This window comes from Saccostrea cucullata, unplaced genomic scaffold, assembly GCF_032062105.1.
Source record: "Saccostrea cucullata isolate Sc308-1 unplaced genomic scaffold, CSIRO_AGI_Scuc_v1 ctg4638, whole genome shotgun sequence".
In the NCBI taxonomy this organism is placed as follows: Eukaryota; Metazoa; Mollusca; class Bivalvia; order Ostreida; family Ostreidae; genus Saccostrea; species Saccostrea cuccullata.
Window position 1 is genome coordinate 1 of NW_026934651.1, and position 59,494 is coordinate 59,494.

General features: G+C 33.4%; 4 protein-coding genes and 1 pseudogene across 4 annotated transcripts; 4 read left to right on the forward strand and 1 right to left on the reverse strand.

Moving 5' to 3' along the window:
* The first annotated feature begins 4,668 nt into the window (after positions 1-4,668).
* On the forward strand, positions 4,669-10,113 carry LOC134241132 (adiponectin-like; annotated as a pseudogene).
* Positions 10,114-15,069: 4,956 nt separating this feature from the next.
* LOC134241134 (complement C1q tumor necrosis factor-related protein 7-like) lies at positions 15,070-16,149 on the forward strand. Its single transcript, XM_062723215.1, has 3 exons — positions 15,070-15,319; positions 15,515-15,769; positions 15,962-16,149. The coding sequence occupies exons 1-3, from the start codon at positions 15,097-15,099 to the stop codon at positions 16,147-16,149; spliced, it is 666 nt and encodes a 221-aa protein (XP_062579199.1). The 5' UTR covers positions 15,070-15,096.
* A 14,093-nt stretch (positions 16,150-30,242) lies between these two features.
* Positions 30,243-32,174, reverse strand: LOC134241129 (uncharacterized). The gene has a single exon (XM_062723212.1). The coding sequence runs from the start codon at positions 32,172-32,174 to the stop codon at positions 30,243-30,245; it is 1,932 nt and encodes a 643-aa protein (XP_062579196.1).
* A 5,571-nt stretch (positions 32,175-37,745) lies between these two features.
* On the forward strand, positions 37,746-39,111 carry LOC134241133 (adiponectin-like). Its single transcript, XM_062723214.1, has 2 exons — positions 37,746-38,056; positions 38,335-39,111. Exons 1-2 carry the CDS (start codon positions 37,846-37,848, stop codon positions 38,763-38,765), a joined length of 642 nt encoding a protein of 213 aa, XP_062579198.1. The 5' UTR covers positions 37,746-37,845; the 3' UTR covers positions 38,766-39,111.
* A 7,361-nt stretch (positions 39,112-46,472) lies between these two features.
* Positions 46,473-54,901, forward strand: LOC134241131 (uncharacterized). The gene is made up of 13 exons (XM_062723213.1): positions 46,473-46,513; positions 47,011-47,100; positions 47,848-47,946; positions 48,181-48,279; positions 49,338-49,436; positions 49,699-49,818; positions 50,072-50,090; positions 50,535-50,795; positions 51,408-52,115; positions 52,230-52,336; positions 52,564-53,766; positions 53,923-53,995; positions 54,297-54,901. The coding sequence occupies exons 1-13, from the start codon at positions 46,499-46,501 to the stop codon at positions 54,881-54,883; spliced, it is 3,480 nt and encodes a 1,159-aa protein (XP_062579197.1). The 5' UTR covers positions 46,473-46,498; the 3' UTR covers positions 54,884-54,901.
* Positions 54,902-59,494: the final 4,593 nt, after the last annotated feature.

The following is a 59,494-nucleotide window of genomic DNA, read 5'->3' on the forward strand; positions in this document are numbered from 1 at the left end:
TAATTGAAGTTGTAGGTCATTATTTGATGTTTCGAGTCTTGTAATTTTTTCATAGAGAGGCTGGACGGCTTTTGCTACTTCTTTCCTGACTAGTTCAGCAATTTCATCCTGAATTGTTAACTTTACAGCGGTGGCTATGCGTGCAATGTCATCCTCACCAATTACTACTTGGTGTGTCATGGAAGGAATGGGTGGAAATTCCTTGGGATCCAGCTCTCTCAGAGGGGTGGAGGTGGTTATGTGAGATAGTTCAGACACAGACCCATCCCTCTGTTTTTTAGGTGACCTCATGATGTCTGAAAATGACTTAGACATATCACTTAAGTTCCTCTTGTTGTCCCCTTTCTCGGCCATTGGTTATACACAGACCAATACAAATATAGGGAATTGTGTATTGACAATATTATCAGTGTTACTGAAAAAAGTTTTATCTAGAGCTGTTCTGTACTGATGACCATTTGTTTACCGATAATTGACACAAATAAAGCACATATGAAATGAACTTATACGATGAAATTCGACAGGCGTTTGAAACGACGTTGCCAGGAGGTCGTGAGTAGTTATCAACAATATAAATAGTGTCAAAGTTATTTCGAGCTACTCACGTCTGTATAAGCTTTTTTTCCTAGCAAAACATAATCACTATTTGTTCAATACCCCTCCTGTAGTCTTCCAATATCTTTTTTTCACAATTCACCCACGACTTTTGGAAATTTTCTACATATTTACACCAGCAGATTTTGAGCCAACCGCCACTACCAAGGGGCGCAACTCTCCTCCTTTGATGTTTGAGTAGTTTTTACATAAAAGTACAGAACTAAAATTTAAACTAAGCTTTAGTTTTACTTTAATAAAACTGCAACAAATATGAAATATGTAGGGCTCTTCGCTCTCTCTTAGAGGGATATTAACATCCCCCAACTCCCTCTAGATCCACCACTACATTTCTTCTCTTTCAGTGTTGAGATGTGGCGGGAAAACGCATGGCACATTGTAAAACGCGCTTTATCCTAGTCTCTTGGACCAAAATGTTGTAAGATTCTGTGCTTTTAAGAAATAAATATTTCATCAAATTTTTGAAAATTTTCCATAGAAAATGTATAAATATACACGTCAATTCAAAATAAATACAACAAATCTCGTTTAGGCTGTTTAAAAAGAGAAAGTAAAACTGTTGATTTACAACGCTGCCTTTGTTTTAGACTATGCCTACTCATAACTTCGCCGCACTTCAATCATGTCGGAGTATGTCAATCAGGATTGGATGAAACACTTACCCCCATTATATATAAGATTTTAATTTAATGATTATTGTGCTTTTTGTTAAACATTTAAAAATATCTTTGTTTTATATTCTATAATATGAACGTTAAATATTTTTATTCAAATTGTTGTAACTCCGCAGAAACGCAGGTCGACTTCAAACTTTCATATCAAGTAACCGACCGCCTCCTGGCGGCCGGTAATAACACAATACAAAATAGAAGCAGAGCAAACACGGACCTCCAAAACATCGGAGGTGGGGTCATGTGCCATGGAGGAGTGAGCATCCCCTCCCGACCGGTCACAAGCGCCGTAGGCCCCTTTTCATGATTGGGAAATAACGGGAAAATCCCAGTTCAGTGTAAATAATTGATTAACAATAAGTATGAAAAACGTCTGTCAGCATTTGGCTCAATGATAAATTAGTTTTGCTGACAAGGTCATTGTATCGACCATAGAACTTACAAAATGATAACTTTAAACGAGACTGCTTCAATTTTTGTTTCACCAACTTGTTTGAAAATAATTTACCTCGTTTCTAGTGTCTCTTCGACACTGATTACTTTTAGAACTCTACATAACCACGTTTAAAGTAAATGACCATCTGCAAAAATAGAACATATATAATATACTGCGAATACATAGGGTTCTATCAAACAGATTTTATTATATCAAAAATTTTAATTCTAAAATATGAAGAGTCGTATTTTCCGAGCCTCTTTCTTTACTCTTCACTGAAATATTCGCAACTACAGGAGAACTGTCCAACAATATATTCGAGAAGTGGTGTAAATCAGATGTGGATACTTAAAACTTTTAAGGAACTTTAAGATAATTTGAAATCACAAAATTTAACAAAATAATTAACATAAAAAACGTACGACTTTTCAACACTTTTATAAATAGTCCTCACGATACATTTGACAACATTTATAGTTGCTTTTTCAATAAATATGGAGCTCATTAATATTCACACCTATTCATTCCCCATTTGTAAAATTATTTTCATAAAAGTATGTTTATGGTACACACAAGTACTCTGAAGATGCTTACGTTTGTAGGTTTTGGAAATCATGTTTCCAATAATCCAACAGACGTGTTTTGTATTCATGAAACTTCAAACTCAGATTAATCGATGACTTATTATCAATTAACAATAGTTATTTCCATTTATATGTCAACAAAATATATCCCAGTGAGCTTGAAATAAAAGCTACCAGAGGGTCTGAAACATTTGAATTGGTTCATATCTTAGATATTTTATTAGAAAAATATTTTAATGGTAACTTAAAAACAAATCTTTGATATACATGATGATTTCAAATGTTCGATAATCAACTTTCCTTACTTATGTAGCAAACCCTTATCACTTGTATTTGGGATGTATGTCTCTCAGTTGTTTCGATACACAACAGCATGCTCTACTTGAGATCAAATTCTAAAACGAGGCAAGCTTTTGATATACTAGTTGGTGAAACAAGAACATGAACAGTCTCGTTTGAAGTCATAATTTTTTGGTCGATACAGAGTCAAATGCTGACTGACGTTTTACATACTAATTGCTAGTCCATTATTTACACACTGAATTGATTGCTTTTTTCGTTTTCCAGGTAATGACAGGGAGCACACGGCGGGTGTGACCAGTCGGCAGGGGATGCTCACTCCTCAATAGCACCTTATCGTTAATTTAAGGTGCTCTGCTCCTGATTTGTATACAGTACATGTAGTTTGAATGAATTTTTAAACTTGATTACCGTTTATTTGATAAAATATACAAAAATCATGTACAAGTATATCAAGTACATTATACATAGAGAGAGAGAAGACACCGTGTATCTTTTTCTTTGTTACCAATACTTGGAAATTCAATTTTATGTCTCATATGAACATTTTATATTTACATTTAATAATATGTGAATACAACAAAAGATCTATGAGTATAAATTTGGACATCCACTCTAATTATAGTGCCTAAGACATTTGCTGCCGTTGTAAGTATTTACTTGATTTGGTTTGCTTTGATTTGAAATCAATCTAAATTTCTATAGATCAAATAGAGAAGAGGCCTAATTAAGGAACTCTTTATATATTTTTTAAAATCATTTTGAAAAAAAAATGGCCTTTACTCTTGAATTTGACCTACATTAGTGGAAACTTTAATCTCCCGATGAACCAGCATTCTACAGTTGGTTCTAAGGATTCACATCACATTTATTCCTAATGGCGAAATCCTAGTGGTACCAATTTTTTCTCTATGACCTTGACTTTGGAGCATGGACACCTACTACCTAACATTTATTTTAGCCATATATATTTACTGAATACTTGATTTTCGGGTTTTCATATTAGCAAACCAACATTGTTGAACTCATTTTCTTTAAACTTGGAGTTTGACATATGAAGAAGTTCAACGCTGGCCTTGTTCTGCCATACTGGGGCATCAGTGTTTTCGGAACACTTCTTGTTTTTCATGAATCCGACTTATTGAAAAACCCACAGAAATCGCTGTTTTATTTTGATATGAAAAAATAACACTCACATATTCCATGAGATCTAAAAGTAAATCGAAATTTTTTGAGAGACTACATAATGCAGAATAAGGCGTCTAGTAATCTCCAAGTATTCAATTTATTTCTATACATAAAATGGATTCCAGATTGCCACATAATCTGAAGCTGCCGAATTTCTGATAAAAGTGTTAAAACTATATTTATTCTAATTAATGAAGTGGAATGAACAGCAGGTATAAATGTTTTTGATCATTCTCTACATAAAACAATTCTGATAAAATCCCCAAAAATTCCACACTCAGGAGGAGTCCCATCAAAATTTGAGGTGAGCAATACATTTTTTATCAACTTTATAATTACTTATCACCTAAAACGCGTACGCTCCATGAAGTTAAGGAGATGACGAAATCTTGATACGTTGAACATCTATTTTATTTCGACTCATACATAAACCGTTTTAATTATTTGGGTGGACTGTTTCAGTAGCATACATAAAAATGCTGAAATTTGTCAACAGAAAAAAAATCATAGTTCATGTTTCAATTCTGACACTATGATGCAAAAAACCTTCGAAAAAAGAATGACATCTCGTTCGAACTATCTTTTTTTTTCTGAAAAATGGTTTCAAAAGCTGAGTGTGAATGTATGAACGCTACAATGAGTAGAAAAAGAGATAAACCAAAATATAACTTTGTATGCCTATTCCTTTAATCTGACTCCAAAATCAAAGTTGACAACAGTCAATGAATACAGAATAGTAAACCCAAAAATATTACTCAAACAGGCAAGCTAAAATGTGAATATTTATAAAAGCATTTTCACAACATGAACGTTTTATATAGCCTCCTCGAGCTACAGAGCAGAAACGAATTAACAGGGCAAAACTTAGAATAACATTTTAAGATGTTCCTTTATCATTTGCCGCTTCTCTGTGTATTTGTCTCAACGGCTGAATTGACCATCCTCCTGAAAGGCCGGAATTTGACCAGCGTTGAAGAGCGTTTATCTAGATTGGAACAGACCACAGATCGTCGGCTGAACGCCACAGAGCGAGTGTTAGGACAGCTACTGACAGGGAGAAGTGACGCCGATGTGTCCTCAATGGATGTCCTTGGTATCAGATCTAGTAAGAATTTTTTTTAAGAATGAATCTTGTTTTTTATAAACAAGGGAAATCATTTTCAATTCGATTTACCGTATAAGTAGAGTTTTTTTTAGCGAGGATTTAATTTTGGCATTATTAGCAAGGGGGCCAGGATCGCTAAAATTGAATATCGCTAAAAATTAATTGCGTATTATTTGTAAAAGCTTCTTTAGTTAGTATTATAAAATCGCTAAAATTGCTTCTCGCTAAAAATAAAATACCAGATTTTAGGTAGAAAATTTGCGTCTCGCTAAAATTTCCACTTATACGGTATTTAGGCACTGCAGTAATGTGCATTTCTTGCATTTAAAAAAAATGCTTCTGTAAAAAAAACTTAATATCTGATACCAGGGTAAATCATAAGATGTATTTCATTTTAAAACCCTAGACTACGGCAACCAACTTAACTTCAGAGAAAATTCTGCAAATTAGCAGCACCACATCGATAATTGAAGGCTTTAGACTTGGAAGTTGTAATTATGGTATCCGACCCATAAAAGGACATAATTTTCTAACCTTAAATATCCATCCTCTATTGAATACTCTGTATCTATTTTAAAGCAGATAAGAGTAGAAAAAGATTTACCAGGAGAAATCTTTAAAAATATATTACTCGAGCATTATTTATTCATTAATTAAGAAGGCATTGAGGTTTATGGGAACAAGCATTTTTTTTAAAATAAAAATTTAAATACTATGAATATCAAAAAATGCTATGGTGGAAAGATATATAAAATACTATGAATATCAAAAAATGCTATGGTGGAAAGATATATATAATTTTTAAAAATAGAAAAATAATTTTTCACCAGATAGATTAAAAAAGATAAATTCTATTGATTAAAAGCAAAGGCGGATAACTCTTCAAGGACGGGTCAAGGTAAAATATTAGAACAAGTTCTGTTCTTACATATTGAGATTAAATATGAAGATTATGTCAACATAATTATACCGAGTATTCAGCCAATATATACCTGTTATGCACTAAGATTCATTGAATCTGAGGCTATCGCGGATCGGATACCTTAAATGACTAAATCTTTTTAAATAGGTGTCCTGGCCAACCAATCAGATCCTGTCATTTTTTCTGCATACAAATCCTCAGGTATTGGAGGTAGTGAATTTTATACCCAGCTTATTGTAGGGGGTACATCTCGTGCTTCAAGTTATATCCCTTATCCATGAGGAGCAGACTCCAGTTCAGCGATGGTGATCATAAATGTGAACAAAGATGACCATGTCTGGATACAAATTTACGGTTCCAATGTATACGTCTATGGCGGGAGTACTGGCGAGGGAAACATTCAGTCGACCTTCACTGGAATTCTTCAAAGACACACATAATGTCGTGTAATCTTACTAAGGAAACGTTATCCTGCATTAGACGAAAGAAAATAAATATAAGAGTACCAGTATAATCAAGAAGCTCCTTCTAAAATAAATGAAGAATACATTTCTGAAATAACGGAATAATTGTCATGATTATATACATTATAATAAATTTGTATTAATGAGAAACTATTGATGATTTCATATACTTCTACCGATTTAAAATCTGAAACTAAAATTTGTTTTAAGAATATTTTCTGTTACAAAATCCATTTTTGCCCATGACACCAGGGGTAATTTTTAATCTTTCTGTCTTTTCTTACCATATCAATACATGTATATCATTTACATGCTATAGAGTCGCGGAGTACGTTGATTCTTACGTCGCGGGTTCGAATCCACTGCGGGAAGTGGGGAAAAGTCTTTCTGGTGAGACCGTATTTATAAGCCGGTGTCCTGTATCGCAGAAGGTGTTGGTCCAAAAAGATCCCTCACAGCTCAATGGCCACAAGTATAGTACTACCCTCCACCGGCACAGTATTTGCAGCCCTCCACCGGCAAGTAGTGACATCTCCATATGAGTGAAAAATTCTCGAGAGGGAGTTAAACAAACAAACAAAATTTACTGCTCATACGTATATTATCAAAATTTTTGTTGGATTGAAGAATATAGCTTGATTAGTTTCCTTAAATAGATTATGATGAACTCCTTGTAAATTGATTGCATAAGAACTGTTATAGGAATTGCACTTTCGTATTATAGGCAGGCCAGTTTGAAGAATGTTCATCAAGATTAGATGTGTGATTTGATGTGGATCCATTTGTCTTTCACTCAATTTTTAAGATTTGTGCTGAACTTAATTCTGTCATTTTCTTCTAGAATATTTTTAAACTGAGTTTTCAGAGTTGGAGAATTCAGGTATTTTATTGCTGTGGATATCGTAATTAATTAAAAATGACTTGTGATTTTGAAGAATCTCTTCCTTAGAAAAGGAACCACGAGTAGATGTTTTATCTCCACTCATAAATAGAACTAAATCAAAGTTCCTCTAAAATGCGATAGCAATATTGAACATTACGGAAAATTAAGACCATTGTCCTTTGGGACTAGTATCTAATTAATTCTTAATATGAAAGAAGATGTGCGAACAAGGCGTGCAGAATGTCTAGAGTGCGACAAAATTAAAAGTGAAAAATTAATTCATAAAATCTTACTTAAAACAAATTTTCATTAATGCTTCATCTAACATTAAAGTGTACTTTAAGTAAAATCTTCAGAACTTGAACAAACCTCACAATTAAAGATTGAAATTATTAGCCTTTGAAAAAGCATATATAGTTTCACACACTATTAAAAGAGGATAAAAAGGACCATTTTCTCATAGTAAAACATAATTTTTCAATATATGTGAGTCTTCGCTCCATTATTTTGGAAAGTTTATCTATAAAGTTTGTCGAAATTTGACTTTTATTTATTTATTTTTTAGATGGGAATAAAAAAAGACTTGAATGATGTTGACATTCTTTCATTCAATCAATATTAAGGCCGAGAAATGATACGAACCCCACACTAATACTACACTTAGGAAGTTTCCCTCCAGAATTTGAAGTGAGCAATATGATTACAAATAATTCCCAGGATTCGATGGAGCATGTTTAATTACATGGAGATGAAAAGCCCTCTTAAGCTAAAGAGAAAAGGAAAACTTGGTTATTTGAAATACTAGCGCTGTTTACGAAATAATGAATTACTAATCTAATATTTGGAAGTTATAATTTTGACATGTACTTACGTAAAATATCAATTAGTAAACGACACGTTGGCCTATTTTAGTAACCTGTATGAATGGAATCATTATACTTTTGATGTAAGAACAGAAAAAGTTAACACGCAACAAAATGGGGGGATGGCGCTTAGTTTAATGCTTTGATTCTCAGAAAATGGTTTATGATAGTTTCTATATTTATTGGGCAGTAGTCTAAATTAAAGGTGGACGGATGACTGGAAAAAATTATTTATATTTGCCCACATACAAGGAAAAATGTAGAATTATGCAATGATTTAAATTGACAGAAACGGTCAAAACAACCATTTTGAGACAAGTATACATAAATATGTAAATCAGCAGCAGGCACATGGTATCTGGGAGAGCTGCCTCCATAATTTCTGCAGACACAACCTGTTATAATTGTTTAAGAAAAGTCATTAAAAAGCTAGCTGGTTATCCCCTCCCCTCTTTGTTGGAGAAGAGTTAAATCAGAGTAATTTGGTTTTGAAAACAGTTGGACATTAGCTCCCCCCCCCCCCCCCCCCCCCCGGACAAACACGAAACTTCTGCAACCCCCTTTCGAAAATGATTAACTAATTGCTATAGCAGTCTGCGATACTGAGTGAAGAGGTGAGCTAAAATATAAATATCTATAAAAGAGCTCTCTGTTTAAAAAAATTAATATTTTAGCATGGAACTGCGTAGCACCACTATAACATTTTTACGTTAAAAATAGTTTCAGCAATTAATCCAGAGATGCTCATCTATCATTTGCCGCTTCTTTTTTGCCATAATCACGGAAGTGATGTCGATGTGTTATCATTGGATGTTCTATCCCTTAGACATGGTAAGATGAACTATAGAGGTCTATTTTTCCAAACAAAAAGAAAAACATACAGAAAACTTAATGTGCATGTATTTCCCTTAACATTATATAAATATTGCATGTAGTTGAGTGAAACATTGAAAATTTTCACCCCAAGAAAACCATTGTCAACCTCAGCTGCGCCTCGATTGACAATGGTTTTCTTGAGGTGAAAATTTTCAATGTTACACTCAACTACATGCAATATTTATTATATTATACTGAATGTTTTATACAAATACATATTACAGTGAACCGTGCGCATAAATTCTGCGCAGTCGCTTTTTTGGAATACCACCCGTCGTCAAGCAATGTTGACTGTTGTTACGCAGGAGGGCTTGGCTTCATTATTCAGCGGGTAGAAGTGTTTTTTATCAAATGTTTCTCGACGAATCAGATTCAAGTAATTTACATGAAAGTATAATATAATAAAATAGATTGCCAACAAAATTGGTTTGTTGTAGCCATTTTAAATCCACTGCAGTTTTAAAACATAATTTCTGTGAAATTTCATTTCATGTAAAGGTGTCCTGACCGATCAATCAGATCCTGTGCTTTTTTCTGCATATAAATCCTCATCAATTGGCGGTATCAGTACCCGGACAATCATAAGATTTGAACAGATGTACATCAACAAAGGAAACCATTAACATACAGAGGACGGGATCTTTATTGCTCCCCAGACAAGCATTTACATGTTCCACTGGACCATAGCTACAGGAGGCATGCAGCAGTGCTTTTTATGCCCAGCTGATTGTAGGAGGTACATCTCGCGCTTCTAGTTTTGTGCCTCGTCCAGGAGGACCAGACTCCAGTTCAGCGATGATGATTATTAACGAGAACAAAGAAGATCATGTCTGGATTCAGATTTATGGATCAAGTGAGCATGTCTATGGCGGGGGTCATGGCGAGGGAAACATTCAGTCGACCTTCACTGGAATTTTTCTAAGACACACATAATGTCGTGTAATCTTACTAAGGAAACGTTATCCTGCATTAGACGAAAGAAAATAGAAAATAAATATTAGTTTAATCACGAAGCTCCTTCCAAAATTAATGAAGAATACATTTCTGAAATAACGGAATAATTGTCATGATTATATACATTTATGATAAATTTTGTATAAATGAGAAACTATTGATGATTTCATATACTTCTACCGATTTAAAATCTGAAAGTAAAATTTGTTTTAAGAATATTTTATGTTATAAAATGCATTTTTGTCCATGACACCAGGAGTAATTTTTAATCTGTCTGTCTTTTCTTGCCATATCAATATAATTTACTCATGCGCTAAATGCGCTAGAGTCGCGGAATAAGTTGATTCTTACGTCGCGGGTTTGAATCCATTGCGGGGAGTGGGGAAAAGTCCTTCTGGTGAGACCGTATTTATATGTGTCGCAGAAGGTGTTGGTCCAGAAAGATCCCTCACAGCTCAAAGGCCACAAGATTACTAGTAGTACAATCCTCCACCGGCACAGTATTTGCAGCCCTTCACCGGCAAGTGGTGGCGTCTCCATATGAGTGAAAAAATCTCGAGAGGGAGTTAAACAAACAAAAAAAAAACAACAAAAAAAACAAATGCTCATGCGTATATTATCAAAATTTTTGTTGGTTTGAAGAATATAGCTTGATTAGTTTCCTTATATAAATTATGATGAACTCCTTGTAAATTGATGGCAAAGAACTGTTATAGGAATTGCACTTTCGTATTATAGACAGGCCAATTTGAAGAATGTTCGTCAAGATTCTAGGTGTGATTTGATGTGGATCTATTTGTCTTTCACTCAATTTTCAAGATTTGTGCTAAATTTAATTCTGTCATTTTCTTCTAAAATATTTTTATACTGAGTTTACTGAGTTAAACTTTGCTAGATCCCGCTGTGTACCTCCTAAAAGATTTTTTGAAGTTCAGGATTTAATTAAATTTAGGTATTTGATTACTGGGGATATAAGAATTATTTAAAACTGACTTGTGATTTTGAAGAATTTCTTCCTTAGGAAGGGAACCACGAGTAGGTTTTATCTCCACTCATAAATAGAACTAAATCAAATTAAGTTCCTCTACAATGCGATAGCAATATTGAACATTAAGAAACATTGAGACCATTGTCCTTAGGGACTAGTATCTAGCTAATTCTCTGCATGAGCGAAGATGTGCGACAAAGCGTGCAAAACGTAGTGCGACAAAATTAAAAGTGAATAATTAATTCATAAAATCTTACTTAAAACAAATTTTCTTTAATACTTCATTTAACATTAAAGTGTACTTTAAGTAAAGTCTTTAGAACTTGCAAAAATCTCAGATTGAAATTATTTGCCTTTGGAATAGCATAGTTACAACTACTGTTAAAAGAGGATAAAAAGACCATTTCAGGGTTCTCCACAAGGGTTTCTGCCATGGCGGCCCGCCATGGTTAAATTTACGTGCGCCATGGTTAAACCAACTGCGCCATGGTTAAAACGGCAGCCGACATGATGACATTTTATTGCATTTCAGTCCTGACACCTACTATTTTAATTAATTGAGTAGTTAATTGTGTTTATACAACGACTGCCATGCACCCCGCATGCCTCGAAGGAAAGCGGACTGTGTGAAACAAACACGTCGCTATTGACTCGTTAATCAGCGACTATCCTGTGAAGTGTGACAATCAATGGATAGTCAATCAGCTGATCAGATGATCAATGTATTGAGAGTTTATTATCCTGTACACGTGTAAATAATTTTGTGGAACTTCAACATGTTTACTACTTGATTAGATATATAACGGGTTTTAAAAAGATGACAATTACCAGCATGATAAACGTCATGCATGCAATTCAAGTTTCTGTACTCTGTAAAATTTTCATATTCCTCTGTACTTAATCGATTTCCCATGCTCTGTTTTTTAAGCTTTAACTTTATTACCTTTTTGATAAAATGTGCATAGGGCCTACGGCTTAATCATGTTAATCGCCGTCTTAGTTTTAATCGCCGTCTTAGTCTTAGTCTTAGTTTTAGAGTTACTTCCCGTTGTTATGAAACGTCGCGTGGCGCTATTTTTAGCACTGGGCACGCGGAGAAGTAAACAAAACTTGATGAAATATGCAATATCTAGAAAATAAAAACGTTTAGAAATAAAGGACACTGGTCCAAATGTCCTTTGTGTATTAACTTAAAAAATACAAACCATTCATCAGTTTTAGTCATACTGAAACAAAACATTTCATGCAACAGACTACAATTCTTAGAAATTCTTAATTTCTGAAAAAAATATTGCCATGGTTACTGACTTACTGTACCAACAATTCTTCTTTAAAATTCCTTCAGAAGGTTACTACAGTTTTGGGCAAATTTTGGTACATTTGTGAAGTAAGATACAGGATAATTATAAATCCTTTTCAATTAAATTATTTTTTTCTTAACTTTAAAAAGTGTAAGTTATTCCATTGTTTTGTGTTGCAGTAGGTAAGTTAAAAAATTGTAAAACCAATCATCGATTAATGAAGATTAGGAAGTCTAACACGCATTCGTGTTTTCGGCAACATTTCGCCTTCGCGCAGCTTCCTCTATGGTTAAATTTTCAAATGTGGAGAACCCTGCCATTTACGCATAGTATAACACATTTTTCAATATAAGTGAGTCTTCGCTCCATCATTTTGAAAAGTTTATTTTCAAAGTTTGTCGACATTTGTCTTTCATTTATTATGTTCCCCAAACGGAGTTTGGGAACATATTGTTTTTACTCTGTTTCTTATTATTATTATTTTTTTTCTTATTTGTTCTCCGGTACTTTTTTGTCCGCGAGTGTTCTCAGAAACTGTTCACCCAACTGAGCTAAAACCTTTTTAGGGTTAATAGGTGTGTAGTGTAGGTGTGCGGAACGAAGGTCATTTTGCGCACATGCGCCTGCACGTGCGTGCGCGTGAAATGAGTGAATTGACTGATATACTTAATATAGCTATAACTTTTACATTTTTTGATGAAATGCTTTGAAACTCATTACATAAGGATATATTAACAGTGTTAATAATATGACACTGTCAAATTAGCACGAACTCACGCGCATGCACGTGCGCTGCAATCTGATTGGCTGAAACAAAAATCTCAATATCTCTTTTGTTTTCCGACGAAATGCTTTGAAATTTTTAAAATTGCCATGAATTAGGATATCCTACAATATAATATGGAAAAATTTCATGAAATCACGCGTATGCACGTGCGCTGCAATCTGATTGGCTGAAACTTTAAATGGCTATATCTCCTTTGTTTTTTGACGAAATGCTTTGAAATTTAAAACATAGTCATGCATTAGGACATCCTGCAATTTGATATACAAAAAATTTCAAGAAATCACGCGCATGCACGTGTGCTGCAATCTGATTGGCTGAAACTTTAAATGGCTATATCTCCTTTGATTTTTGATGAAATGCTTTGAAATTTAAAACATAGTCATGCATTAGGATATTCTACAATATGATTTTGAAAAAATTCTTGAAATCACGTGGATGCACGTGTGCTGCAATCTGATTGGCTGAAACTTTAAATGGCTATATCTCCTTTGATTTTTGATGAAATGCTTTGAAATTTAAAACATAGTCATGCATTAGGATATTCTACAATATGATTTAGAAAAAAATTCTTGAAATCACGTGGATGCACGTGTGCTGCAATCTGATTGGCTGAAACTTGAAATGGCTATAATTCCTTTGCTTTTCAACCAAACAGGATGGGATTTAGAACATAGATAGATATAAGGGCCTCTAACAAGAAGGTATGGTCATCATGCACGTGCACGCACGTGCGTGCATTTGGAACGTGTGAAATTAAAAATACACTTGAATGAGTGATTTTTAATACTTTTCGACTAAATGCTTTAATAAAAAGTATATTTAAATATATAGAAAGTGTAGACAAGATTATATGATCATTATGCACGTGCATTCACATGGGCACGCGTGAAATGTTAAAATTTGAATATAATTGGTATCCTTTTGGGAAAACGTTGTTAAAGACAAAAATGTACAGATGCTGTCTTATTTAATAAGGCTTACAGGGAATATGGCACCAAAAGGGAGTTGGGGAGCGTTTGGGGAACATCTGTAACGGTTCCCGTTACAATTAGCACTAGTTTATTTTTATTTTAGATTTGAATTAAAAAAAAAGACTTGAATGATGTTGATATTCTTTCATTCAATCAATATTAAGGCCGAGAAATGAAACGAACCCCACACTAATACCACACTTAGGAAGTTTCCCTCCAGAATTTGAAGCGAGCAATATAATTATACAAATAATTCCCAGGATTTAATGGAGCATGTTTAATTACATGTAGATGGAAAGCCTTCTTAAGCTAAAGAGAAAAGAAAAACTTGATTAATTGAAATACTAGTGTTGTATATGACAGTTATAATTTTGACATGTACTTAGGTAAATTATCAATTCGTAAACGACATTTTTATAACACGTTGGCCTATTTTAGTAATCTGTATGAACGGAATCATTAATGTTAATGTAAGAACAGAAAATTTACAAGCAATAAAAAAGGGGAGGGGGCTTAGAGTTTAATGTTTTAATTCTCAGAAAGTGGTTTAAAATAGTTAATATATTTACTGGGGTAGTACCTTAAATTGAAAATGTCCCTTTTGTAGAATATTATTAAGATACGCGCTAAACTACAAATAAATAAGACGGTGGACTGAAAAAATATATTAAATTGGCCAAAATACAAGCATAAATGTAGAATTGTACAATGATTTAATTTGATCGAAATCAAATCAACCATTTTGAGACAAGTATACATAAGTATGTAAATCAGCAGCAGAGGCATGGTATCGGGGATAGGTGCCTCCATAATTTCTTCCAGACATAACCTTTTTTAATTGTTAAACATCATTAAAAAGCTGGCTATCCCTCCCCCTTTTTGTTGCATAGAAGTTAAATCAGAGTAATTTGGTAATGTGTATGAATGAAACTTGGTTTTGAAAATAGTTGGAAATTACCCCTTCCCCTCCCCCAACGACAAACACGAGATTTCTGCAACCCCCTTTCGGGAAAATGATGTACTACTTGACAGAGCAGTCAACGATGCTGAGTGAAGAGGTGAGCTAAAATGTAAATATCTATAAAAGTGCTCACTGTTTAAGAATTTAATATTCTAGCATAGAAGTGCGTAGCGACACTAAAGGAAAACGCCAAAAAAATATGTAGCTCCAGCAATAAACCCCCAAAGATGCTCCTCTATCGTTTGCCCCTCCTCTTTGCCATAGTCTCAACGGCTGAACTGACCACCCTCCTAAAAGGCCGGAATTTGACCAGTCCGGAGGAACGTCTATCAAGACTGGAGCAGACGACGGAACAACGACTGAACGCCACAGAGAGAGTACTGGGACAGCTACTGACAGGGAGAAGTGATGCCAATGTGTCATCACTGGATGTATTATACCTTAGATATGGTAAGATAAACTATATAGTGGTCTATTTTTCCAAACAAGAAAATATTTAGAAAACATAAATATATTTCCTTTATCATAATAAAATAAAATTAGTTCAATAACATAGACTGCCAACAAAATTGGTTTGTGTGTAGCAATAATAAATCCATTGCATTTTCAAAACATAAATTCTGTGAAATTTCATTTCTTTTGTAGGTGTCCTGGCCGATCAGTCAGATCCTGTCCTGTTTTCTGCATACAAATCCTCATCTGCAGGCGGTATCAGTACTCGGACAATCATAAGATTTGATCAGACGTACATCAACATAGGAAACCATTACCATACAGAAGACGGAATCTTCATTGCTCCTACGTCAGGCATCTACATGTTCCACTGGACCATAGCTACAGGAAGCAGTGCTTTTTATACCCAGTTGATTGTAGGAGGTACATCTCGTGCTTCAAATTACTGTAGATGTACTTTTTTCCACGGGTCATAACTCCGCGGAATCTCAATTTCTTTTAATCCGCGGGTAGAAAATTACGCGGATTTCCTAGACTGTCTCTAAATGCCTTACATTTATATTGAGTACGCTTGGACAAATTTCCGCGGAAAATTTGTGACCGCGTACACAGCGTAAATTAATACCACGCGGAAAAAAGTACTTCTACAGTATATCCCTTACCCAGGAGGAGAAGACTCTAGTTCAGCGATGGTGATCATAAACGTGAACAAAGATGACCACATTTGGATTCAGATTTATGGATCTAGTGAGCAGGTCCTTGGCGGGGGTCCTGGCGTGGGAAACATTCAGTCAACCTTCACCGGAATTCTTCTAAGACACACATAATGTCGTGCAATCTTCATGATCGTACTAAGGAAATACTAGTAAGTGTAAGAAGAACGTTAACATTTATAACAAGAACCCCCTTCCAAAATTGATTAAAATAACAAGTTCTAAAAAAGGAATTTTGTCATGATTATATAAATTTATATATAATAAAGGTTCTATAAATGAAATTTTTTTTATGATTAATATACGTCTATTGAGAAACCTGAAACTTAAAGTTTGTTAAAGATATTATGTTTAGAAAATGCACTGCGCATGACACCAGTAGTAATTTATAATCTTTCTGTCTTTTCTTGTCATGTATAATGCCATTTACTCATGCGTTCCACTCTCGAGTTGCGGAGTAAGGAGTTGATAAATTCGCAAGTTCGAATCCCACTGTTAGACGTGGAGACCGGTCCTACTGGTGATACTGTATAAACTGAAGTCATGTGTTGCAGTATATTTCATATTCATAATGAACTCCATGTTAACTTATGTCATAGGAAATGCACTTTCTTATTATCGGCAGCTAGCTAGGACAGTTTGCAGAATGTGCATCAATATTAGAGGTGTGAATAGATGTGCATCAGTTTGTTATTCAATTAATTTTTAATTTTTAATTTCTTTGCTGATTTAATTCTATCAATTTCCCTCTAAAATATATATTTTTTAAATACTAAGTTTATTTTGATCAAAAAAAAAAAAAAAAAAACGCTTTGAGGAAGTTCGGGAATCAATTAACTTTGATTGCTGGGGATTTCAGATTATTTAAAATTGACTTGTGATTTTGAAGAATCTCTTCCTTAGAATGGGGATCCATGAGCACCGGTAGGTTTTATCACTACTTATAAAATGGAACTAAATAAAATTATGTTCCTCTAATATGCAGTTGTAATATTGAACATTACCAAATACGAAGACTACATATATTGGTATTCATTTTTTTCAAACCTTCTTACAATTTGTTGGAATTCTTGGTTATATAAAATGATATATCTTGCTGTGGCATTACAGAGGAAAATTTTCTATGCACCCATCAAATAACCGGATAACATTTATAACTGTTTTAAATTTCAAAAACGTTTTGCAAATAAACTTATGTAAGTATACATAACTATATATGGAGTTTTATGAAGAGACTTACTTTTACAATCGACGGCTGACTTTTACAATTCACTGGGACCAACTCCAAACACTAAAGTTGAATTTCAACACACACTATAGCTACATACTTATGAAGTAAATCAGAAAAGAAAACAAAAGATGGATTATTACCCTCTGTCTTTAGGAACTATTTTTTGTTGCTTTATTTCAATGCTTAGTTCTTTAATTGCACGGGATAGCATTTATCCAAACAAGTGAAAAAAAGGCCATATTTGAAGTATGGTGTATATTTAGTGCAATAAATACTAACCATTTTAGGGTTATCGTTTTAAACATTGTATTATAAAAATCTTTAGATAACCCGTATTGCTCAATATCTTATCAAAAGAAAAAGTGTATTCCAACCGGTAGTTTTTATACAGCCTTTTGTACATTACGGCAATAATTAAAGAATAGTGTTAATTTTCTCTTCTTGTAGCCAACCCTGCAACAATAAATACAATTCGGCGAAGTTGTCTTCTTTTTTGCCTCCAAACACTACTCAATACTTTATAACTCTTTAATCGACAAATAGATCGTTCAACAATAGACCTATGTGTTAAATTGATTCGATTTACTTTCGACACCTTTTTCTTTCAAAAATGGTCCATCTTTTTATTTGTTGTTCCGTAAATGCGGTAACAGTGGGGTGACGGTTAGGATATATTTTATCCCCAAGTAAAATAAACTCATCTGGAAAAGGTAGTTCTGGTCAACCTATTTCAGGAAGACGGGAATACTGTTGAGCATCATTTAGATGACCCTTAAATCCACACTCAACAAAACAAATTGTTCCGTAATTGTCAACAATCACTTGGGTATGAATGGCATGGAAGTGACGGTGACCAGAAAAATAAAGTTGTTGGGGTTCTGCTCCGGGTTTGTTAATTTTTATTGATGTACCATCGATAGCACCTACAGCGAAAGGAATCTGTGGCCATATGTTTATTTTTGAGCGCCATTCTTGAACCGTTGGCCATTTAATAAAAGTTTTACATACGCAAAAAAACAATGGTATAAGTGAGTGAATTTCGTCTTTAACAATCCCCACAGTGATATCAAATAATGTTGATAGTACATGCTATGTCGGATAACATCTCAACCATATGAGAAATAAGAGAATCCTAATTTTTGGAGAAAGTCGATGGGAACTGTGCCTTGTATATGTTTCTTCCCAACTTATCATGACCAAGAGATCAATCAAAGTCTCGGGGGACTTCCCAGTGCATTCATGGAACCCAAACCTATTCCTTGAAAAAAGTCGAAATACATCCCTTCCTTTCCATACGTTTTCAGACTCCAAACCAAAACGGTGATGTATATTTAGTAAAGGGCCTGCTGGGGGTATGACTGCCATCATGATAGTGAGAATTATCTTACGCAAAAAAAATTATAGTTGTCTGGAGGGGGGTTCAACAATGCACGAAGAAAAGCCAGGGGAAATCTACTTTCGTCCATTAGTATTGTTCTACAAGTAACAATGATTAATAAAAAAAGTTATTATCAGAACAATGACTTCCCTTTAATAGAAAATATTTGTACTTCATTTCTCTTTTTTAAACGAACAATGCTTTGAAATCCCTATACAAGGTGCAACTTTAGAATACACATTAATGTATTTGAGATAAAGAATATTTTCTCATCTACACATTCATTTGATTTTGAATATGTTAAATCTGGTAATTGAATTGAAATTTGGCAGTAACATTGAACCATATCCATCATTCGATTCTATTTAAATCCTGCACGGGCTCGGGAAAGCCTTTTTATTCCTGAGTTGACACCGGTATTGTTAAAAGCGTGCTAGAAGATGAGTAGCAGTGAAGTGGATGAATTGCCTGAAGTATCTGAAGGTGATGTAAAATATTCATTGCTTTGAAAGTGCGAACTAATTTTACGATATAAATAAATGGCATGATTGATTTAAGCCAAGTACTTACCGAGCACTCCTTTTAGAAAACGATACACTTTCTTAACTTTGTCACGTGCTTACTTAAAACTATATTTAGAAATTGTTATATTTATTCCTTTTCAAAATAAAACAGCGCTCATATGGCAAAAGTAAAATCAAATTCATTTTTGTCTTAATTTATTATAGATGATAATGTGATTACCATTGTTCAGAGAAAGAAAAAACATATTAAGCTGTCAGATGATGAAGTACTGATGATGCTTCGCTCCTACCAAGTGCATCCATGCTCCTGGGCAAAGATAATTCATAGTATGAAGGAGAACAACCATCTGCTTCCAGCTGACGCAAGGAAGATGTATCTGAAGGGTGAACAAAGGCAGCTTAAAAATAGGCTTTCCAATAAATTTTCGAAATTGATGGCTGCACAAGAGAAAAATATCAAAAACACCCTGATAAGGTACGGTTTAAATTTTGACATAAAACAAAAAAGTATTGGCACTGTTTTATACTTCACATCCAACCCCTCCCCCCACCTTTGCTAACTATGTAACGAAATATTGCTTTCATAAAATTTTGAATATGGCACAGCATATGCAAATCATTTATTTAAGCTTAACAAGGAAAATAAACACCAAGACAAAAGAAATGAGATGGTACAGAGAGGAACATCTGAGAATCTCTACAAAGAGGGGAGGGGGGTAATTAAATATGTATTTATACAGTAATAAATATGAACTTAATGTATTACATTGTTTTTTTTTCAAATGTGTTAATTCGACAAAAATGATTTAAAAAAAAATTACATATTTAGGGAGGAAATCAGAAAAATTAAAAAAGGAAGATAGTCTAATGGCAGATCCTGGACCAACTAAAGGTACATGCAACAAAAGATATAAAAGGGAAGACATATTCAGAAATGTTTCTGACAATGGTGAGGACGAGAAACCAGTAGGACCATCAAGCTTTTGTTCATCAGCACAGAAAGACAAACCTTCGTCTTCAACCACAAATCCCTCTACATCCGAGGAATGTAGACCAGAGAGGAGAGGCAAAAAGAGACCAATTATGGAGCTAATCCTGTCAAACCAGGAGGCGTATAATCAGTTTATTACTAAAAAGGTCCCGAAACTCTTGAGAGCTCTCGGGGTCAGTGATTCAGAATAAAAAATATGCAATGTACCACTCGTTTTGATTTTTCATTCAAAATGAATTTTTTATGTAATTTTGTTAAATGAAGAGAACGAAAAGCTGAGAAATGCACGAATAACTTAGACCTGGAAAATTCTCGCATAAGCGCATTTCAGCAAGCTCGTCTTTAAAATCTACGATGTTAAGTTATCCTAATGTTTGTATGCATTTTACTGTAGTATTAACCTTACAACTTTACAGATCCCAGTGAAAACAACACAAATACTAATTAAATACATGTACAATGTATCTTTGGATGTGTTTTACAAAGAAATCTTCTGTTCTATATTTTTTGTGTTTGGAGTCGGTTTCTTTAAAATGTAAAAGTCAGCCGTCGATTGTAAAAGTAAGTCTCTTCATAAAACTCCATATATAGTAAGGCACTGACAGTGAATGACAGGTACAGTGTCACTCTAAAGTTTTTACATGTAGCAGTTTCGTTGTCATATAATATATATATAGTATGTCAGTGCATGGTTTTCTTAAGAGTTCTGGCACTGTCTTTGCCAATTATCTTTATGATAAGATTGAGAGAAAGATAGAATAGTACATTTATACACGAGTCCGTTTCTTAAAACAGATTAAAGAAATGTACTGAATAAGTAAATTAAAAAGAAGAAATGTTGCAACTCAACTTGATAATACGATATCTTTGAAAAATAAATGAAGTTTTTTTTATACTGACGGATTTTAAAAACACAACAAACATTTTTTCATTTTATTTATTTTTCAAAAAATATTGAAAACTTTTATTGCAATCTTCGTTCACCATACATAGCGTTGGTTTTTAAATTCCACTACCCGACTTACCTGTGCTAATTGTTTGCACGATGTGAGTAGTATTGCACGAGAAAATCGGGCCTTTTTAAAAACATATGGAAAAGTAAAAAGGGGGCTTTGTCGTTATCAATCAACGTTGTCGATGAAAGAATAGTCACCACTAACAGAAGAAATCGAAATAAAGACTATGCCGCGGTTAAATAATGTAATGCAAAATCGAGCACTCGGTCTGCTGCAAGCAGGAGTTAGTCAGCGGGGGGTAGCCAGGCGATTTAATGTTCATCCCTGTACAATTAGCCGGCTGCTGCATCGGTTTCATCAGACAAGATCAATAACTGATCGTCAAAGACCAGGCCGACCGTTTGTGACAACGCCACGTCAACAGGCGTACATACGCCAACGTCATTTGCGAGAACGTTTTACGGCAGCTGCAACCACTGCGAGGGAAATTATTGGACATCATGGGAGGCCTATACATCCTAGAACTGTTTCTAGAGTACTAAAATGCCATGGGATTCGCTGCAGAAGACCTTACAAAGGACCACAACTGAAGCAGCATCACCGACGTAACAGATTGCAATGTGCCAGACAAAATCTGAATCAACGCCGGTATTGGACACAGGTTGTATTTTCAGATGAGTCTAAGTTTAATGTTAGCAATGCAGACGGCAGATGTCGAGTGTACCGTCGTTTACATGAACGTTTTGTGGACAATTGTGTACTTGAACGCGACAGATTTGGAGGGGGTGGCGATAAACCACCATTTTCGTTCACAACTTGTAATTTTGAACGGAACTCTCACTGCCAGGAGGTACGTGGACGAAGTTCTTCAGCCTGTTTTAACACCATTACTGCAGCAACAGAGACAAACCAACAGGCTTATTTTTCAACAGGACAATGCGCGTGCACATACGGCAAGAATACCGCAAATTTTTTTGCAAACGAACGGCATCAACGTCCTTGATTGGCCCCTTTGTCTCCAGACTTAAATCCGATTGAGCATTTGTGGGACAAGCTAAGGAGACGTGTGCGCAGACGGAAGCCTCAGCCTCAGAACCCAAGGGAATTGAGTGAGCTTTGTTGGAGGAGTGGCAGATTATTCCTCAAAGGACTATTCGAAGTGTCTGCCAGTCAATGACACGTTGCCTTCGCGCCGTCATCCGTGCCAATGGAGGCCACATCCGGTATTTGTGACCAAAATCACATTTTTGACGCACCGCTCTTTGACATTGTTTTCAATTGTACCCCTTTTGTGAATAAAATGGTGCTAAATATTAAAGAACACTGAACAATAAACATGGTTGAATGTAGACAAGAAATAATTTGATTATAAGATCTATGTATCACGTGATCTATGTCACGCCTTAGAAAATGATATCAAATGAGAACAATTTTAGAAACATCAACAATAAAGAAAATATCCATATGTATTGTTAAATACATTGTATGCTCATTGAGTGTACATTAAACATTCTCACTAATTTAATCAACAACTTCCTTCCTGTAGTCGCATAAAATTTACTAATTAGTATGGCCTGCTTCTTTGGGTTTGATATCGATGACCCTTATAGCTTGTATAGTTCCTGCGTTGCTGGTTATACTTATAGTCCTGTTGGGGTTTTCCTTGGGTCTGGCGATGGGTCTCCTGTTCCCGAGGTCTGGTAGAGGGAATGTAGAATAACGAATTTAATTTGTCCCGGAATTCTTGCAGCTCCTTAGTGTGTTGAGTATTAATGTCCACAATTATTTGGTCGAACTTCTTCTCTTCCTGTGTTTTCCATATACGAAATCAATCAACCAGACTTGATAATGAGTTATTGGGACCCGACACTCTAAACCACATTGAATGAAATAGGATGATATTGTTATGATTAAAATGATAGTTATAATGGTAGTAGTTCTTTCTTTCTTTATTCTTTAAGCCAAAGGCTCATCAGATTTACATGTACAGCATATAAACATAATAAAGAGAACAGAATAAATATTATATATACAAAAATACACAAAGGATATAGATATCAATAGTAGTTACAAATTCGACTTTCGTAGAGCAGTAGCTTTATATAAAAATTTCCCCAAATTAGACAATTCTTTAACATTTTCGCTACTCATTAAACCTACAACTTTAAAAACACTTGGTTTGACATAATAATATTTCTAAATGTACATACTCCTCAAATTTTCATAAAATGGACATTTTAATATGAAATGAAATTCATCTTCAATATCATTACAGGCGCAAAGTGTGCAAATTCTTTGAGATCTAAGTGTATTATTATATCTACCAGTTTCATTTTTTAATTGGTGGTTTGATAATCTAATCTTGGTAAGCATTCTCCTATATCTATCATCAGTAGGTTTTGTTAAATATCTTTGTAATACAAAATCATTCATAACATATTGGTACAATTGTCCTTTTGAAGATGAAGTTACAAATGAAAAAATATTTTGTCTATAAATATCAGTCATCCTTTGTTCAATTATTTTATATGTACAATTATCAACAATGTTAGATTCCCATAAATAGCTCAAACCTAGTCTCTCCAACTCTTCCTTAATACACATAATCCACTTATCGTTACGTAAAACCATATCTTCATAACAGGCCCTAATTATACAATTATCAGTCCCTCTTAACTTGAGCCAATATTTAAAAATTTTTAATTTCATTTTTACTGCTAGTGGATATCTTCCTAATTCACAATATATGAAATTATTAACTGTTTTCTGACCCACTCCTAAGACTCTTTTACAAACGTTAAGGTGGATTTTTTCGATATCAGTAGCTTTATGCCATCCCTATACCTCTGATGCATATAAAAGTATACTACTTACGTAAGTATCAAAGACCGATAACTGCGTTTCAACATTAAATGCATGTGCTTTTAATGAATTAGATATAGCAAATGAAGCTTTTCTACCTTGCTCTGCGGCATGTTTTTGAGTTTTCAAAAATTTTCCATTGTAATTAAATAACATTCCAAGATAATTAAACTCGTTAACAATTTCAACTATATCGTTACCATAAATCCATTTCTCATTCTCTCTACAGTTACTGTACCCGCATCGTTATTCTTTACAAATCTATCGTGTCCTATCGTGCGTGTATCCTATCGTATCGTGCGTGTATCCTAACGTATCGTGTTTTCCGTTTATCGTGTTTTGCGTTTTCTATCGTGTTTTCCGTTTATCGTGTTTTGCGTTTATCGTGTAGATCGTTTATCAGGTTCTATCGTGTATCGTGTTTTGCGTTTATCGTGTATATTCGGAAACCCTCGCTTTTTATCTTTACAACAGGAAGACACTACCGAGGTATTCCGAGTTTCTTTTTCGTTTTGTTAACTAAAATAAGATTATTTTAACCGAGAAAGGGAAAAGAAAGTTTTATCCCTTAGTTTTTCATCATTAAAAGAAATATTAAAGCGAGGAAGAATAAGAATAAATATATAAATAACATAATTCATAAATTAAACAATTAATTATAAATTAAATTAAGAAAATAATCAAGGAAACAATATTAATATTTGAAAACAAAATAATCAATTCCCTGGGTTTTTTTTTAAATCATCGAATTGTATGATTTTTTTTTTTTTTGGTCAAAATTAAATATTATTCAAGTTTTCTTAAATTAGTTAGAGTCACTAGAGGATGATTTACGGTAAATCACGGTGTATACGTACCCCCCCCCTCCCCGAAAAATTATGAAAATAATTAGCAGAGGATTTATATGTATCTTTTTTAAATGCAATATTCATTTCCTTCCGATCAATCGTCTGGTACTATTAGGAATGTGTTTTCGTCTCTGATCTGCATGTATGCACGATTATTAAAAATCTTGATTACAAAAAAATAATAACGAAGCATTTTAGACATTGATCAAGATAACTTTAACACTGATTTTGTCCGTACAGGAACAATTTTTAAAATCTATTTTTATCACTATCTAATTAGTTAAATTCCTTAATATGTCTGAATGTAGAAAAGAATCATATCAAAATTATAGAATGTAATGCATGAACATGCTCCATCCGATTTATCACATCATGGCAGTTACTATAAAATAAAAGTTTTTCATTAATTTTATCTGGCTTTTGATAATCTAAAAATAATAAAAAGGAAAAAACATGATTGCTTTTGACAGCTTACCTTTTCGGCGTGAAAATAAATTGAAAATATATGCACCTGTGTGTCAAATCGAAGAGTTTTCCTTGCCATAAAATTGACATGTATGTGTACCTTTCTAATCAGCACACTGCCTTCCTGTGCGGCCAACACCCCTCCCCCTTCTCCCCTACCCCTATCCCCCAAAATGATAGTTCGGCTCGTGTGTGTTCACCTTCAACATACCTGTACTGCTCTCTCCCCTTGTGTCAAACGGTATCTATTTTCGGGATTATGTTCATACCTTGTGTGAACTACATGTATACTCAGAAAAGATTTTTTCTACAATTTATGGATTAAAAAAATCATTTCCTTGCTTGAACTTAAATAAAAAAATCATATAAATCAATTTAATTAAACGAAGTACCTGAATATAATCCGCTGATTTATTTATTTGCGCGAGATTTCCATAATGTTTACGTAACTAAGTCTTTTAATGAACTTTAAAAAAAAAATACTGCACTTATGGGACATGACCTTTCGGATCATCGGGTTTTCTTTCGGATCACCGGGTTTCCATTGGGTTATAGACAGAATTAATTCTAGGAAACAATTTCTTTGATCGTAGAAAAGATTGAAATAATTCTAACATTCTAAACTATGAAAATTTGCTCGTATTAATTTTTTCCTACTATTTTTTGCTATAATAATAAAAAAGAAGTCTGATCCCGCCGTGATCATGCAAGACGATTAAATGTATTGCACCCAATCAATTTATAGTACATGTATTAATCGATTTCATTCCATACGTATATATCTTTATTAAAGAAGTCAATATTATTTTTGACTATTCGGTTAGATCATGTTTATCTTATTTTAAATTGGTTATGGTTTTTTTAACATCCCGCCCTTCGAATATGCCATATATGAGATTACCAGGTGGGTCTTAAATAATTTCCAGGGCCGGTTTAATAATTCATTTGCATTAGAAACAGTACACACAAAGTTCAATAGCAATGATTTATAATTATTTACTTGGAAAAGTCGCATTTCACCCGTTTGATATTTTTTTTTTTTATAAATTTTTGTGTTTTGTATTGTAAAGAAAAAAAGTATTTTTTCATTCAATGTTCGTTAATTACGAGGTTTTAAGTATATCTGATATATAAATGTTTACATTTACATAAGTGAGAGCTGAGCGTAAACGTACATGTACATACATGTGCAGCTGTAGCAGATTCATATTCTGTTGACACAGTTTACATGTTTAAATGCAGAGCGCCATTATATTAACAATTATTTAGATTTCTACTCAGGAAATTAATTTTATTGAACTATATAGTTCTTTAAAGCCGATTTCTTTGGACCTTTCTTTCGGCCGGTCTTCTATATGTATTTTTTCCCCTAAGATTTTAATATTTAATTGCGATTTTTGGATACAGCGCAGATTGTAAGCTTTAGACATTAAATACAAATATTTAATTTATTGCGTAAATTTCTTCCGTGAAATAATTTAGTACTTGTAGACAAATTTATTAGGTACAAATATATTTTTCATATTAAGTAATAAATCTATGTATAGAGAATTTATAGTAGTACCCGTGAGAAACGGCACATAATCATGTAAGGGATTTTTCTGCAACAATTACATGTATGTTAAAATATCCATAATTAAAGAAGTCATAGTTCAACATTAAGATGAGAATTTCAACATTTACACAAATAATCGTAAATCCACACCCTTGAGTAGAAATTTAAAAAAAATTACAGTTTCCATTTCATAATAATCCATTTAATCATTGTCAAAAATATAAATAAATAAAAAAAAAAATTGTAAAATTACCAGTGATCTCAATTTTTTTATTAAAATAATTAAATGTACTTTATAATTTAGATTTGAAGCATTTAAATTAAAATATCACAGTAAAACAAAACAATCTTTTCGTTTTGTCAGAAAACGTTCCGCATTTTGAAACAATCCTATCAGGTTTTGCGTTTATCCTATCGTGAAGATCGTTTATCATGTCTATCGTGTTTTGCGTTTATCGTGTTTTGCGTGTATCGTGTTTTGCGTTTATCGTGTTTTGCGTTTATCCTATCGTGCGTGTATCCTGTTCTATCTTGCGTGTATCCTATTGTATCGTGCGTGTATCCTATCGTATCGTGCGTGTATCCTATCGTATCGTGTATCCTGTAAAGAATAACGATGCGGGTACTGTAATCTTACCACCATTTCTGAAAATAATTATTTTTGTCTTCTGAATATTAACTTTAAGATTCCACACAGTAGTATAATTACATAATGAATTCAACAATTGTTGCAAACCCTCTGGGCTTTCAGACATAATTACCATATCATCTGCATACATAAGGAGAAACAAACTAATTTCTTGTACATCTATACATTGACAATTTTCCTTAATAAATTGCATCTCAAAATCATTTACGTATAATGAAAACAGTAAAGGGGAGAGTGATTCGCTTTGCATTAGTCCGGCATTATTAGTAAAATATTCACTAAATAAGCCATTGTATTTCACACAACATTTTATACTTTGATACAATGCTTTAATTATTTTATACATTTTCCCTTGAATACCAATATTAAATATTTTCCTCCACAGTTTAATTCTATCTATAGAGTCAAAAGCTTTCTGATAATCAATAAAACAGCAGTATAAACGCTTTTTCTTACTCAAGTATTTGTTAACAAGTGATTGTAACACAAATATTGCTTCAACAGTTGACAACCCTTTTCTAAAACCAAATTGTGCATCAGACAAAATACCATAGGTTTTCTCCCACCGTAAGATTCTATTATTAAGAATTGTAGTAAATAACTTTCCAAAACAGCTCAAAATAGTTATTCCTCTATAATTATTTGTATCATTAACATTCCCTTTCTTGTACACTGGGACAATAAACCCTTTTGACCAAGACTCTGGATAGCATCCGCTCTCAAAAATATTATTAAATAATCTGTGTAAAAGTGGAAATAGAATTGTTTTACAATTAATAAAAACCTCATTTAGGATATAATCCTCTCCACAGCTCTTATTAAGCTTAAGTTTACCTATTGCATCTTCAATTTCCTTTTCGCTGATTATTTGGTCTAATTCTTCATACGATGGATCCATACCCAAAATGCTATCATTATCTAACTCAGCATTTGTTGTAGATACTAGATCTTTAAAATGGTTCAAAAAATCTTCATTGGACAGAGAAATATGTGAGCGCTTTTTTTTCTTTTTAAAAAGAGAATGAAAATGTTTTGTATTATGTTTTCTCAAGTAGTCTAGCATATTTCCCTCATAACGTTTGTACTGGCGTTTAAGTTTCTTTTCTGTTTTTTTTATAGATATTTTTATCGTTACATAGAATTCTCCGATTTTCTTCTGACTTATTGTAATTAAAGTTTTGTAAACTAAGCATATATTTTTTATATAAATCTTTACATTCTTTAGTAATCCATGGTTTATCTTCTGTATGACGTTTAGGATGATTTGATCTAAATGCTGGTGCTTCATGGCTATCGTTTTCCCTGACTTCACAATAAGCTAATACCTGCATATTTATTGTTTCGCATAATTTATCTACACATACATTAACATCCCTCAAGTTTGTAATTTTTACGTCCACAATATTACTAAGGATATCATAGTTCTCTGCCAATTTATCAAATATCAACTTACTGTTTTCGTTTTTCCACTTGACTGATTTACACGCTGCCCTGCCAGTGTTTTGTTTACATTGTGTGTCATTTTTATCAGTGTCCATGTTACCTTTTCATGTAATTCTGAACGATACGGGTGAGTGATCAGAGAAAGGTGTAAAAGTACTGCTAGAAAAGTCAGTAATTTTATCTATATTATTTGACTCACATAATAAATAATCTATCAAACTACTTCCATTTGTATTTTAAAATGTAAAACCTCCGTGTTCATCATTAGGAATTCTACCATTGACAATTTTCAAACCTGTAGATTTACATACATCAATCAGTCTCCTACCAAATACATTGCATATCTTATCGGTATTTTGCCTTTTGGGAAAATTCAAATCAAAATCTTCTTCATAAACCAAAACAGTATTCTCGTTAAGCATATCTTGAGGTAACTTATCGTTAGCAATGTAATCGATGCATTCACCTGTTCTAGCGTTAAAATCTCCAAAAATATAAACTTCCCCACTATCTTTGTATTTACAGTAAGATTCCTCTAATAATTGAAACAGATCAATGTCAAGTGAATCGTAAAAAACATTATTATTCGGTGGTATATCACAAAATGCTAAATATAAAAAATTGTTGCTGCACTGATTTACGGTACATAGTTTTAACCATACAATACTATCAAAAATAATATCTACTACAGATACTTTGAAAGACAGTGTATTTTTATATAAAATGACAATACCTCCACCTTTGATTTCTCTTTGTATAATAATTTTATCGTAATTCTCTAACTCAAACGAATCATCTTTACTTATCCATGTTTCACAGAGGCAAATGATATCAAATGAATTAATAACTGCCAAAAATTCATCATTTGATAATTTTTCTAACAGTGAACGACAAACATTCCACGATATAATCTAAGGTCACTTACATTCTCTGCTATTTTATTTCTTTCTAATGGTTTACTTGTCCATTTTAACTGGCCCGTGTACTGGTCGCGTTCCATTGTATTGGAATCACAATTGTCCGTATTAGCGACCACGTCTCCCTATCTACTATTCCTACGTACATCAGACTGCTGAGGTGGTGGGCGCTGGAGAGCGTGGGCGTAATCCATTGGCTCCTCGTCAAGTTCGTCATAATCTACGTCGGGCTCGTATAGGTAGCCATTTACGTACAGTTTGTCGCGCACTAGTTTTACGTATGCACCCTCATCTCTGTATTGCCGCATCACTGGGATAAGTTGACGTAGTAGAGTGTTTCGGCGACGGATTATGCCTCATCAGGGGCCCCAATAACGATATTCCATGTTTATTGTAAACTTGATTTTATCAATAGATCTCCGATGTTTTTATGCTTACTATACGCAATGATGGGTTCCGATTTGAATAGATCTTTGCATGTTGGGTCTGCTTCCAAAATATTCCAATACTTTAAAATCCGTTTTTTTAATCCTTTGACGCGAGGGTTAAATTTTGTAACCATGACGTGTGGATGACTTGAATTTGTTTTTTCTCTCTTTCTTAAAAAGAGTTGTCTTTCCTTCTGTGTTGTTTCTTCGACTATTGGGTTAATTTCTTCCTCAGAATATCCTCTCTTTGAAAGATGTCCCTTGAAATCCTGTAGAATTGTTTTAAGAACTGAGGGGTCGTTAGTATTTCTGGAGTGTCTTATACATTCTCCTTTGATGAAACCTTTAAATACAGAGACGTTGTGTGCACTGTTTCTATGAAGATATTGAAAATTATTAGTTGGTTTTATGTAAGATTTGATATCAAGTTTCTGACAATGATTAAATCTATTGCCTTTGTAAACCGTTGTGTCCAGGAAATTCACGGATGAGTGAGCTATTTCAAATGTGAATTTAAGATGTTTATGACAGCTGTTACTGATGTCAAAAAATTCTAGAATTTCTTCCTTTGTTCCGTTAAAGATTATGAATCCATCATCCCTAAATCTGCCATGAAACAGAATTTTGTTGACCTGATGAAATTTATATTCAATAATCTGCGTAATTTCGTACATTCTCATGTCTGAGATTTCCGGGGAAGGTACTGCGCCCATGCTGCAGCCTATGATTTGTTTGTAGAATTTTCCGTTAAATTCAAAGTAATTGTTTTCTAATACGCATCTGAGAAGAAAAATTAAGTCGTCCACATCAGGATACGGGATGTCTGAGTTGCTTTTATCCGCGTTGTTGTAAGCATTCCTGACGGCATTTAGTTGTTCTTCAAATTCCATATTTGTATACATGCTGGTTACATCGTAAGTGATTAGTAACGCATCAGTCGGGAGTTCTAAGCCTTCGATCTTATTGATAAAATCAGTAGTGTCCTTGATATAAGTTAATTGTTTTTGTACGATGGGGATAAGAAAGTAGTCACAATATGCCCCAATTTTCCTCGTTGGTGTATTGCATTGAGCAATAATTGGCCGCCCAGGTGGTAATCGTCTGATACTGCATAGGTCATTAATGAGGGCATTTCGGACATTGTCTTGAAGTTTGTGTATTTTAGGGAGCAGATAAAATTGGCCGCATTTGAGTGACGGATTTTTCTCTTTCAGAAATTGTAGAGTAATTTTATCTATGGAGCCCCTGGAGTGCATGTCATTTATTCTTGTTTGAATAAGATCTTGCAAGTATATTAAGTTTGGCTTTTCAACTTGCATATAATGCTTTGAGAGTAACTGGCGCTCTGCTTCTGATATGTACTGATTCCTGTCCATTATAACTGTAGTATTGCTTTTGTCCGCTTTTTCAATGACAACATTGAGATTTTTTTTAAGCGAGGAAAGAGCGTTTCTTTCGCTATGAGTTAGGTTGTCTTGGAATGTTTTGGTTGTGATAGATGATAATTCCAACTTTGTTTTGTCAATGTATTCTTCAAGTAGGCTACATGTGTAAGGGGGTTGAAAACCCGACGAAGTTCTAAATGGGTGGATTTTTGAATCTGCCCCATTATCAAAATGATATTTGCATCTCAATTTTCTAGCAAACTCGTCGAAGTCTTTAAGGATACACCTCTTAACGTTTTTTTGTTTAGGTGTTGGAATGAATTTAAGCCCTTTTGCTAATAGGACATATTCATTATCATTTAGTTGGTATTTTGATAAATTGAGGACGTATTTACGTGCCTCGTTTAAGTGCTTCCACTTTTTGATACGTCTGAGGTTGGCAAAGTATGGTTTGATTCGTTTAGTACTTTTATTGTCTTTTTTCCGTCTATTGAATCGCCTTGCCATTCCAATAGAGGAAATGGATACTGAGTTTGTAGATTATTGAGACTACAATTAATAAATGAATATCGTCTATTACACGTGTTGACGTTGTAATAGAGATTATAAAAGTTTAGCTGCAATGGCCCGTCTAGTTATCAGAGTGTGATAAGTTAGAGGGTTTTGTAGTAATCTAATGCGCGGATAGAACTTCATAGGTTATATAAATTTATTAGTATCACGTGATCTATGTCACGCCTTAGAAAATGATATCAAATGAGAACAATTTTAGAAACATCAACAATAAAGAAAATATCCATATGTATTGTTAAATACATTGTATGCTCATTGAGTGTACATTAAACATTCTCACTAATTTAATCAACAACTTCCTGTTTTCCATAAACGACATCAATCAACCAGACTTGATAATGAGTTATTGGGACCCGACACTCTAAACCACATTGAATGAAATAGGATGATATTGTTATGATTAAAATAATAGTTATAATGGTAGTAGTAGAGTGTTTCGGCGACAGATATGCCTCATCAGGGGCCCCAATAACGATATTCCATGTTTATTGTAAGCTTGATTTTATCAATAGATCTCCGATGTTTTTATTCTTGCTATACGCAATGATGGGTTCCGATTTGAATAGATCTTTGCATATTGGGTCTGCTTCCAAAATATTCCAGTACTTTAAAATCCGCTTTTTTAGTCCTTTGATGCGAGGGTTAAATTTTGTAACCATGACCTGTGGATGGCTAGGCTTTGTTTTTTCTCTACTTCTTAAAAAGAGTTGTCTTTCCTTCTGTGTTGTTTCTTCAACTATTGGGTTGATTTCTTCCTCAGAATAGCCTCTCTTTGAAAGATGTCCCTTGAAATCCTGTAGAATTGTTTTAAGAACTGAAGGGTCGTTAGTATTTCTGGAGTGTCTGAGTCAAGTGATTTGAGGTACGTGGCTGATGAGAGTCACTTTCTTTGAAACTGATATGAAGGACAACGTCCCAATGGCTCTATTCCCGAGAATCGCCGACTTTGTCTGCGATCCGTACTTCCTGTCATTTGATCTCACTGATTCTCTTGTTTCGGTGTTGTCATACTATTAATTCAGGATTTATACTATGTATAAATTAAAACTGGTCCGCAAGAGGAAAAATGCACAATTGGCATTTTAAAATAAGACAAACTGATCTATGGATGATTAAAACCTTGCACCAGGTTCACCCACGCATCAAGAGGACGGAAATTCCGTCGTATAAGAATGCAGCAAACCGAAAACGTATCTGGAATTTTGACTGGGTGACTGCATTCATCATTTTATATTTACAAAAATGTGTTTTCGGATTATATTTTGATTGGGAGTAATGAAACAGGTAGCTATGCTTGTATTTTATCACTCGCTAATTAAGTTCCAATCACTCTGATTTGTCAGGTACGAATGGAGATTTGAATCACGTGATCTTCCACGTGCGCTGGTTCTAAAACTACAAGTACATTCACAACAGAATGATACGTCGTTCCGATCGGAACGCTATATGTTAAAGCGCAAATTGCGCAAGGCTTAAGAATTACAAAGCCAATTAACAAAGAGATCATAGAACAATATAGTTCTCTTAAGCCCTATTTACACGATCTGATTTGTAAGATGTGACTTGCCACATCTTACAAATCATACCGTGTAAATAGGAAAATCATAAGACAGATATGAAGTCAGATGGAGTCAGATGGAATAGAAACATGCTCTATTCCGTCTGGCAAGTCAGATGGTTTTAACCAATCATTGAAAAGGTCAAAGAGGTTGATCTATATAAAGAAGAACTAACATGTGAATTTTTCCCGCACTTCTTCTCCAAAGATAATTCAATATCAATTAATCTTATTTATTGCAATTAAAATGTGAGGGAAATCCTGAGAGGACATTTTCTATTGGCTGGGCAGAAGAGAGAACTGAAATTAACTACAGAACAAACTGTAAGATTAGTAGAACTATATCAAGAAGAAGTAGATTTATTAAAACACAAATGACTATAAAACTATCATCATCTTCCATTGTGAAATGTAAACAAAAAAATTTAGAGGGAAATATTAATGAACTTCATGTCTGACAAATCATACTGTGTAAATGAAACACTGGAGTCAGATGTGAAATCACATCTGAAATCACATCTTACAAGTCAGACCGTGTAAATAGGGCTTTAGCTCGTGAGCTTGTATCTCATTTTCACATCGGACGTATTGTCTGATAATGAAAAATTATTTTTGACGAGAGGGCCCTCTCCAAAGTCACAACATGCAAGAAATTTACTCATTCGTTTATCAATGAGTTTGCTGAAAAGTTGAAAATAGATACTTGTCTCTTGATCCTAATGAGAACATTGCGATGCCTCTTTCTCGCTTTAAAAGCGGTTGAATTTGAACCAGATTTATAATGACTCCATATATTACGTACCTTGACAATACAAAACGTGAATTGTCATCACTGGAAGTCGGAGAGAAATTTGAAATCTCAGATTTTGCTTTATAAAAAGCATTGATGGAACTTAATAAAAACAAAAATTTCATCTAATAAAAGCTGACTAAATGATGTCACTGAATGAAACACAGTAAAGAGTCGTATGAACGGCACTTAAATTCAAAATATAGCTGCTGAATTTAGTATCCCAAATCAAAACATCTTGATGAACACATGGCTGAAATGAATGCAAAGGGTGTCCTTGACTATATTACTTATAGCTTTCTGCAATTAGCAGATAACACGAGGACGGAGAGATTAAATCTACTCCATAAAATATACAAAAGTAATTGATGCTGCAAATTACCTTTATTTCTCAAGAAGGCCTATTACATTTCAAAAAGGCACTTACTTAAATGTAGTCATTTTTATTGATTATAATTTTAATCATTTATTGTGCTTGCATAACTTGAGCACAAATTTTATGGATATCTCAGACTTCACATTGAAGAATGAACTTCTGCGACCACACAACGAGAATTTGCTGGTCAGCTGTGCTGTAACATCACTTTACACAAACGTGCAATTGGAGAAGCCTATGGCTGCTGTTGATACGGCTTTTAGGGAAATTCTCAGTCTAAGCCGAGCCCACAACATACCAAATTTATTTACTCAGATTTAATATATTTGAATTTGCAAATATATACAAACAAATAATTGAATATGCGATGGGTTCTAAGTCAGGAACCCCATTCTGTATGCGATATTCGCTAATAAAATCGATGTATAAAATTATAAAAATGCCAGCATATTCAAAGAAATATAAGGATTGCAATACAATCCTCCAAGAAAAACCTATTGTGTCATTAAACACATTAATAATCTGAGTAACATGCTCCTCTCCTAACTAATTTAATAATTTGTATAACAGATGTGCAAATAGGCTCCTGATGATGGCGGATTTGCAGCTAATTAATATACTATCAAAATCTTTAACCTCGTATATATCACACCGCCGAAACACTAGATTAGTGTCGAGTCAAGTGATTTGAGGTACGTGGCTGATGAGAGTCACTTTCTTTGAAACTTCAAGACAATGTCCGAAATGCCCTCATTAATGACCTATGCAGTATCAGACGATTACCACCTGGGCGGCCAATTATTGCTCAGTGCAATACACCAACGAGGAAAATTGGGGCATATTGTGACTACTTTCTTATCCCCATCGTACAAAAACAATTAACCTATATCAAGGACACTACTGATTTTATCAATAAGATCGAATGTTTAGAACTCCCGTCGGATGCGTTACTAATCACTTACGATGTAACCAGCATGTATACAAATATGGAATTTGAAGAACTACTAAATGCCGTCAGGAATGCTTACAACAACGCGGATAAAAGCAACTCAGACATCCCGTATCCTGATGTGGACGACTTAATTTTTCTTCTCAGATGCGTATTAGAAAACAATTTCTTTGAATTTAACGGAAAATTCTACAAACAAATCATAGGCTGCAGCATGGGCGCAGTACCTTCCCCCGGAAATCTCAGACATGAGAATGTACGAAATTACGCAGTTTATTGAATCTAAATTTCAACATGTCAACAAAATTCTGTTTCATGGCAGATTTAGGGATGATGGATTCATAATCTTTAACGGAACAAAGGAAGAAATTCTAGAATTTTTTGACATCAGTAACAGCTGTCATAAACATCTTAAATTCACATTTGAAATAGCTCACTCATCCGTAAATTTCCTGGACACAACGGTTTACAAAGGCAATAGATGTAATCATTGTCAGAAACTTGATATCAAATCTTACATAAAACCAACTAATAATTTTCAATATCTTCATAGAAACAGTGCACACAACGCCTCTGTATTTAAAGGTTTTATCAAAGGAGAATGTATAAGACACTCCAGAAATACTAACGACCCTTCAGTTCTTAAAACAATTCTACAGGATTTCAAGGGACATCTTTCAAAGAGAGGCTATTCTGAGGAAGAAATCAACCCAATAGTTGAAGAAACAACACAGAAGGAAAGACAACTCTTTTTAAGAAGTAGAGAAAACACAAAGCCTAGCCATCCACAGGTCATGGTTACAAAATTTAACCCTCGCATCAAAGGACTAAAAAAGCGGATTTTAAAGTACTGGAATATTTTGGAAGCAGACCCAATATGCAAAGATCTATTCAAATCGGAACCTATCATTGCGTATAGCAAGCATAAAAACATAGGAGATCTATTGATAAAATCAAGCGTACAATAAACATGGAATATTGTTATTGGGGCCCCTGATGAGGCATATCTGTCGCCGAAACACTCTACTACTACCATTATGACTATTATTTTAATCATAACAATATCATCCTATTTCATTCAATGTGGTTTAGAGTGTCGGGTCCCAATAACTCATTATCAAGTCTGGTTGATTGATGTCGTTTATGGAAAATTTTGCAACTATATGCGATAGTTAAATAAAATAATGGTTTTCAGATGTTCTTTAATCTTTATACCTCTTTTTTCAGACTGAAAAATGCGAACAATTCAACATTTAAGAAGAGACGACCCAGATATCAAATTTAACAACTCATTTTTCATACAAAGAGAAGTTTACAGGAAACTGTGTTTCTCATCAACAGTAAGTTATTTAAAAGTTAAGGAGAAAAGGAAAACCCGGATACTTGAACGCCCTTATGGAAACTCTAATAATACTTAAAGGAATTTAATAAGATACAGGCCAATTTCAGTAACCTGCATAAAAGAAATCAAGCATACTATTATACTGTTAATATAAAAAATAGAAAATGTGGCTTTGGGTGTCTAAAAATAATGGAAGCAGGAGGTTTCCAGCATTCAATATATATTCTATCTGATAGCTTGAAAAAGTCTTACCTATTATCTTCTGTCTTCTGAAAAAGTTACGGACAATAAAAAACAATATAATGAGATTTTCATGAAAAGGGATTAAAAAAAAACTTCTGTGTTTGGTATTACAATTAGAAATCTATGTAATCAAATATCTTAAAGCGTTTGATGCAGTTCAGTAAAATTGAATGCAAATGGAAAACCTTTATAATAAAGACTAAACAGGTGAGCTAAATTAACTATTGCATGTTATAAAAGAATCAACTCAGTTAAATTAGAACATATAGCCTGATCGAGTGAGCTACCAAGCAGTACCAACTGAAAAGGACGAAATTTATAAGTTTTCAAGCGATTAGATTTCCAAAATGCTCCTCTATCATCTACCCCTCCTCTTTGCCATAGTATCAACGGCTGAACTGACCACCCTCCTGAAAGGTCGGAATCTGACCAGTCTGGAAGAACGTCTGTCAAAGACAGAACAACGACTGAACGCTACAGAGCGAGTCTTAGGGCAGCTACTGACAGGAGGAAACGATGTCGATCTGCCATCATTGGATGTACTTGCTCTCAGATCTGGTAAGATTATTTTATAGACGGGATCAAATTAGTTGTTTTATTTAAAGCCACCAAGTAATTGAAAAGAGTACATATGTATTTTGATTTAAAAAATTATTAAATAAAAAGTAAAAAGAAAAGAAATTTTCTTAAGTTTTAATTATGATTATGTCTTTAAGAGAATATTACTGTTATCAAATAAAAAACTAAGTATAAGAATGTGAATTTGAATGACACACTAAGAAAAACAATTGAAATTATCGAAAACAAAATTCAATTGTCATAAATTTTTATTTTAGGTGTTCTAGTCGATCAGTCAGATACTGTTCTTTTTTCTGCATACAAATCCTCAACTACAAGCGGTATTAGTACCCGGACAGTCATAAGATTTGAACAGACGTACATCAACATAGGAAACCACTACCACACAGAAGACGGGATCTTTATTGCTCCTAAGACAGGCATCTACATGTTCCACTGGACCATAGCTACAGCAGGCAGTCCCTTTCACACTCAGCTGATAGTCGGAGGTACATCTCGCGCTTCAAATTATATCCCTTATCCGGGAGGGGTAGACTCCAGTTCAGCGATGGTGATTACTAACGTGAACAAAGATGACCATGTATGGATTCAAATCTATGGATCTGGTGAGCATGTCTATGGTGGTAGTAGTGGTGTTGGAAGTAACATACAGTCCACATTTACTGGAATCCTCTTAAGGAAAACTTAACCTCAACAATGAGATACCTTGCTCTCATATTCTGTTAAAATGTAATTAGAAAAGAAATACAGCATTCAATTACATTTATGTCAGTAATAATTAAATTGCTATTGATTTCAGGGAGTACTATATCGAACCTTGTTTGAAAAATTTAAAACACCGAGTTGCTTTTGGTTGATCAAAGCAATAACTGATTTTGTTGAATGTTTGTTAAAAAAGCAAATGATTACAATTTTATATATATGATAGAGAAACACTCTTAAAGTTAATCTTTCACTCCCTGTATTGACAATTTGCAAGAGAAATTTTCATTCTACAGACATTTATGCATCAATAAAAAATTGTTTTAACAAAATAAACGTTTGTTCAAGCGTTATTATTTAATTGAATCTTTCCTACCTCTCTTATTGGTTGATATCCAACAATGTTACCAAAATACTACGTTATGTTCAACTGCTTGTGACCTTCAAGTTGAATATAGGGATTTATTTTTCTCAAAGTTGAGAAATTCCGAATTCCGAATTGACACAAATAGTTATGGAAAGCATTTTCAGTTGCTACCGACTTAATTCATCGGTGAACATAACATTAGAAAATATATAATTTTAGAAGGATGTTTGGGGAAGGCTAAGGCTGGCCCTCACTAATATATTAATAGACTTATACTCCGTAGTCAATACAGTTCCACATCTTCGCCGCTCTCCCTTGACCTACGGTGCTAAAAAGCGAGATTTTTTTTTCTCTCGAGTCGTAATTGGAGTAGATTGATATTGTTAGACCGATCAAAAATTGCTTTTTCACAATAACGATTATTGCGTTCTAGATATACTGTAAAATCACACATTATCATGGGGTCAAGGTTTCGTGGTTTTAGGAAAAACTCTTGGTTCGTAGGTTTGATTTCGTGGATGTAGAATTGTTGAGTAGTTATGTATGTCATATTTTACATTTCGTGGTGGACTTGAATTCGTGGGTCGATTCAAACCTCGAAATAACGAAAATTAAATCTCCAAGAGAATTTGTGTTTTACGATGCAATACGAAAATATTGTCAACCAAAAGTTTATCAAACTGCATTTCTTGTTAAGAATTTCCCGTTTTTTGTTCGGCACCAATAATTTCTTATCCATTCTAGCTGGATTCGGCAGAAGTGAAGAAAACACACGTTCTGCTCATATACCGGTGTAAAGACGAATAATGACCCCCATCGAATAATGACCGGGGGTCATTTTTCGACGGCGAGAAATGACCTCCGGTCATTATTCGACGTCGAAAAATGACCCTTTTGGCTGTAGAAAAAGTGTCACAATCCTAAAAATTTGCAGAACCCACGTGAAGAAAAATGACCCCCGTAGAAAAATGACTCCCTGTTGATTAAAACTGAAATTTTCAGGGGGCAAAAAAAAAAAAAATTAGATAAAGAAGCATATTGGCCAAAATGCTCACCTGAGCTTATTTTGAATAAATTAATGATATGTTGATCTCATAACATACGATTATAGCTATATTTTAAGGTCTATGCGATGATTCAGAATCTAAAGGAGTAAATATTTATCGAGCCTAAAGGGTTGGGTAAACATTGTTTTTCGATGGTGGGAATCATCGTACTGACAGAAAAAATCAGCAGTATCATATATTATTTGATTCTCCGCTTGAAAAGCGGGAGGATACATAGTGGGATATGTTGGGATGTCCGTCCGTCTGTTACGCTTTGGGGTATCCATCTGTTATCCGCAACTCCTCTTATATATAAAAAGATGTATTTGTAAAACAGCTATTCCCCTGTATGGCAACATACCGAAGATTAAACTTTTCTTAAAGGCAATTTAAATATAATGGTATTCAAAGTAGGGTCTTCTCACAAGAAATACAATTGCGAAATAGGAAAGCCCTAGCACCACTTGTTCAAAATTAATGGCTAAGGATAAGTGTTTGAAAGGTAGGTCAAACTCAAAGGTCAAGGGGTCAAAGTTGATGGTTTCTTAAGAAAGGTTTAATGTAACAAGGATTACATTTGTGAAGTATGAGAGTACTAGTATCTACAGTTTAAAAGTTATAGCCATTAAAAATTTGGCATTTTTGTGTAAAATGGAACAAACTCCAAGGTAAAGGTCAAAAGGCCAAAGTAAATTAATTAAAAATTTGGCATTTTTGTGTAAAATGGGACAAACTCCAAGGTAAAGGTCAAAAGGTCAAATTTGGTGGCACCCAAAGTAAGGTCTTGTCACAAGGAATGTACACAAATTGAATGTGAAAGACATAGCTACAATAAATAAAAAATTATTGTAATGGTTAAAGTTTTTGCGGAGAAACAGACCGCCAGATATACAGACAGACATACAGACGGACACGATAAAACTATATACACCCGAATCTTCGATTACAGGGACGTAAAAAGAAATGGTCTTCAATTAACTTTTCATATTATGATACAGCATAAAGAAGACGTTACAAAAATGAAAATGTTTGTTCTGATTTTCATATTAAATTCTCTGAAAAATATGCTCAGAACTGGGTAAAATCGTGGAGTAAAACAAGAATTAAGAAATGTAATGAATACTGTGTGCTAAATTAAAAGGTTATGTCTACATGTATAGTTTTTGCATTAGAATGTGTATTTTACACTAGCCCATAGCTTTACATAGCATATTTTTAGGTGTTATACCCACCCCACCCCCTTACTTATTTAGGAGGAAGTTGATTATCAACAAAAGCAACGACCAAAAAAAAAAAACAACTACATTACCTTTATTTTTCTATAAGGAGGCACTAAAAATAAGCTTAAAATAATCTACTATTCTACTAATTTTCAACTGTTACTCTGCCACAATGCCTTCAAGTATACCCCCACCAACATTTAAAGTATGCTTTAATCATGGCGAAGTAAATTATGATATGATTGAACTTGTGTGAAGGCTTAACTTCATTTCAATATTTTATCTAGAGCCTCTTTCAGTATTATTGAAAGGTATAAAGTTTTATTCATATTTTTGCTTTTCATTTATTTTTTGTTTGTTTTGATTTAAGGTAATTTTTTTTTTTGGGGGGGGGGGGTAAAAATTTCCTCCCCTTTCATTGTCAAATAGGATTTGCCAAACTTATACAAGCTACATGTTGAAATGAAGGAAAAATTATTTTTTCTATTAAAGAGTATTGGAATCTGATTGTTGCATGGTTTGATTTCTAAAAACAAATGGAATATCATTCTTTAAGCAAACACTATAAGGAGGAATAGACTGAAAGGAAAAAGAAACGCATAATAAACTTTTGAATAAAATTAAAACTTTTATTTACAATATGTTTTCCAGTATTGTTATCAAACATTTTAATTCAACTTTAAACAACAAGTAACCGAAATCTTGTATGACTTTGACTGATAATTCCTATAAGTTATTGAAATTGATATGTCGATACCCCCCAAAATTAAAATAAAAATTCTCATCATCTCCTTTGCGTATCAGTAACAGCCTTGATTTTCTTGTGCATTGAGTTCACCATGAGCAATAATCTTTTTCAAGGATTATCATTCAAGCCTTCCGACGGTAGTCTTAATGGTTGAGAGTAGCTGTATTATTTCAAAGCTAACAAATCCCTCCGCACAATAAATCCCACGAATTTTCGATTTAGGATAGAATTTACAGAATCTAGCTAATTCGGTACACGTGAATGTTTGTAAGGAAGTATCGACAAATACTGGCTACATTTTCTCAGCGTAAACATGCTAAAAACAATACGCATACGGCGTGTACGTGCGCGTGTGAGAGTAAAATCGACGTAAAGTTGCCAAGCTTGCGTACCAAATTAGAGCAGAGAGTTTCTGTCAGTATTAGGGTGAAAATATGAGTAGGATTGCCTGCCGTAAAAATATCGGATTCAGTGATAATGACTTGACAATAATCGAGGTAGCATGATGAAAAGCCCTATCTTGATGTGACGTTGTTACGCTCCGACGTCATCCACATGGTTGGTTGGCGACGTCATCCACATGGTTGGTTGGAAACCTTTTAAGTTACTCTCTGACAACCGAAAAAACTTTTTGGTCGCAAAAATCAAAATAAACTGCACAGCAACATGTTGTTGCCTTTTTATTCACTTATGCAACTCAATTACTAGACCCAATGTAACTTCCGTCAGCCATACCATGATTGCAAGAAATTTATACTGACTGCAAAAATCGGAAAACGATGTCTATAACTCTAATGCATCTCTTGGCACTACAAAATGTGATCACAAAATTGTCATCATCAACATGCACATGTATTTGGCTTTTTATCACTTCTCCTACGTGACGCCTTACATTTCATGGTTGAGTAATTTTGACCAGCGATTTTAGTGCACAGTAACCAAATTACACATCTTACCAATTTTCATAATTTTCGGCCACATAGTTAAATTTTTTTCGCTATTATGCTATTATGCGTTTCTTTTCCCTTTCAGTATATTACTTGACAATTAAAGAATCTCTTCACTTTAAAGGGGGTCATTTTTCAATGGGGGTCAATTTTTTATAGGACTAACATATAAAATAATGACCCCTAGGACACTTTTTCTACAAAAAATGATTTTTTTCTACGGGTAGGGGGTCATTTTTTGTCGTTGAAAAATGACCCCCGGTCATTTTTCGATGGAGGTCATTATTCATCTTTACACCGGCGTACTAGCTTGATGTTATTGTATGTTTATGCTTAATTTTCAGATTCTTTAATCACTCTTTAATCACTCGCTCTGTAAATCGTTTTGTCTATACTTATTGTCTCAAATCCTTCCTCCAGTGCAGTGATCTGTTGACACGAAAAATGTTAACATGATTGCTTCTCTTCGCCATTGGACCATTAGTTACTAAGTCAAAATTGAGATTTAAACAAGTAAAATTGAAAAAAAGAATAGTTGCCTGTAGAAATATAGAATCACGGTAAATGCATTTTAAATAGAAAAAAATAGCCTGTGAATATATAAAGATAAACATTAAGTTAACAATAATGACCTTCATGAGGATGTTTATTGAAGTAATCTATGATATAAATACATTCTATCTGATATACTTTGTATATCACATTATAATATCACTTTTATAAAAATACTATAATCTTAAAGCATGTTAATTGTATTTGACATATCAAGTATTATAAAAATAAATGCTACAATCTTAGAACATTTAGGTATCATTGGCAAATCAGTATAGTCTGTAAACAAATCTGTATTATTTTCAGATAAATACAAAATTTAGTAAGCATAAATCGATATACATTCTATAAAAGATAAGTAAAAATATGAGAAAGACAGCAAAAAGGAAGAAAAAGTGTTGTAACGTTAAGTTCCGTAAAGCATTGTAAAACCAATTCTTTTTATACAAATTTGACTGAAATAGCAATAATACCAATCTGGATTTCTAAAACGACCGAAGACACACTGTAACACATAAATCTTTGTTTCCATTATGCTGAAATCATTTTCTGAAAGTTGATTTAATGTTTCCTACTCAACTTTTAACACTTCCCTTTACCTTCAGTTAAATCAGACAAACATCAATACGGTCACAAACTCAGCATGCAGTTTTAAAAGTTCTTAGAGAGTAATCTGTCGCTGCTTAAAGATACTTTCTGTTTACTTTTAAGTTTTATTGCAAACGTGGCTTTCCTCTCTTAAGGGAAGCTAGTTACTTTTCCGTTCAATAGTAATACCATTAAACTTCAGTAACACAAAAAGTTTGACAAACTTATCGACAACAAAAAAAAAAAAAAAAAAGCTGTAGAATATTTCCTTTGCTCAAGAACAAAATTATTTCTATAGCTAAACAGGTTCGCGTAATCATGACTTATTTATTTTAATTTTTCATCAAATAGAATTTTTACCTCAAAATGTAACTTTTAAATAATAGCCATAACGATTGTTGGTTACAGCATTCAAAAATTCTATCTTTATTATGTCAGTCAGTGGATTTGTATTAAACTAAAAAGTCGAAATAAAAAAAAAGATATGTGCAGGTTAATTATGAAACTTTGGTAACATCAGAGGTTGGTTCAGATCTCATTGGGAAGTAAGCATCGTTGTCTATACCGATCATACCCACCATATTTTCTTTGTTTAACTTAAAATGAAAATGACATCAGCTTAACCATCAATGGCGTTTTTGAATGACAAAAAGTACCAATTCATTGATTTTCACAGAAAATTCTAAATGTCTCCTTTTTTCAACACAGATTTTGTTGAGAATTTTTCCTTAAGAGCAACACTCATTATATAACTGTGACTTTTTATGGGTTGAATTTCTTTTTTTTCCAGAGCATCCTTTCTGATCTTAACGACTACTAATCAATTCTTATTAGTTCTGTTTCTTTTTTTATTGTTGAATCGTCATATCGTTCATACCTTTATCAAATGAAGCTTTAAAACAAAAATCTTGAAAAAAAATATCAATGAAACAAACGTATTACCATGTTCCTCATCGTCAGTAATGAGACCAAGATTGAAATTAAAAAAAAATGGTAATAGAATATTTGATAATATGATTTTATTATCAATTATTTTTTTAATTAAATATACTTTGAATTTCAAATATAACCTTTAATAAAAATAATGCGATCATATTAATTGTATCTGAAATATCCAGTCAAGACTAATAAAATTGAACAAAAGAATCTTAGATCATATAGAAAATCAAATCATCTTCTATAGTAATAAAAATAATCAGTATTACTTTCTGTTAAATGTATGAGTTCGTATACCTTCTAGAAATAATGTTACATTGGAAGCAAGTCAGCGAAAAGGAAGTTAAATCTTTGTAACCTTTAGTTCAGTGAAGCATTGAAAACAAATCTTTTTTTTTAATACAAATTCGACTAAAATAGCGATTTGGATTTCCAAAATGCCTTGGGACAGAAGGCATAATGTAACACATACAATTCTACTTCTTTGTTGCAACTATGTTGAATTTATTTTCTGAAATTTGATTTGATGTCTCATACTTATCCTTTCACACTTCCGTTTACTAACAGTTTCAATTAGACAAACACCTATACGGTAAAATGTGTAACATGCAGTGTTGGTTTCATAGCGCGTAGGAAATTACCTGTGACTGTAAGTAGTGTAATTGATTTGTTTAGGCTTCGTTTATCTACGTGTGTTTTAGATGTAGTATATAATCTTAAGACTTATTTTCCGACATACTTTTAAGAAATTTTGGAAGTCTAGACACAGTATTTTATCCTGTTTATTGAATATTAATCAGTTGTGTTTACATTCGTTCCAATGAAGACATAATTCAGTTAGTAATTAATTTTTCCACTCCCTTATCGAGGTCTGTGCATGATTTATACAATAAAACGACGAACAATAAATAAATTCTCTTTAAGTAAAAACGAACTAGTCTCATTGAATTAATCAATCTAAACAACTTAAGGGTTACAAGTATTGTGTTCTAAAGGGAAAAGAAGATTATTTTGGAAAAAATGAAGAAAACACATCCGCACAACGAAGGTGCCATAAATACAGTGTATGTCATACTAATTGCAATATTGCTTGAAAGAATTGTTGATATTTTTTTTTTTACAAAAGGTCAAAAAGGAAAAAAAATATAACCTTTTTTTCAGAAAGAACAAGTAAGATATAAAATATAAAAGAAAGATCATTGATGACAAGAGTTATGTATTCAATTACCGATGTAACTGCCATGAAAATGGCTTATGATGAGAGATTTAAATTCTTGGCGTAATTACAGGTATCTTCAAGTTGTAAAGGAATGAGATGGACATTCAACAGGTAAGTTTACAAAATCTGAAGATATAAACACTTAATCAACGTAAAATCGGCTGAATTATTTGAAAGAGGCTTGAGGAAATTCCAATCCTCCCTAAGTAAATATCGGTATTATGAAATATAGAAATGTAGAGCAATTACATCCGGTACAATTCCTTATAAAAATCTGGAAATTCTAGAGAGAATGCGTTATGGCTAACATGGATATACCCGATAATGGGCTTTTACTTGAGGTAAGCAAGAATTTTTTGTACCTTTGATCATTTAACCTTACGGATCTAGTGAAATATTTCACAATGAATGCGGTCATGTTACGACTTATTTTCCAATACAGGTATTTTTTTGTCTGTAAATATACATTGAGAAATGCATTTGTTTTGAAATAGAACATTTATTGATAATTGCAAGGATTTTAGAACGAATATTTAAATTGATTTCATGAATATAGCCCAGGATAAAACACTTTCTGAAAAAAATACAATACATTGTTTTAACTGTAGAAATTATGGCTGGCCGCATTGGATGGTCAAATTGAAGAGGCCCAAAGGCTGACAAAAAATGGTGCCAACGTCAATGCTGCTACTGATCTGGTACGTTTTCCTATAGAGAGAGAGTTACAAAATTCTTGTGTTTCATTACAAGAGACTCAACACATTAATGACTATGCATATAAGTGTAGATTTCTCTACAACAGGTCAGAATATATCAAACACTGTATATAGGTGGTAGTATTTAATGCTGTCATGAAATCAGGCTATGAAGAAGTAAACATGATGTGCAATGTGCTTATCCTTTATTGACTTAAATTTGTCGACCGCTTCTTGAATCATTGGGTTTACATACTTCTATCGTGTCTCTATTTTGTTGAAGTTACGTCATGGGTCAAGACAATCATATTATGTAATTTTTAGAAAAACAATGTGGTTTCTTCTCCGGCGAATGTATGACATCCTTGTTGAATTATTTTATCTACAAACTGATTCAAGTAATATTTTCATTTTTTAAAGAAGTGCGTCTCATTTTTCAAATGATTATTCATCTTAAAATTTAGTCTGAAGACAAAAAAAAAATGATCGTTTTGAAAGATGTTTTATTTGATCAAAATGAATGCAAAAAGCATTATATTTCGTTCGCTCGTACATGTATAAACTATTAGAAAATACCTTTACTATTTCAGTTTGAATATTAGATAAAACGTAGATATTCCTAATTTTCAAATATTTGTCGAAAATCTAACTAAACATAATTTCTGACATTATAAGTAAACTAGCCTTTGCACATAACATAAAAGTCTCATATGGACATTCAGTATGATGACAGTTTGTATTTTGTCATAGTTTAAGGCAACAGCATTACACCGTGCCTCCTTGATGGGGAAACCGCTTGCTGTTGATGTTTTGTTGAAGGTCGGGGCCAACGTAAACCAAGAGGATGGCGTAAGTGGACAAGACTTGTCTCTATTTTGTTAAAGAACTATTACAGACTTAAATATGCAGATAAAGATAATCGGTATTAATCTCATTAAACCAATGTTATGCAAATAACTTGTACTTCACAATCGAAAACTATATTAATTGCCTCTGATAGTACTTAAACTGTTGATGAACGGCTTTGTACATTTGCAGATTTTTATCTAAAATTCAAAATTATGTGAAAACAAACAATTTCAGGATGGCCTTACTGCATTACATATGGCAGCAAACATTGGGAACAGGTTGATCATTCAAAGTCTTCTTCGAGCGGGAGCGAAAGTGGATGCTAAAAACAGGGTAGGCAAAATAAGCATTCTCACTTTTAAAGAAATATATTGACTCGAAAAATTTCACATCGCACTTAAAATCGATAATATTACACAACAGCCAGTATACAACTTAGGGAAAACACGACATACGTTTTTATCTCATACATGTTGGTGATACAGGCCGTTGGATAAACTTAAGCTTTATCAACGGGTAGATGCTTTATCAATAGCACTTCCGGTTTTGACACCATCCTTCGCTTCAAGATTTTATTTTATTGAAACTTATTTGTAAAAATTGTTGCCCTTATAAAATGAATGATAAAGGGTAGTAATATCGTTAAAAGCAAGAAAAAGACGGGTATATGTCAAAAAAGTGTCTTATTTTATCATGGAACCCGTTGACTATTTGAAGACAGATGTTAACCCCCCTCCCCTTTTAAATCGTTTTCGGAGAGAGTAAAGCCTAGCAGTTAAGTTGTTGTTATAAGATTCCTTTAATATCTTCAACAATGCTTTCTTATATTATACTACGTATGCCTACCTAGTAATGTAGATGTTACTTACCATGGATCAGCAAACAATCTAGACAAAGTCTAGGCCCCTTGCCTTGCCTAGCATGATTTGTACTGCCATCGTAAAAAGAGTTGATTTTCACGATCCCCATAGTCGTAACAACTTTCAGTCAGAAGTTCGTTTGATGTAAAGCTCCAGCAATTGTCACATGATGTTTTCAAAGACACAGATAGTAAATATTCTAAATTTTGAACTCGATCTACTTTCTCTCGACGCATGTAAACATCAACGGTACTACGTCATCAAGTCATACGTCATCAATTTGATTTTGGCAGTCATTCATGTAGTTTCGCAGGGGAAGTCTCAAAGTTTTGTTAAAACGAAAGTCGTATGAGATAAATAGAACATCTATGATTGTGTGATTTGATATTGGCTTTATCCAACTCGTTGAAATGGTGTATATTCGCTCGGCAAGCCTCGCGAATATATACACCATTTCAACTCGTTGGATAAAACCAATATCAAATCACACAATATAGATATCCTCTATATAATAAAGATAATTTTGATTAGGATGGAAGGACCCCTTTACACGTTGCTGCTTTGAACGGAGATTTCAAAACCACACAGTTCCTCATCTTAGAAAAAGCATCAAGCGATGCTTTGGATAAGGTATTTATACGGCTACTATCCAGAAAGGTATAATATATCACATAATATGATACCAGATAATATGATGAATAGCTTATTTGAAAAAAAAAAATTCATCGTTCCTCATAACTTAATAAAACAACAATTTTATGAAAAAGTATTATATGAAGTATTTTTTTTCCTGAAACGTGTACAAATGTTTATTACTTACTACATATCATACATAAGCAAAATTCCTAATCATGAATGAGTTTTATCTAATTAATAATAATTATGAATTTAGCAAGGACACACGCCATTAGATTTAGTCAAGAGAAAGATTGAAGAGAAGAAAGACGAAGGCTTGACAGAGGCAGCAGAATCTTTGTACAGGACGTTAGCTCTTCTTGAAAGTACTCAAAAAGTAAACCATATGCATTGATTATATAACTAAACCTTGTTATCATTATCATTTAACATTTGTAAGATTCTCAAAACCTTTTCAATGTTAATATACCTTGTCTTTTTTATATAAATATGTTGTTTTGAGAAAAGCGTTGCTCTCATGTAATAATCAAAAAAAAAAAATAGATTTTTAAGTAAACGTACTCGCAAATGAAGAAAATTTACAAAATCCACATATCACAAAGTAATTTTGATCCTATGATTTATTTCAGAAAGCTAAAGACAATGAAGGTAGGAATAATATAAGTATTGTGGAAAATCCCTATTATTAATTTTACTTGATAATCAGATGTAATGGGATTCTTAGAAATCTATGTCCTGTCTCAAAGATTTGTAATCATAAGTTTAAAATATAAATAAACAAAAATGACCAATTCTAGCTAAATTTTGTGCAAATATGTACTTTTTGAAAATAGAAAAGAAGTATCAGTCTTTACAACAAATCTTTAAATCAACACATAAACATCGTATACGAAATCCAATACGAAATCATAACGAATTAAATGTCTTTATTACTTTTATTTCATGAAACAAAAAACTCCATCCTATGCGTTTTGAAAAAAAAAAAACTCATGAAAATATCAACAATGCTCAGCTAGGAGCGTTGTAAAAAAATTGAATGAAAAAATTACCAACATAAATGTACAACATAATTATGTGCTTTATACACAACAGAAGAAATTTGCCTCCTCCGAGATTTTGGAGAGGAAATTGAGACAAGGTTTCGGGAGTATCTGCGACAAGGATCAGAGGAGTATTACGAAATCAATCTGATGTTTATCGGACAGGCAGGTGTTGGAAAAACAACTCTTACCAAAGGACTCCTCGGAGAACTCGACCCAACAACAAAGCTAGACAGCACAAATGGCATTGACCTGCATCTTCATCGATGTAAATACGACAGACAATCCAGACAAATATACCCAGTGTCAAAAGGTTTTTTATTCAATTTAAATCTTATCTACGTTTTCACCCTTTCTGTAATGAAATGAATTCAATTAATGGCGCTCTAAACACTGCACAACAAAGAGCTGTATTTGTTTGAAAGTTTTTATGCCATCAGAGTGATTTGCCCTTAGAAGTTACTAAAGGAAAAAATGTTTATATCGATTAATTGCACAATTTATGCTGAATTAAAATATCCAAAACATTATATTAGACCAAGAATAAGTAATTAATTCATTACTTCTATTAAATTACCCAATATAAGTAAGCAACAGTGATTCTGTTCACAAATAAACCATTGTCTTTGAACATTTTTACTGCAGAAACAAGACAGGTACCCTATGTTGAAAATGATCTGAATATGCAAACTTGATATGATCTGTTTTTCTCCAAGTCCAAAAAAACCCCCACTTTTTGTTAGTGTTTAGAGCTTCGTTAAATGTACATTACGTATTCACGAGATTTAATCAAATGTCAAGATCAGCTTACATAATGGGTACGCTCTTCAGTTGTTTCTCTTATTTTTAGTAAAGTTAAATCATACATTTATTAGTACATGTATTTTGTTAATTTTGTGTTAAATTGGATTATCCTTTCTGTTAGATATGAGCGAACAAGTTCTGAATCAAAGAATCGGGGGCTTAATTCAAAAGTCCTTAAAAGACAAACCAGTCCAATGTTCAGGGAAAGTTCCTGTTGAGTCACTTGAAACACAATTACCAGATCTATCACTTAACTCGGCTGTAAAGGATGCATTTAGCAAACCCTCTTTCTGTACTCAGTTCTCATCAGGTTTCATTGAAGAAGAAAATAATCTTGAAAATATAAAAGGAAACGAAGAAGGAAAGGAATCAACCTGTGATTCAGTAGGGACAATGAACTACCTCGGAACTCCATCAAGAGATTTGAAATTAGAGACTTCTTCTTTAAATCCGGAATATACATGCGAATGTTTTCAGAACAATTTGGTTTCCACAAATCTGACCAGTGAAAACATATCAATGGAGACATCTTCTACATCACTTATTTCTAAAGATGTGGAATCTTTAATCAAATCTGACGCACAAGGTTCAATTCCATCATTTAAATCAACGCATGTCAATACTCTTGTCACCAAAGCAAAGGTTCCCTCATCAGAAGAAAGACCCGAGAGACTTGTTCCAATAACGATTTGGGACTTTGGGGGACAAGAAGTATTTTACACAACTCATCAAACATTTCTTTCTGCCAACTGCATCTACATGATGACCTTCAATTTGTTCGAATTTTGGCAAGAAGCGGATTCCGACAAAACATTGACAACCACAATGGGTACAAAAATGTTTATTTTTTCTATATTCTACAGTTTATTTCATAACTCAGTTGATTTTTTAAATATAGAACGATATAAAAATAAGTAAATACTCTTTAAATTTAACATTTCAGATACCATCTCCTTCTGGATAAATTCTGTTGTCACTTACGCAAGACATGCTGTTCCGGGGTATCCTAAGATCGTTCTTATAGGAACACATGCTGACTTTTTTCCTGTAGTACGTATTTATAACCGTAGATTCAAGATAAAGATTAATTAAATAATTTTTAAATTATATTCTAAATTTGACCAAAATAATTAACGCATTAAAAACCTCGTAAGATGAAAAAAAAAAAGCTAATGCAGACACTTAACTGAAAAAAAACTGCTCTATTTCTATGCATATATGTCGCAACTTATATGTAATCGTTTTGTTCTAATTAAATTACACTTTTAAATTTATAGGAAGAAAGAGGAAAGATATTATGGATGATCTTCCAAAAGCTCGAGAAATACTTTCGGAGAAGTGTTCAGAGACAACATTTAATCATCAGTCCTCGCCATTTCCTTGATGCCAGAGAGGCTGAAAGTGTGCCGTTTGACCTCTTACGTCAGTGTGTCATGGAGATAGCGGAATCTTTACCTGATTGGGGATTGCCCATTCCACACAAGTGGATTGTTCTAGAAAATCTTATCTCTGATTTGAGATCTTGTGGGTGCAAAATTGTTTCTGTTGATAAACTACAATGCATGCTAGAGGATGAATTTTATTTCAAGCGACAAGAAATTGAAGACTTTTTGACTTTTCAACAATCAATTAGCAAAGTTCTTTATTTCAAAGACAGCTTCCTCCACGAGAATGTTATTTTAGATCCAAGCTGGGTGATCGATGCTCTATCATCCTTTATCACTGATGATCGAATTTCGTGTTGTGATGTTAATCAAAGATCACTCGGATGGAATAATTTAAGAGAACTTGGACAACTGAGTTTGGATCTTATAGATGACATATGGAAGAACTCTGATTTTTATCCTTTCAAGGATTACCTACTAAATGTCCTTTGTAGACTGGATTTAATCACAAGGAGCAAACACAAAGATTTCTTCTACGTTCCAGGAATGGTGAAAGGAAAGTGCCCCGAAAAGATAATTAGTGACGTACACTCCTCAACAGAAGTAGGACTGGTTTCCTTCAAGATCGTATTCAAGAACAATTTTCTGCCACCTGCCATCTATAATAGAATGGTGACAGCATTTCTTTCAATGTTTGAAAGCTCATCACAATCATCAACACAACTGTTCAACGACTGTGCCATTTTTGAACTTTCTCGAAGTAGATGGGTCATTCTCTACAAGCAAGGCAATGAAATCGAGATATTTACTTACATATGTGATCGACGAGGCAAAGCAGCAGACATAAAATCTTTTCGTATGGTGTATAACATTACATTAGACTGCCTCAAAGATCTTATGAAGCTTTACAGTGCGTTCCAAAATGTCTCCCTGAAAGAATCCGACTTGCCTTTTGAAGTCCTATGCCAAGGATGCCGAATATCGCTTTGTTATATCAGTAAAGGTGATTTTCATGAATTGGAACGTTTCCGATGCCCGATTCACAATGATTATCTCAGCAGTGTTGAAACTTTAGAGGAAATCTTTGGATCAAAGGTAAATTGTACACGTATTATTCACCGAGACAGTTTTTTTCCTTTCATTTGTCTGATTTTTATTGTTACAACCGAACTATAAATTAAATACAAATTTATTGTAAATTCAAAATAACACAATGTTTCATTTACTTGTAAGTGGACGATTATTTTTCAGGAATTCAAAGAAGAAAAAGAGCCCTTTGTCAGTACGGTAGACATCCAACCCTATCCTTGTCTAGCATTAAAAGGTAATTTGTTATAAAATGAAAGAATATCTATAAAATTTCTAAAAAAAATTTTTAAAGTACTGCAATTGGATTATATTAAATTTGCAAAATATTTTTGTAATTCATTTCATAGCAGGTAAGATAAGACTTGACTTAGCGCTTAGTGAATGTATGAAGCATTAACAAATGCTTGCAAGCGAAGCATTTGATTAGCGATGAATTTGTTTTAGAAGAATGGCTTTCTGCTCAATGAAATATGTTGCAAAAATTGAATAGTTTACAGTACCAGATAACGATTGTTAATCGACATGGTACATTTTAGAAAATGCTGAGTGCTTCCTGGACTACATCGCCAGCAAGGTCTCTAGAAGTGAGTGTGTATTCTTATCAGCTGCTCTTGGCTTTGGTGTAACATTTGTTGAAAAACAACGCCATGATTATTCAAGCCCACATGAATTGGCTTTTGGCATTCTCTACAACTGGCAGAAAATGCACCCATTACCGCAAAGTATCAACCGATTGATGCAAGCTTTTGTTGATTTCGAGCGACAGGACATCACTGAGGGGTTGAAGTGCTTCACGTTTCAGAAGTTTATGGATTCTGCATCCCTGTTGAATATTCCAAATCCAGACAAACCTGTCTCAGACGAAGATCTTGTGATTGTGTCAAAGAAAGTAAAATACATAAAGCGGGTCCTCAGATTTCTGCATATTCCGCAATGGTTTATTGAAGAATGTGAATTTGAACTTAAAGAATCTCTCCCAGATGTCATCGCTTTAGTGACTTTATCGAAATGGGGAGAGTCCAAAGTCAAAACTTCAAGACAGAGTCTCATTGCAGGATTGTTATACACTGAATTTAAACCGTTGGTCGACAAACTAGTAGAGAAATGGCAAACAAATCTCTGAATGAAGATTTTGAATACTTTATTTAAAAAAAAAAAGACAGATGTTTCATATCATAGGGTCATTTTTAAATAAAAAAATATAGTTATATAACTCAAATATTAACCATTTACTTACAACGGAATTGTTCACATACGCAAAGCTTTATAAACAATGTTCGAAAATAAAATAAATAAATAAATAAAATAAAATAAATAATTGCTAATATAAATGCAATCAAATTAATCTTAAAACTTTATTCAAACATTTTTTTAGAAAAAAAATTAGGAATCTCGTTAGCAGGAATTTACTTTTAATTCTCTGATACAAAACTCAGTCCTCAGAAACTGGAAATGTAATTGTCTTGGGAGTAGTAGTCATTGGAGGACAAATCATCATACAATTAAATCTTATTCTACAAGAGATCCTGTCATAACAGCCGTACATCCTATCGCACTGCGTCACACAGCCTTGATTTTTCCTCGGAGGACAATTTGTTTGACCTTCACAGAAATCATCAGTTGTATTAGCGCCACGTGTAGGTAAAAGTGCAAATATAAGCATTGCAACCATCTTGAAACCTGTGATGAAAATTGCACCAAAATCACATGCATGTAGAACATCATAAAATTCACGTTGAGTAATAAATAAAAATGAAGTTCTTGTATATATATGGAAAAGATCAACTTTAGGAAACCCTAGAATTTTTAAAAGACATTTCGTTCTTATCCGTCATGCTTTTTCTGCTCGTAAAAGGAGTATTGAATTAGTTTGAATATATATATTCTTTTTGCATTTACACACTAGACAAAAGTCAGGACACAATACAAACCTCTTCATGCCTATTGAAGAATGTTGTATTTAGAAATTAAGAAAAGATTTCGTATTGAAATTGTTCCAAAGCAATGGCATAAGTGATATTTTGAGATGTTATTTTGTATTCCCCCCTCTACAAACCCGTGATTCTAGAAATTAGTTTTTAAATGAAAAAAATCCTCTGATAGATAACTACACGTAGCAGTGTTTTTTTAAAAAGTATTTTTGAATGCAAATAGTTAAGCATAAACTTCCATTGTTAAATTAAGCATAAACATACCTCGACATAGAATCTGAATTTCTTTTATATTTACATGTTAAAAATTTATATCTTACCTAACATGGTAGAGATGCTATAAACACACAGGCACCTGAAGTATGTATAATACCCCCCCCCCCCTTTTTTAATAAAAAAAAATGTAAGAGTGTATAATATCTCAAAAATATAAAATTTCCATTGGCAGCGTTGAAGGAGGTTTTGGAGCTGCTTTTCTGTTTCGCCTTATCTGATTGGCTAATTATAATACAGTTTAAATATCTAACCAATCAGATAAGGCGAAACAGAAAAGCAGCTCCAAAACCTCCTTCAACGCTGCCAATGGAGAAAATTTAATGTATCCGATTAATAAATCGTCTGATTACGGCATATCAAACGCTAATAGCGGGGTTTAGGTTAAAGAGACTAATCAAAGAACATCTCCCAGACAGAGTGATTACAAAATTATGATAGGTAACATTAATTATTACCTCGGTAATCTGTCTCGAAATAGGGGTTCCCCTTTTGTTTACAACTTTTGTTTCTTACCTTGTGTATTTTTATTATACCGAATAAGGCCATTCTTTAAACGTGAGAAAAAGTACAATCTGCTTGCATATAACGACATATAGATGTGTTTGACGGGGAAATTTTATATTTTTGAGATATTATACACTCTTACATTTTTTTTTATTAAAAAAGGGGGGGGTATTATCCATACTTCAGGTGCCTGTGATAAACACTGGATGACCAGAGTGCCGTTTATTTACTATTAATGCACATACCATGGATTGTTGAAATCTTTACACTCTAATTTTTTTCCCTGATCATCAGGGATTTAGTAACATTCCTACATCACACGCCTCAAGTGTCACTCTCTGGTGTAAAATCTGCACGAGTTTATATGGAAATTGGCGTCCATTGTCCCTTTTCTATACGTAGATACCGAAGTATTTGAATGCGTGGAACAATATTCATATTTTTTAAGTACCACGTTTTGTCTTTGCCCTGTCAAAGAAATGACGTGTAATAAAATCCATATGTTGTGAAAAAACTATCGCAGATGTTCAGATTTCATCAGCAAAAATAAGGTCCCTGGATACTCAACCATGATAAATACACAATCGTAAATTAACTGTAAAAAAATTAATTACTATTAAATTTTACATGCGCTAGTGTAGAAAAAAGGTTAAAGTCGGTATAGTCTTAATTAAAACGTCCGTATTAAAAAATGAAAAGGGTGAATAGGATATCAAATTTGGTTCGATTTATTTAATGACATTAAAACAAGTTAAAAATAAACCATACCTGTAATGTATATATTTTTAGGAAGAAGAATTTATTCAACTTCCTTTATACATGGGTTTAATTTAATATTAGGTGTGTCGACGATGTTTTAATTTTTCAATCGAGTACGTATTGACTCGATATAACCTATGAGTATGAAAAACAGGAAATGTACATGGTGTTGTTACCGTGCTGTTTCAGATTTGTAAACTTACAGCTTACGATTGACATTAATTGCCAACTAACAACTTACTTATGCAGTAACTTCCACTACTAGTACCCCCTGAATACGTTATTTATGTCAAATTCGCACGCAAGAACCTGCTCTAAGTACTATCAATTTTTAAATGAGGCTAATGATTTAAAGAGTCTTTAACAAGTCGGTTACAGTGATTTTTTTATGCATATTTTAATTTTTGCATAAGATACTCTTTTGAAAATCAATCGATTTAATAAAGACTTACATACTTCAAAGCGATTGTAATTAGACTCTTGTTTTATTCATATTTTATCTATCAACTTCATAACTTTAGACAGATTTTAGTTTTCAGTAATTAAAATCTGAAGAAAAGTTTTATTTTTGTTGTTTTTACGGGTATGAAGAGTCATTCCCGAATCCTTGACAGCCGCGAAATTGAAAATTCAAATACATAGCCCATTATGTTTCTTCATGACGGATTACACAAGAAATTTAGTACACTTCAATACAAAACTATTAAAAACTTTCAGATAGACTTGTCATAAAAATAGGAGGAAAATATCCTACTTTATCGTTTTATTAATTAAATTTTAAACCCCGCAGCCCTAACAATGAGATGAGCTCACGTTTGACCTAAGTCTCACTTTCCCACTATTAATCCCTTTTGAAAAAGTGCATGAGGCTCACTGAGATCAAAATTGAGGTCGTCTCAGTATTATGGTCCCATAGCCAGAAAGGTCAATCCGACAGACATGAGATGTTGTTACTAAAAAATGCTCAAAAACTGGTAATTTGTTTAGTAAGCTTTGGGATAGTGGATGAACAGAAGCAAGTAAATGCAACGAAATAGATCAACTTCATATATCAATCACGGCTCACTAAATTATTTTGCTGTTCCCTAATCATCCTTTTCCTCATCTTTCGGGTAGCATTGCTCATTAGCTGATTAACTGTTCTTTTATGTATACTTTAATCAAGAGAATTGCAGTGTTTTATTATACCCAGGCGATCACTAACGCCCTTGGACCTTTCCTTCTGTAAAACAACCCCAATCTTTATTCACAAAATGTTCATCTTCGGTATCCTTTTGTAGAATTGAATTCTACTATTTTTCGGCCATGACTAGCTAATGTGACATCAAATCATGGACTACAAGAGTCTAAGATAGACACAAGGGTTCTTTCTTACAGAAATTGGCTTCAAAATTTTTAAAAAGGAGACTTTATTCAAATATGCCTCTGCCCCTCATGTTTTGAATAGGACATTTAATCACGGCCAGGCAAATAAACATAAGCGGAAAATAAAAAAGAAAAAGAAAGAAAAAGAGGTTTGAATTATATTGATTCTTGTTTGGATTAGAAAGTTTTGTCACTTTCAAAACAGCATATCAAGGGCTTTTAAGAAAAAAAGGTTTTAATGCCTCTATATGGCAGAGCATCATGAAAAAATTGTGGTAGTTTGCTTCATGAATAGTAGGTGATCCAGAATATAGGCATCTCAGTTTTCACTGTGGTTACACTTAAGGCCCTTTCACAATTGGCGCACGAGCAGAAGAACAAAATATTCGTGCGACTGAATAATTTTGTTTTGGATCGTAAACTGTTGCCAAAATAATCGCATATGAAATCAAAGTACTGAAAGTACTGATAGACGGAGGCTTGGAATGAACATGATTGTTTGTCTCTTTGGGAATTTTTTATTCATATTCTGACCCCAACATTTGCCTAAGGGTAGTTGGCCATATCTTTTGAAAAGTAGATACCAGGACATTAATACTTCATATATCTTTTTTTTTGTGGAAAGACTTTTCATTGGATATTAACAAACTTGACCTTTTGACCTTGGATATTCTATACTTCTGAAAAAACTTTAACCTTGGCCATGACTTTTGAATGGTAAGGGATATATAGGGGGGGGGGGCAACAGTGTTTCACAAACACATCTTCTTCATTTATGTTACTGTGGTCTAATGTTTAATTATGTAATTTACTGAATTCCTATTTTTCATCAAAAGGACAAACCAATCTAATTGCAATAAACTATATCAATTTCAATTCTTTAGTGACTCGTGGTAAGA

Coding starts and splice junctions, on each gene's coding strand:
- LOC134241134 (XM_062723215.1), top strand. CDS start 15,097: ATGCTCCTCTATCGTTTGCCCCTCCTCTTTGCCATAGTCTCAACGGCT. Junction 15,320..15,514: donor TGTATTATACCTTAGATATG/GTAAGATAAACT, acceptor TTTCTTTTGTAG/GTGTCCTGGCCGATCAGTCA. Junction 15,770..15,961: donor ATCTCGTGCTTCAAATTACT/GTAGATGTACTT, acceptor CGCGGAAAAAAG/TACTTCTACAGTATATCCCT.
- LOC134241129 (XM_062723212.1), bottom strand. CDS start 32,174: ATGGCAAGGCGATTCAATAGACGGAAAAAAGACAATAAAAGTACTAAA.
- LOC134241133 (XM_062723214.1), top strand. CDS start 37,846: ATGCTCCTCTATCATCTACCCCTCCTCTTTGCCATAGTATCAACGGCT. Junction 38,057..38,334: donor TGTACTTGCTCTCAGATCTG/GTAAGATTATTT, acceptor TTTTTATTTTAG/GTGTTCTAGTCGATCAGTCA.
- LOC134241131 (XM_062723213.1), top strand. Junction 50,796..51,407: donor AATATACCCAGTGTCAAAAG/GTTTTTTATTCA, acceptor CCTTTCTGTTAG/ATATGAGCGAACAAGTTCTG. Junction 53,996..54,296: donor TCCTTGTCTAGCATTAAAAG/GTAATTTGTTAT, acceptor GGTACATTTTAG/AAAATGCTGAGTGCTTCCTG.